This window comes from Lactuca saligna, chromosome 8 (genome assembly GCF_052625555.1).
Source record: "Lactuca saligna cultivar CGN05327 chromosome 8, ASM5262555v1, whole genome shotgun sequence".
Lineage (NCBI taxonomy): Eukaryota > Viridiplantae > Streptophyta > Magnoliopsida > Asterales > Asteraceae > Lactuca > Lactuca saligna.
The window spans coordinates 78616211-78688299 of NC_136424.1; the positions used below are offsets into that span (position 1 = coordinate 78616211).

The window sequence follows — 72089 nt, forward strand, 5'->3', positions numbered from 1 at the left end:
CCGATAGGGCCCTCCTTGTCATTATCCACTGTCGCTCGACACGATTAACAAATCCGGGCATCCGCCACTCAGATCTTAGAGGTGGGTGCGACTGCGGATGTCACATCAGCCCGTTTTCAGTGATTAGATCAGGATCACGACCACACCAGGAACCGCACCGAGGTCCTTCAGCGGGAAGTTGTTCTCGCTCGGAGTTGGGTTAGGTTGTGTTCTGGCCTAGAGAGATAAAGTGATAGCATATGCATCTCGACAATTGAAAGAGCACAAGAATAACTACCCCACTCATGATCTGGAGTTGGCAGTGGTAGTATTCGAATTATATATATATATATATATATATATATATATATATATATATATATATATATATATATATATATATATATATATATATATGGAGGCATTTTCTTTATGGAACAAAGTGAAAAATCTTCATTGATCATAAAAGTCTCCAATATCTCTTTCATTAAAAGGAATTGAATATGAGGCAACGACGCTGGCTAGAGTTTCTCAAGGATTACGATTGTGAGATACTTTATCACCCTGGTAAAGCAAATTTCCTAGATGATTCTATAAGTCAAAAACTAAAGTTGGAAAGAAAAAGGCCAAGATCGGTAAGAATAGAAGTTGTCTCAACTATTGTGGAAAGCATTAAGAAAGCTCAGGAAGAACCTTTGGAGAAAAATGGCTGAAAGGAAACTTTTAGGAAAAATGTTGGTATTCCGTACAAATAGTCAAGGGTTGAAGGTGTTACAAGATAGAATTTGGATGCGTAAGATGGGAGGAATAAGAGATCTTTTGATGGAAGAAGCTCACAATATCATGTACTCGATTCATCCCGGCAGCAGTAAGATGTATAGGGATCTGAAACCTTACTACTAGTGGTCGATGATGAAGCTTGATGTAACAAAGTATCTGGCAGATTGTGTAACATGTGCAAGAGTTAAAGCCCAACATTAGAAACTGTATGGGAGTTTAGAACCTTTAACTACACCCATGGGTAAATGGGAAGACATCACCATAGGTTTTGTGAGTAAACTGCCTAGTAAGTAGAACGGTCACGACATGATTTGGGTAGTCGTGGATCGGTTCACAAAGAGTGCACACTTTATAGAAACTAATGAGAGGTGGTATATGGATAAGCTTGCAAATTATTATGTGAAGGAGATAGTAAGACTTCATGGTGTACCATTAATGATTTTATCGGATCGTAACAGTTGTTTCATATCAAGATTTTGGAAAAGTCTACAAGAGGAACTGGGTATGAAGTTGTATTTAAGTACAGCCTACCATCTGCAGACGATGGTCAGAGCGAAAGAATGATTCAAACATTGGAGGATTTGTTAAGAGCATGTACCCTAGATTTTTAAGGTAACTAGGCTAAGCATTTACCCCTGGTAGAGTTTTCCTACAATAATAGTTACCATTCGAGCATTAACATGGCACCTTATCTGTTGGATTAATGTCTAAGTCCATAACTATAATTGGTAAAACTTGACCCGACCCGGCATGGTCCATTTGGGTTGCATGGCATCATGCACTTGGATAGACTAAAATGAGAGAAATAACACTTAAGGTTTGTTAATATATTATAAGTTCTAATATATTAATAAGGTTATTTAATTAGTATTGATCAAGAATTAATTTGGAATTAATTAAGTGATCAAAAGGAGACTAATTAAATATATGGGTTGATTGTGTAAATCATTCATTCTTATATATGTGGGCTTGTGATCCAAGATTCCTTATGTTGGACTAAGTCCATGGGGTGACCCATGGATACTCCATGGAGGTTAAAATCCATGGAGCATAAGGAATGGGTAAAGTCATGAGTTACATGGTGTAACCCTAATAGCCACCATATAAAAGAAACCCATGGCTCAAGAAATCGAGACTATGTGTGTATGAAGGGCTAGACGATTTCATGAAGTGTAGAATTCTCTCTAAGTTATTCCAAGTGTTTATGGTGTTGTGTGAACCATTTGAGGTGTCACACTTGGGGCACTAGGCACTCAAGCTTCATGAAGACAAGCACAATCAAAGAGGTATGTATTCTATCTTGTTATATTGATAGTTTTGTATGCTAGATTAGGATAATACCTTGGATGTTCATATTTGCATGTATAATAGAGAAAACATAGATCCAAGGTATTTAGGGTTGCATGTACACTTAGGAGTGTTAGAATGCTCATAACCCAACAGTGGTATCAGAGCCTAGGCTTGTTTTCTTGTTATACTTGCAATAGAAGCTGAAAAAATCGAAATTGATGCTGTCAGCCCAGCAGACTCGCCGAGTCCATGAAGGGACTCGACGAGTCCAAGGCAAAATGCATCCAACTCGCCGAGTTGTGTTCATGCACTCGACGAGTTGGACCCCAGACAGCATACTTTCGAGGTTTTTGGCTAGAAATGGACTAGGAACATTACCCTAAGTTGTTTTTGAACTTATAAACTTGTTTTTTGATGTGGTAATGTTCATGCTAATCCATTTTCAAAGATAATTGTCAATAGATTCATGTTTTGTATTAGTTTAAAGGTTAGACTAATTACATGAAAAAGTTTGATTTGAATTATCTTGTTCTTATGAGTTTCTTAGATTAATAGAAAAGTTGAATGAAATAGTTGTTTTCAATCCATTTTAATCTAAGAGTTGAGTATAAAATGTGTTTGTGTAACTTATCCTCAAGTTACATGAAGAGTCACATTAAAGACTCATAAAACTCATAAAGTTGGCAAAGGTTACAAAAATGAAGAGTCTAGTTCCAATTAATTGGAGTTATGACTCCATAATTTGTCCTCAAGTTATGGAGGACCAAGAGTCTCTTCATTAAATAAATATAAAAAAAAAATAATGTAACCTTAATTAATTTCATAAGTTATAAAATAAAGAAAAAGTTAATTCTTTATTAGTTTAAAGTCTTCCATAATTTTTCCTCAAGTTATGGAACTTGAAGAGTTTTTGGATTAAAACTACTTTAAACACATAAGTTATGGAATTAATTAGTTTTGAATAGTTTCAAAACTTGCCCTCAAGTTTTGGAATTTGTAAAGTTTTCTCTTATGAATACTTTAATTCCAAGTTAGCCCTTAGAATTTTAAAAGTTAAAATTCAACCCTTATACTTTATAATATTATAAGTTAATAATATATATGTGTATAAGAGTAAAATCGGTCTTACCGCTAGTACGCCTCATTCACGAAGCCGGTCTATAAGGTGGGTATAAGGTTGTTGCCTATAAAATGGCAACTTAATGGGTGTCTACTCTCACCCACCGCTTGCTTGACTGGTGGAGGGTCGTTAGCCGAACGGGTTTGACATGACTATAATTCTCCCTTCATTAAAAGTATTAATGATAAATACTAAGTAACTAAACTCTTATAAATACCCAATCTTAGTTACTTAGGAAAATGTGAATAAGGTGCTAATCCATGAAATTACACTTTGCACTTTGTTTAAGTCGGTTAGTGGAGCGTGTGTGGTTAACCGGCACACTAACTCGTATTTAACAAGGTAGGCAAAGGGTAACTTAATGTTTATCATAGTATCGATGGAGCGTGTGTGGTTAACCGGCACATCGATTGAGGGGTAAACACTTAAGGGTACCAAGTAATTTGCATGGTTACTTCACACCTTGTTTTGTGATCCTCGGCATCCCAGTCACAAAACCTAAAGGGCACACTCGAGATTGAAACATGCCATTGAACAGTTCAATGAATCTCAAAAGATCTAGGAGTTTCAAATCCAATTAAAACCTAATAATACATTTCGTTTATCTTGGTGGAAATTGGTGAATCGTCATTCACCTACCTTCAAATTGTTTTATAGCTTGGATTACGGCATACCTCTTCTAAGTTATAAAATAGTCTGTTGGGTCCTAGCCTTAATATTTCATATTGGGTGTCATATTAAGGACTTTAAGATCAACTATCTTGAATATCTCCCAAAACATGTCTGTTTTAGACATTTGTGATCTTCCCAAATCTCTTGAAACAAGCATTCCTAATGAAGATGATGTCCCATGGATATCATACTTCTTTCTCCTCCTCCAATTATTCTCCCTAACCCACAAGTTCTTGAAAAGTTTAAGATCACTCAAGCCCTAATGGCAAGGCAAGGTCTAGGTGTGATCACATCTTGGAGATGTAGTCACATATTGACAAGCCGGGAGAGTTGGGTGTCAAAGTCTTGAGAAAGTTGGTGGTTCAATCACTTTCTAAGTCACATAGTGAGTTCCTTTGGGACACCTATGAAATAGACTATGACAAGACCCTTAATGATCTTATCTATTGTTAAGATCAACTTCCTGAAACTTTATGGACATTGACAATGGTGACACTGGAAATACAGAAAAAAGCATTCCCTTCCCAATGGAAAGGGATCGGCCATAGTCAACTCGGTTGAAAAAATGGTAAAGAGAAAAAGCTAAGTCTGTGATAGTCCCGTGTACCATTATCAAAGGGTCCATATGTTTATATTGCCAAAGAAAGGGTCATTATTTGCGAAGCTGCCAAATTTACCTAAGGGTGTTAAAGTCAATAAGGTTGACTCTACTTCAGGTAAAGTCCACTACTCTAACTCTGTTAAGTTTCTATTCTGAGATTCTTGATGCATGATGTGACTGGGTCACATGGTGATGTTTTAAGAATCAAAGAAAAGTGAAGAAACTTAAAGAAAGAATATGCTGAATCTGATCGCGTAGATGGATTTCTATCGTGTAGTTTGAAGATCGGATTCTTGAGCTACTTCTTAGGAGTTATGAGATATTGCTAAGGAATAGATAACAACAAGTTTTCATATGGATTGTAAGGATAAGTTTTTCCACATAGTTTTAAAATAAAAGAACAATTTTGATTTTATTTATTTTAAAATATCTTTACAATGGCATTTGAGGAAAAATTGTTGCTTATATGATTCCATTAATAGCAAGAGTGGAAATATGAAATTGATTCCTTCATTTGTGGTAATGTCTAAATTTACCAAATAAGGAAAGACTCTCATCATCCAAAGTCTCAATTGGACCGGGACTTGGAATCATGCAAGTTGTATAGCATGATGAATGAGAACTTTCAAGTATTGGAAAAATTAAGACTAATTACTTGTTCACATGGATGTGTGAGTCAAGTAATGGACTAAGGGATCGAGCACATAGTCATGTGCACTGATTAAGTCCACCACAAAAGATGTAAGGCTATTCGTCATAGTTTACTAAAGCTCAGTAAATATGATTATACTTACAAGCTTAAGTGTAACTCTGAGACATTGGAAAAGGTTTCAATGCATAGCAGAGCGGATAAGAAGAATCAAATTAGGCAGAAGGATAAAAGTTTCTCAAATCTGAAAAGATGGGAGAGTACTTTAGTATCAGCTTTGTGATCATCTTAATGATTAAGAAACCATATCAAAATTTGTTCTCTAAGGAAGTCTTAGTGCATTCTTATGACTAAGAAGAAGGGATCTTGAAATTGTTGAAATGGTTAAATCAAGAAGATGAGTCATACTTCGTTCCAATACAAGTCTTAGAGTCATACTCCAAGATTGTAATATGAGTGACATGTCTTAAAGAAGGTTTAAAACACTTGACAAATGTAAGAGTAAAAGTTTTCTACTCTTGTACATTTGAAATTGGTAAGTTGTGATGTTTTGGATAAAACAAAGACCAACTTCGGCCAATTGTGTGAAGTGTTTGTATTGATTAGAATCCACACTATCTCTTGGATGTTTGACAAGGAAGTCTTATAGGTCAAGAGGACAGTGGGAGTCTTAAAGGTCTTGAAAGTCTCAAGAACTAATCAAGAATAAAACCTAAAGTTCTTCACTAGCACACGACTTGAGGTTTATAACCTATCGTGCTGACATATTCTGTGCCCATTCCAATCAAAAATCTGAACTTTGGTAAGAAAGTCAATAAAGTATTGCAAGTTAGCAATGTTAATTATAGAAAACAAAAGTTTCAACTGGGAAAGAGTTGTTTTGCTATAATTAAGGGAGAGGAAATTATACTTCATCTCAAATCTATAAGCTTAGATCATGAGGTTTTAATCATTTAGTCAAGGATATATATGAATTTCATGTTGGAATGGCTCAACATAAGGAAATTCTGTATATGGGTCCATTATTTGCGTTCTTAAATTCGATTATGATTACGGCATCCCTTTTCATAGTCTGAATTATGAGAACTTGGAAAATAGAAATGGAAATGTTATAGCAAAAGACTGGTTTAATCTTTATGTGAGACATCATGGATCGTGTCCCATATGCTTCGGATATAGGATCGATTACATGTGCTATATTCATCCTTTCTAAAATTTTCCAAATGCCTAGGGCATTAAGAAGGGAAAAGGTTTAGAACTGGATATGACTAAAAGGATTAAACAATTGTCGAGGACAATCTAAGGTTTACCAAAGATTGGTTGCTCAAGGACAGTTGGAAGTGTAGTGATAATTCTGGAAGGACCATATTGACATAATCTGTAAGGAGGCAACTCTTGTTCAGAAGTTATAGTCAAAATGGAATCTGGAAATGTTTCAAAGTTAGAATTTTTCCAATCTGTTTAAGATTAGGAAACTTAATGCAAGAAGGATGTTTCTAAGGAGCTGATCTCCTTTGGAATGCTCTGTAATGATTGTTGCCAAGTCTTTGTGAATTTGTGCATAATCGTTACAAGAGGGTCAATGCATATAAGTTTAGAATCTAACATATTTCAGTAAATGGCATGAATTTGGAATTCTTGCATTTGCAGTAAGGATTTGGGAGTGTGAAAAGAGAATCATTGAAGTTATGCTCAATTGATCTAGTTCACAAAGTAAAGATCATAGACAAACATAGTATGCATACTTGGTGTATGGCATGACTAGTGTTTAGAAAAACATAGTGTACATGCTTGGAGCATGGGAAAACTATTGTTTTAAATTCAAGAATAAAGTTGATAGCTGAAACAGTATACAATGAATAATGTGTAATCATATGGTGATAAATAAAAGGTGTTTTATTTATATTCATAAGTTCTGAGACCATATTGGATTCAATTATTATTGTGTTTCACTTTGCATGTTTTGACTTCCCGAATAAACTAGGTTATTCTTCCGGAATGACTAAGTTATTCAAACCATCCACAGTCGGTCATATGTTGGAAGCAGATATGAATTAAGACTGTCATGGATTGGCTTGTAGAGGTCTAAGTTGTTGGACAAATGGCTACAACACTCATGAGTGCTCATAAGTTCTGAGTATTGGATTCAACCCGCGCTCATTGGAATCACTTCATGGATTTTATCACAAGTGATCATGAGATGATAATATCTTATATTCTTCAAACCTAGAGATATGAGTTGTTACTATGAGTTGATAGTACATTGATTACACGAAACGCATTGGTAACTCGATGTTATAAAACGTGTCTTTGTGTATGATTCAATAAGTAGTAGAACAAGCCATATGAGTCGAAGTTTATCCATTCCTTTTACCTTCGGGATAAAAGCGATATCTGTGGGCCCCTCGATGATTTGATGATGACAAATGGAAGTGCTCGGCCGGGCCAGGACTGATTTGATTTGTTCAATTAGTCAGTCGTCATAAATCGGAAATCGGGAAACAACAAATGGATAGAGAGAATGATTATAATCCATGTCTCAGTCCATATGATATCTAGAATGGAGGAATATATGATCCCTTATCTAATGGACAAGTCATTGACAAAGATTAGAGTTCATCTACAAGGTCAGAGTTCGACAGAAGCTTTTGAGAGCTACGATTGCCAGTTGGTTCCTGAAGTCATACGCAATAATAGTTTTAGACTTATCCAAGTGGGAGACTGTTGGATTAATGTCTAAGTCCATAACTATAATTGGTAAAACTTGACCTGACCTGGCATGGTCCATTTGGGTTGCATGGCATCATGCACTTGGATAGACTAAAATGAGAGAAATAACACTTAAGGTTTGTTAATATATTATAAGTTCTAATATATTAATAAGGTTATTTAATTAGTATTGATCAAGAATTAATTTGGAATTAATTAAGTGATCAAAAGGAGACTAATTAAATATATGGGTTGATTGTGTAAATCATTCATTCTTATATATGTGGGCTTGTGATCCAAGATTCCTTATGTTGGACTAAGTCCATGGGGTGACCCATGGATACTCCATGGAGGTTAAAATCCATGGATCATAAGGAATGGGTAAAGTCATGAGTTACATGGTGTAACCCTAATAGCCACCATATAAAAGAAACCCATGGCTCAAGAAATCGAGACTATGTGTGTATGAAGGGCTAGACGATTTCATGAAGTGTAGAATTCTCTCTAAGTTATTCCAAGTGTTTATGGTGTTGTGTGAACCATTTGAGGTGTCACACTTGGGGCACTAGGCACTCAAGCTTCATGAAGACAAGCACCATCAAAGAGGTATGTATTCTATCTTGTTATATTGATAGTTTTGTATGCTAGATTAGGATAATACCTTGGATGTTCATATTTGCATGTATAATAGAGAAAACATAGATCCAAGGTATTTAGGGTTGCATGTACACTTAGGAGTGTTAGAATGCTCATAACCCAACATTATCAAGCTTTGTACGGGCAGAAGTGTCGTACGCCGTCTTTTTGGCTTGAGGCTGGAGAAAAGCAATTTATGGGCCTTGAAATAGTCCATCAGACTGCTGAAAAGTTAAAAGTGATTAGAGAAAGGATGTTAGCATCTCAAGATCACCAAAAGAGTTATGCTAAAAAGAAGCAACGTCTAATGAAATTTGTAGTTGGAGATTTGATATTCCTCAAAGTCTCACTATGGAAGGGACTTATACGATTTTGAAAGAGAGGAAATGTAAGTCCGGGGTTTATTGGACCATTCAAAGTTCTTTAAAGGATTGGGAACCAAGCTTAATGGTTGGAATTGCTACAAGAACTAGATGTTATTCGTAACACTTTCCATGTGTGTTATTTGAGGAAGTTCGCGGGAGAAGTTCCCGATATACTTCCAATTTAGGAGTTAAGAATTGATGAAGATAAGAGATTAAAAAAGATCCCGAGGAAATTGTTGACCGTAAGACAAAGAAGTTGCGACACAAGATGGTTGAATTAGTGCTTGTGCGATGGAAACATACGAATGAGATGAACCTCACCTGGGAAATAGAAAGTGACATGATGAGTCACCATCCACTTCTGTTTGCTGATGCATGATTCCGGGATGGAATCATCCTAAGGTGCAGAGAAATGTAACGCTCGTGTTTCTAGGCTAAGCAGTAATAGTATGATGTAACAGTTAGGGTGGGCGATTGTAACCTATTTTGAAATAATGAAGAAGAAGTACATGAATATTATGTGATTTATGTGCGTTATACTTGCTTATAACGATATAATAAAATATTAATAAAAATAAGCTTCAAAAATAAAATAATAGATAGATCCAGTATCTATGAATAAATTTGAATTGGTCACAATAAGGATTCTGGGGATATAAGGAATGCAGAAATCCGACTTATAACGAAGAAGTTATGACCCGTCGAAGTTTTGCGACTAAACCGACACGACACCGTGAATCGTAAAAAGTGAATTTTTGATAAATAATTTTTGGGCTTAGTAACCTAAACGAAAGTCGTAATATACATTAAACCAAGAAAGTACATAAAAAAAACGCCCAAATCTGACTTCATATGAGGAAGTTATGATTTTTCTAAGATTTAGTATAACAGTGCACAACCCAGAATTCGAATTTTAGATCGGCTGATTTTTAGCTGACACAACCTAAATGAGAATCAAAGATCTCGTTGATAGTAGCTCAACGATATAAAGATAGACAAAAACGGACGTTGGATGACAAAGTTATGTAGTTTTAATGGACTTTATCTGTCTAAGCCTGTTAAAATATAACTTTCAAAATAAAGTCAAAATTAGATGATCGAGTCCAAATGAAGGTTGTGGATTACGTCGCCACTTACGCGCGTATATAAAGAATGTCAAAAATGGAGGTTGTATGTGAAAGTTAAGGAATTTAGAAGTTAACCGGATTAGGATGCGAGGGTGACACGTGGCACGAGTATGCCCCACGTAGCTGACATTACGCCCCGCGTACTCGCATACACGGTCCCAACTTTCTCCATGACGTACCATCCGAAAAACCACACCTTCCCCTCGTATGCGTAACTTAAGGCTTCGTACGCGCCCCGTACGGAGTACGCGCAGCGTACTCTGAGGCTACACCCATCGTAGTCTGAGGAGGCAGCCTATAAATAGATGCGAGGCTCTCCTCATTTCCTCAGACCTTTACCCTTCTTTCTCTCTCAATACTCCTAAAATATCCCTCCCATTCCCTAGCATTTCCCAAGTGCTAGAGGTGAGTCTTGGAGCACCGGAAGGCTCCGAGAAGAAGAGATTTCAGCTCGGAAGTTCTGCCCCCACAGAGCCCAGTTCCTAGCCAAACCCCCTTGTAAGTGAGTTATGCTTAAGTATAACTTATGTTTAAGTTCATTATCATTATTATCAAACTATAAAAAATATATGTGCTAAGTATTATAAAATATAAAGTGTTATTATTATATCTTTTAACTGCTCACGGTACGGGGAATCTGGTTTGAAGGACCACATATTGTTGGATTTCAAAACAACGTAAATACCAAAATGGTCCTGCCATCCGGTGTTTCATGTCTGGCCCCTGTCTGTAAATAGTGGTTGAAAATATTGTTTAACACTTATATAATACAAGAGAAACAATATTACCTTGAGTTAATAATTAGTCACAATAAATATTAGACTAAGATCTAATGATAATGATACTAGGTTTCATTGAAGGAAAATAAATTTGCTAGAAGCAAAGCACTGCTCGAGTTTGAAATCATCAATTTAACAAGTGAGTTCATACTTACTTTCATCTTACACATAGATATGAATTATTTAATATAAATTATGTGCTATATGTGCATATTATCTATGTCTTTGATATATATGTTGGATGAACGACGTATACATGTTTTACTCGATTTAAAATGTATATGTATTTTATACCTATCAATATATTAAGAAAGATGGGTAGATGAAATAGATGATGAACGATGAAATAAAATGATGAGAGGCCTCGATGTTTAAGCCGATTTAGTCATCTAGCAGAGTATAGACGACGACCACAGACTATTCTAGACAATCTAGTGGAATGTTGGCAGGTTCGCAACCTGTAGGTGTTTATGAACGATGTGTTCACCGGTGTAATGCATCCCACTCATAGTTGCCTTACTGATACATATTTATGAGGAATCCCCTAAGCATTATTGTCTTCCCAATGATGATCCTTAGGCTAGGTCCCTTGAACTAGATGCTTTAGGGACATAAAGTGAAGATAACAGGAAAGGGTAATCAGGTTGAATGATTTGATGAAACTAAAGAACTCAATTATTGTGGGTTGAAAACCCTATGTGCTCACCAGGCTCCCAAGCCTGACCCACTCAGTTTCTTGCATTATAGGATGTGGCAAAAGAGCATAGAAGTGTTGATCCGATGAGAGATCATTAGAATAATAAATGTTGTAAGGCCTATACTATTTCTGTTTATGCTTATGTACTGTATTGACAATGACATCCCAGTGTTTTTAATATAATGAAAACCCATTCCTTCGGGAATGCTTTGATAATTTACTTATCATATTTTTTGGAACAGATTCCGCAACATATTTCTTTAAAAGGATACTCTGATTTTCATATAAAGCATAAACAAATCGGTCTTTTCTGGCCATGAAATTGGGGATGTCACAATAAGGTAGTGTGATAAAGTTGTATAACTTGATGGAATTATAAAAACAATGATACTATATTGTGAGTCTATATGTATGAAATTAATGGTAGTCTAGGTGACTGTAATACCATTATTTGAATAATACAAGTCAATGATGGACTAGGTGTTTGTAATGCTATATTATAGATAGTTATTGGAAAGAGATGATGGTATGGGTGACTATAATACCATTAATTAAAGAATGCAATTCAATGGCGGACTTGGTGTCTGTAATGCTATACGTGTTTATGATTAGTAAAGATATGGTAGTCTGGGTGACTGTAATACCAAAATTCAAGGACTGCAAGTCAATGGTAGACTTAGTGTCTATAACGCTAATCAAAATAAAGACTTGTATGCAAGTTAGTGGTATGCTTAGTGTTGTAATTACCATTGTATTATCTTTGGTGCAAGTGTTGATTATAGTTTTATGCTTGGTGCTGGAAATATTAATGTACATGAATATTGTTAGTCATGATAGTCTTGGTGACTACAATATCTTGGACTAATTTAGTTGTGGTCTTGGTGATTGTAACACCAATATATTGAGATTAGTTGTTAATGGTAGTCTTGGTGACCATAACACCACATGGTTATGTTGATGTATAGATGTTTGTATGTTAGAGTTATATTATGATAATAGCCTTGGTGATTGTTATATTATCATTGGGAATTATGAGTTAATAGTAGCATTGGTGACCGAAATACTATACTTGCGAAAAAAATATGTTGTAGTGAAAGTTTGAATGGTTGTAATGTTGGTAAGATAAATGTTGGTTGGATGAGTTTGGATTATATGTAGTATTAATTACTACTGAAGAGAGATTAATTGGAATTGATAGTAGCTTACTCGGCTGCAAGTCTATTATAAATAGTAAATGGCATAATAAATAACAAATTTGGTGTCGGTAATGTCGTACTTGTGTATTGAATATTTGGAAGACACATTAGGATTATATGGTTGATAATGTAATGATATATATTTAGTGGTGTATTAATTTATATCTTTTTGATATGGTTATTCACTAAGTACGTTATGACTCACCATTTTGTTATGTGTGTCTTTCAGTTCAGATAAACTTGTAGAAAAAAGTGGAGTTAGTAACGTCTGACTTGGATTCTTACACATGGTTATTGTAAGATCCTCTTGATAATTACTTATATTGATTTCTGATACGAATGTACACCAAGTTTGTTATGATTCATGTTATAAAAATAAAATTTTTTGAATGTACAAAAAAAAAAAGTCGAGGCGTGACAACATACAATGCTAACACAATATTTCTTTTGATTTGTTTATGTACGAAGAATTAAAAAGGATATGGGTAAGTGTGGTGAAGGTGGTCCTTAAGTACATACGCATAAATGGGTATGGGGAAATGATTTTAACTCAAATTGGGGTTTGGAAAATCGAAGGTGAAAGAGATAGGGAAAGAGAATGGTTTTTATCAAACATAAATGTGTAGCAATTCAACCATCCTTAGGGGTAAAAATCAAACTTGTATAGTTGTCATTAGTGAAAGGAAGGGGTGTCTATGGCTTTAATTATAATGATAACAATGACACTAATATAAATTTATTTTGTTAAATATCAATTATCATATCACTAAAAAAACATCGAAATAAACTTTGTAATGTGCTTATGTCCGCCTCATTTAAAAGAAAATGGAAAAAATGACTCTAATTCACAAAGATTTTTTAGACAAAATTACATAAGTAGTTCATGTTCTTTATAAAAATCACAAGTTCAATCCTTAAATTTAATTTTTTGACACAAATGGTCCATATGCTTTATTTTTTATTTATTATTATTATTATTTTGTAGTTAGCCTTAACCCATGTAAAAAGATTTTAAAACCATTTTTTATTGAATTTATATTTTTAAACTAATTTTGTTTTGAAAAATTAAATAAACCCACTATCCTTTATGCCTCTCTCTTTCTATCTTTCTCCCTGTGTTGCTTTATCTCACAAACATACAATACAAACAAATTAGAAGAAGGTCGCACCCCTCCCTCAATTTCTCCTATTGATTACTCCCTCAATCATTAAAACCCATCGATGACAAACATAGTCGTCGTCAATAGTGGCGAAGCTTCGATCTTTCATTTGGGGGGGGGGGGCGAAAATATAATTTTTATAAAAATTGGTGAACAAGGGGGTCATAGTTAAAATTTTATATTTTTGGGCCTAATATGTATAAATCTTAAAGTATAAGGACTATTTCCGCCAAAAAAATCAGGGGGGAGGGGCACAACCCCCTAGCCTTATATAAGATCCGCCCTTGGTCGTCGATAAACCCTTACCATTTCTCTTATTCTTTGATACTAGCCTCAACCCACATCCATGTCTTTCCTTTTCTCCCTTCGATTATGGAACAAATAATTCCCTCAAAGACAAAGGGATGCTGATCGTTAGAGAAGCCACTGCTTTAGACCTCATTATTCTTTTTTATTCTTGCCCCAAAACCCGCTCCATATCTCATTATTCTTCTTTGAATTTTAGGCAAGGGTTTTTCGGTCAAGGGAGAAATCGAAAAAAGTAATACAAATCATAAAGAAAATAAAATCTTACTAAATAATCTAATAAATACTAAATAATCTAATAAATAATGTAAATAATGAAGAGCTAACAAAAAATTATTTCTTCCTATTCTGAAATGTTGATGTAGTATGTAGTACGGATGAAATCAACCGAGTATTCAACATTTTCTTGTCTAATGAAGGAACTGAGTTGTATATAGAGGGAAAGCCGTGTGCAATGAAAAATGCAAGCATGGCTTGGGGATGGATTTTTACTTATCTAACTTTAACAAGAAAATTATCTACTCCATCTAACCAGTTTTGGGTTTGAATGAAAAATATGCAGGGGCGATATTGAATAAGATGAGCACATAATTGAAAAGTGAAATCGAAGAAGAACAGTAAAAGCTACACAATATGTTTTGATTGCAGGTTATTTTGGTTTTGAAGATTGATAACAAACATGAAAAGGAACCCTTGCTAACCGATGAAGATGACCCAAAACTTAAAAAAAATGGTATATGTTTGGATCATTATTTCTAGATACCAAAGAAACGAAAATTGTTTGTCCACCTACTTTTGTTGTTCTTTTGACCCTTTTCGAGCTTATTCCCTCTTAGGAAAGGAGATATTAATTGGTGTTTGGGTTAGCTTCTTAAAAAAGCTTATTAACTTATTAGCTTTTTAAAAAGCTAATAAGCTAAAAATGTTTTTTGGTGTTTGAAAGTAGCTTTTTAAATAAGCAAAATAGAAGGGTTTCTAAAAACTAGAAAATCCTAGCTTTTCATCTTTTTGGTTATTTTACCCTTAGAAAGCTGATTTTTTAACCCAAACACTTTTTAAAAACCGTTTTCTAAAATGCCTTAAACTAATAAGCACTTTTTCTAAAATCACTTTTGTGGTAAAAAAAACTAACCCAAACACACCCTCACTCATTTCTAATCCACTTAACTCACAACAAACTTTTCTTTCTATCTCTCTTTCATTTTTTCCAACCCACAACATAAAAACCATATTTTTTAAATCACTTAATTTTTAATTTTAAAATAAATACAAATTAATTAAAATTATACAAAACTAATTTACAAAATATTTATAAACATATAAAGCTAATTTTAAAATCATACAAAATAATTACGATACAAATATAAATGCATTATATATATATATATATATATATATATATATATATATATATATATATATATATATATATATTGTACAAGTTGAATGATTGAAGCGAGTTAGTGAAGTAATGTATGAAGTCCACTCAACCCACTAGTACTCTTAGCCAACTCAAGAAGAAATGGTTCCTTGGAGATACCTCGATACCTCTTATAGATTCTTCCAACCCACTATATAAATCCTTCCTTCCTTCATTCCTTAATGTTAGGAAGGTAGATCTTGTTATATCACATTATCCTCATCCACCACTATATTTCTTTTTGAGTATAAACCTACATTAAATTATGGTATTTTGAATTTTAAAACAAAAGACATAAACCTACACAAAATTATTGTATTTTGAATTTTAAAAGAAAAGCAGGTAATTGTTATGAAATATTTGATGGGTTATAAGCATATCTATATTCCTATGTGTACATGCAACACTAATTGCTTTGGATCTAGGTTTTTCTCAAGTTATACATGCAAATAAGATTTCCAAAGCAATAAACCTAGATCTAGTATATATATAAAATCGAAATCTATATATTATTAGGGTTAGAAGAATACCTTTCTTGTTACTAGTAATAATAAGTATTCCTTGCTTCATCTTTACTTATGAAAGCTTAGTTTCCCAAACGTTGCACCTCAAATGGAGTCACAAACACCACTAGCAAAGGATGAAGGAGAGAGGTGTTGGAGGCTCTTCAATTTTCAGCTAGGGTTCTCTTAGAATGTATAAGCCGAAAATTGTATACCAAGGGGTTCCTTATATAGTTGAGGTTGCTAAGGTTTTCAGGTGGAAACCCTAATCTAATTGCTTAGGCCTTAAGCAGTCCATGGACCTCCTTCCTAAAATCCTTGGACGAAATCTCTATAGGGCTTCCTATAGATTTCGTCCACTCCCTTCTAAAGGAGTCCATCAGCCCAACATTGCAACTATCAGTTATTTGCAATATCAGTCCCCATTCTTTTTAATCAGTTCCTTTAATCCTAAAATTAATCCCAAATTAATTTCTGATTAATACTAATTAAAGAATATGATTTCTCAATTAATATATTATTCTTATAATATATCAATAAATCATTTATCAACCTCTTTCTCCAAAAGTCATCATGTCAAGTTGTTATGATGAAAGCAACCCAAAAGGACCATGCTACTATCAGATCAAGTACATACCAATGATAGTTATAGGCTTAGACACCTAATCCAACAGTCTCCCAGTTGGATAAGTCTAATAACTATAACTGCCAATGCAACTTCAGAATCTGACTTAGCAATCGTAACTCTCAAAATCCGATGTCGAACTCTAACATAGTCAATGACGCGTCCTTTAGATTAGGGTTCATATAATCCTCTGTTCTACAAGATATCATGTGGAAAAATACATGAAATAGATTCATACTCAATGTGCAACAATTTGTTTCCTTATTTCTGATTTGTATGATATAGAACTTAATTGAAGACATCAATTCAGTCTTGACCGGGCCTGACACATAAGTCAACACAAAATCATCGAGGGGCCCAAGATATCGCTTTTACCCTCTTAGGATAAAAGGAATAGATAAAATTTGACTTATATGCTTGTACTATTTACTCATTAAATCGTACACAACAATACATTTTATAACATCAAGTTACTGATGTGTTTACGTATTATCAATGCACAATCAAATCGTAAACAACAACTCATATATCTCGGTTTAAAGATTATATGATATTATCATCTCACAACCACTCATGATAAATTCCATGAAGTGATTCATATGAGCATGGGTTTAATCCAATACCTCAAATCTTATTACAAGAGTACTCATGAACGTTGAAGCAAACCTTTGCTATGTCTACGCACTTAGACAATCTACAAGCCAATTCATGATGGCCTTACTTCATTACTTACTTCCATAGTATGATCAACTGTGGATAATTTGAACAATCCAATTATCCAGGAAGTAAAACATGCAAAAATGAAACACAAAATAAACAATTGACACAAAATAATAAACTTTACTCATAAATAAACCTTCCATTATTTAATCATCAAAAGTCAATTACTTTTAAATTGTTACAAGTTTATAACTATCTATCTAATCACTAAAACTAATACTGTCCCTCATACCAATGCTCCTTACATGCTGAAAGTGCTTAGCCATACTTAGACCCTTTGTGAGGGGATCTGCAGGATTCTCTTCTGACGATACCCTCTTGACCATGGGGAGTCCTTCTTCTACCTGATGCATGATGAAGTGGTATTTTCCGTCGATACATCTGGATCTACCATGATCCCTTGGTTCCTTGGTCAAGGAAACCGCTCGTTCGTTATCACAGAAAATCTCCATGGGCTCCTTTGTGGCTGGTACAACTCCAAGGTCTCCAATGAAGTTCTTCAACCATATCGTTTCCTTCTATGCTTCGCTCGCTGCTATGTACTCTGATTTGCACATTGAATCAACCATGGTCTCTTTCTTGGAACTTTTCCAAGTTAGTGCTCCTCTATTTAGGGTAAACACCTTGTCCGACTGAGAGCGGAAGTTATCTCTGTCGGCTTAAAAGCTGGCGTCACTATACCCTATCATTCTCAAGTCATCACTCTCACCAACTATAAGGACCCAGTCCTTAGTCCTTCCCAGGTACTTAAGAATGTTCTTAACTGCTATCCAGTGAGCTCTACCCGATTTCCCTTGATATCAGCTAACCATGCTCAATGTAAAAGCCACATCTGGGCGAGTACATGTCATAGTGTACATGATCAAGCCAATGACGGAAGCATACGAAACTCGACTCATTTCTACTATCTCGGCATTGGTACTCTGACTCTAAGTCTTACTCAGCTTGGTATTACTCTGGATTGGCAACTCCCCTTTCTTGGAATTCTTCATGCTAAAACGCTTCAACACCTTTTCCATGTAAGTACTTTGACTAAGTCCTATTAGTCTACTACCCTTATTTCTCAAAATCCTTATCCCCATAATATAAGCAGCTTCTCCTAGATCCTTCATAGTGAAACACTTCCTAAGCCAGGATTTAACGTCCTTCAAGGTTGGAATGTCGTTTCCTATGAGTAGTATTTCATCAACATATAATACTAGCAAGCTAGCTATACTCCCACCAGCTTTGACATATACACATGACTCATCCTCGCTTTTAGAGAAACCAAACTCTTTGACTTTCTCATCCAAATAAAGATTCCATCTGCAAGAAGCTTGCTTCAATCAATAAATGGATTTCTCAAGCTTGCACACTCTATTAGGGTACTTAGCATCTACAAAACCCTCTGGCTGACACATATAAACATCTTCAACCAAATTTCCATTAAGGAAAGGATTTTTGACATTTATATATCATATTTTATAATCATGAAACACAACTATGGCCATCATAACCCTGATAGACTTGATCTTAGCCACTAGTGAGACGGTCTCATCATAGTCAACCCCCAGGGTTTGAGTAAAGCCCTTCGAAACCAGTCGTGCCTTGAATGTGTGTACCTTCCCTTCCATTTCAATCTTCTTCTTGAATATCTACTTGCACCCGAACGTCTTATGAATGAGTACATTATCAACCAAGTTCCAAACTTCATTGTCATACATGAACTGAATCTCGCTTTCTATTGTCTCTTTCCTCAAGTTGAGTGCTAGTGTTAGAGGTTCCTTTACCACTTGACTATTGCATCTCTTCAAGATCAATTTTCCTCCCACTTTCCTCTTGGCATATGAGTTCCTTCTCGCAGAAAACTCCTCTCCTCGCTACGAATACCACGTTATCACTAGGTCTGTAAAAAAGATATCCAAAAGATTTATATGGGTAACTGATGAAAATACACTGCTTACTACGAGGTTCAAGCTTGTCGTGAGTCTCTCATCTTACGAAAGCTTCACAACCCCAAACCTTGATATGTGCCAACGAGGGAACATTCCCTGTCCACATCTCGTGAGGTGGTTTGGAAACCTTCTTAGTTGGGACTAGATTATGGATATGGGCAACAGTCTCTATGGCATACCCCCAGAATGAGATTGGTAGCGCAACTCGACTTGTCATGGAAGGAGACATGTCTAACAATGTTCGATCGCACCTCTCAGCTACACCATTAAGTGGTTGTGTCCTAGGTGGCATCAATTGTGAAACAATTCCACATTCCTTAAGATAGTCGCGGAGCTCGATATTAAGATACTCACCACCCCTATCAGATCTGAGCATATTTATCTTCCTGCCTAATTGATTCTCTACTTCTTGCTTAAGCTCTTTGAATTTTTCAAAGGTTTCCGACTTATGCTTGATTAAGTAGATATATCCATATTTGCTATAGTCGTTGGTAAAAGTCACATAGAAGCAGTTAGCATCCCTTGTGGTGGATCTGAAGGGACCACACACATCTGTGTGTATGAAATCCAATAATCCCTCACCTCTTTCAAGAGTACTAGTGAAAGGTGATTTAGTCATCTTTCCAAGTAAACAAAATTTGCGCGTATAATATGATTTTACGTCAAATGACTCCAACACTCCATTGTTTTGGAGTTGGGCTATGCACTTCTTATTGACATGTCTAAGACGACAATGCCACAAGCATGCCTTGTCTAAACCATTAGACGAATCAATATGCAACATATTATTTCCTAAGTTGTCTACAACCACCACTATTTCATATACAGTATTACCAGACAATGCTTCAAAATAAAAATAAAAAAACCACTATAATAAGCATTAATAGATCCAACTTCATTATTAAATGAAAATATAAATCCTTGTCTGTACAAACCATGAAAGGAAATAATATTCCTCGTCATTTCTGACGAGCAGCAACAATCATTCAAATCTAATCCTAACCCACTACTAAGCACTAAAGAGTAAATCCCGATCTTGGTAAGAGGCAACGATTTTCTATTCCCCATTATCATATTCATCTTCCCATGCTCCACATCCATACTTCTTTTTAACCCCTGCAAGTTAGAACAAATGTGAAAACCACATCCTGTATCAAGGACCCAAGAACTAGCATGTGATGAGTTTTTAGATAGCATAGTATAAATACCTACAAAAAAGGGCTTTATCTTCCCATCCTTGATGTCCTGTAAGTATTTCGGATAGCTTCGTTTCCAATGCCCCTTCTCATGACAGTAGAAGCATGTTGCTTCTTTAGGATTGGAAGAGGGAGTGGGAGAACCGGTTTTACCTTTGGGTCCATTCGAAGAAGATCCATCATGGTACTTGCCCTTGTGGTTCTTAGAGGAAGCTTTCCTTTTTCCCCTTTCCATGTTCAATGGTTAGGACTAGGGCAGCAACAACAGGAGTGGACTTGACACCTTTTCCCTTGAATCCATTTTCAACAGTTCTCAACATACCCTTAAGTTTGCTTAAAGTGACCTCCTCCTTGCTCATATGATAAGTCATCTTGAACTGATCATAGTAAGGAGGTAAAGATTGTAGGACTATATTAACAGCCAACTCTTCATCAAAGTTGACATTCAACTTGAGAAAATGATCCACATACCTTTGCATTCTTTGCAAGTGGGTCATGATGGACTCTCCATCCCTCATCTTGGCTGTTATGAATGAGGTAACAATCTTGTACCTTTCTTGACACGCACTTTGATGGTACTTTTCCACCAAGTCATGGCACATCTCGTAAGGCCGGTAGTCCTCATAGAACTGATGTGGCTCAGGAGTCATAGTGGCCACCATAATACATGACACCTTTGTCGCATCCTTTTCATGAGCCCTATACTTAGACAATTCGTCAGGAGTAGCTTTGGTTTCATCTATCTCTTTGAGTTATTTTTCGAGGATGTATTCTTTCTCCTCATATCACAAGGCCATTCGAATGTTGCGAATCCAATCATTGAAATTGGATCCATCGAAGGTGACCCTAGCACAAATGTTCATAAGAGAAAAGGATCTTGAGGAGTTGTTGGAGTTTGAGCCAGAAGCGTTGTTTGAACGAGACATCTGAAAAAGAAGAAGTACAAAGTATTGATTAGATAAGGATCCTCAATATAACACCAAAATTAAATATTAAGGCTAGGACCCAACACAATAATTCAGAATTCGGAAGAGGGATGCCGTAATCCAATTGTAAATTACTTGAAGGTAGGTAAATGATGATCTACAAATTCCACCACGAAAAATGAAATAAAGGAATTAGGTTTTACATGAAATGAAATTCCTAGATTCCTTTGAGATTCATTGAACTTTTCAATGGCATGTTTAATCTTGATTATGGCCTTCAAGTTTGTGACTGGGACATCGAGGATCACAAACAAGGTGTGAGTACCATGCAAATCAGCTTGGTACTCTCGATGTCATTTACCACCTAATCAATGTGGCGGTTAACCACACACGTTCCATTGATCTATGATAATTTACAAGTTACCCATTACCATTCTTGCTAGTCCAAGTTAGTGTGTCGTTTAACCATACACTCTCCACTAACGACTTGACAAGGTACAATGTGCAATTTCATGGATTAGCATAAAATTCACATTTTCCTAAAGTAACTAACATTGGTAATTTTATAAAACATTTTAGTTACTTTCTATTTATCATTACACTTATTAATGAGAGAATTAATGTCCTATCCTGCCCGTTTGGCTAATGACCTTCCACTAATCAAGGAAGCGGTGGGTGAGAGTGGACACCTATTCAACCACCATTTTATAGGTAGTTTCCTTATACCCCCTTATAGATTGGCTTCGTGAATGAGGCATACTAACAGTAAAACTGACTCATCTTATACATATATATAAATTAAACTTTTAATATTATAATAATATAAGGGTGTATTTTAAACTTTAAGAATACTAGGCTTTTAGAATTCAATTATTTCAAAACTTAACTTTTTAATTAAATATTAAATTCCAAAACTAAAGGGTCGATTTTGAAACTTTTTAAAACTTCTAGATCAAATTAGAAAATAATTAAGTTAAGGAAATAATTTTGCCATTATCTTAAAATTTGACCAAGTCAATCTATTTAGATAAGGAAATCATATTACCAAGCAGATAATTCAAATTAAGGAATTAAAAACGAATTATGGTAACTATCCTAATCTAAGATAGATTTGAAAGTCAAAAAATTAGATGTCAGACGATCCAACTCGTCGGGTTAGATCTTGGACTCGTCGAGTTCATATTTGAACCCGTCGAGTTCATCAGACAGAAAGCAAAATCATTTTTGTTCCAGCTTTATACAAATCATTATTACATTAAATATAATAGAAAAACATCCTAGGCTCTGATACCACCGATGGGTTATGAGCATATCTACATTCTTATGTGTACATGCAACCCTAACTACTTTGGATCTAGATTTTTCTCAAGTTATACGTGCAAATAATATTTCCAAAGCAATAACCCTATATCTAATATATATATATATATATAATCGAAATCTATATATTATTAGGGTTAGAAGAATACATTTCTTGTTATATAGTAATAACACGTATTCCTTTCTTGATATTAACTTATGAAAGATTAGTGCCCCAAACGTTGCACATCTAATGGAGTCACAAACACCACTAGCAAAGGATGATGGGAGAGGTGATGGAGGCTCTTCGATTTTTGGCTATGGTTCTCTTAGAATGCATAGGCCGAAAATTATATACTAAGGGGTTCCTTATATAACTGATGTTGCTAGGGTTTTCAGGTGGAAACCCTAATTTGATTGCTTAGGCCTTAAGTATTCCATGGACCTCCTTCCTATAAGCCTTGGAAGAAATCTTTATAGGGCTTCCTATAGATTTTTTCCACTCCCTTCTAAAAGAGTCCATCAACCCAACATTGCAACTATCAATGATTTGCAATATTAGTCCCCGTTCTTTTTAATCAATTCCTTTAATCATAAAATTAATTTTTGATTAATACAAATTAAATAATATGATTTCTCAATTAATATATTATTCTTATAATATATCAATAAATAATTTACAACCTCTTTTGTAACGCCCGTAGATCCGGCATAGTCAATTTAGAGACAATAAGCATAAAAAATGACTCTTTGATGGAATATTATTTAGAAGGATTAATCTTAACCAAGTTGTAGTATATGTCACAAGGTTCCGTGCATATAAAGAACTCCAAAATCCGAGTTATAACGAAGAAGTTATGACTTGTCGAAGTTTCGCGACAGAACCGGCACGACACAACGTGACGTAAATAGTGAATTTACATTAGAGAAATATTTATCCAAAAAATCTAAATGAGAATTTAAGATCTCATTGATAGTAGTCCAACGATAAAAAGACAGATGAAAACGAAGTTCAGATGAAGGTGTTATGAGTTTATAACGGAGTTTTCCTATCTCGACCTACTAAAAATAATATATAAGTAATGTAATTATAATATATTAAAACTAAAGTTAAAAGTAGCCAATGGAGTCTAAACGAGAGTTGTAGATCATAATCTCACCTTCGCATCGATATAAAGAACGTCAAAAACGGAGTTCGTATGCGAAAGTTATGAATTTCTGAAGTTCGGGGCGCGAAACCCCAAAACTGTCAGAGACCATGACGTGGCAAGCAGTGCCACGACGTGACAAGTCTCCTGACACCTCCAGGAGTCCCCTAGATGCAACTTGCGATGACGCATGCAGTGACGATCAAGCCCACGACGTGGCAAGGGCCAGTTTTGCCCTATAAATAGATTTGAAGGGCCAGCCGAGTTTGGTTGCTCATTCTCTCATCTCTCTCCCATATTACATCGATTTACGTGCAAAGAAGTACCCACGAAGCCCCAGTATGAATCCCGAGACCCGAAGCGAGTCCCAAGGTCTGAAGATCTCAAGAAGAAAAGAGTTTCCAAGCTGAAACTCTGCCCACGAGAAACCCGGTGTGTGAAGTGATCCCGGTTTCATCGAAGAATACTACTTCTACAAGTCATAGTGTTGTCCGATCATCTTCTAATCAAGTGAGTGTATAGTCACTTTCATCTTACACATAGATATGAAGTATTTTATAAAATACATGCTATGTGTATATATATTGTTGTTTATACGTGTGAGTATGTGATCACTTTCTTCTAACATATATATATATTAAGTATTTGCTATGAAATACATGCTATGTGTTTGTATATTGTTGTTTATTTGAGATGAGTGTGGAATGGATGTTTTATATAGGTATTAAATGAGTTAATATGTCTATGTATTTTATATCTACAAATATGTTGGGTAGAACATGGGTAGATGAATTAGATGATGTGTGATGATAATTAGGTGATGAGATATAGGTGATGATAATTAGGTGATGAGAAATAGGTGATGATAATTAGGTGATGAGAAATAGGTGATGATAGAAAGGTGATGATAGATAGTTGATGATAAATAGGTAATGTAAGATGAGAGGATATACCATAACCTTGACCAGCGATGTAGCAATTTGGCGATGTAGTCATCTACCAGAGTATAGATGGTGACCACGGACTATTCTAGATGACCCCGTGGAAACATCAGTAGGCTCATAAACTGTAGGTGATGAATTACGAGTCCAGGCGATGTTGTGGCTACGTATTCATGTGATGATACTCTAACCCTTACTATGAATTACGAGTCCAGGCGATGTTGTGGCAACGTATTCATGCGATGATAGTCTAACCCTTATTATGATTTACGAGTCCAAGCGATGTTGTGGTTGCGTAATCATGCGATGATACCCTAACCCTTACTAGACATATATTGAGGGAGTGATCCCCAAATTAGTACTATCTATGCAATGTAGGCGATGATCCTTAGGAAAAGTTCTTAGGAACAAGCATATAAGGATATAAGATGTAAGGAGATGAGCGGTATATATGATATAGGAGATGACCCTTAGGATAATATCTTTAGGGAAGATTAAAAAAAGATAACGGGGATGGGTAATTGGGTTGATTGTTTGATAATTAAATATAATAATTATATTATTGTGGGTTGAAAACCCTATATGCTCACCAGGCTCCCAAGTCTGACCCACTCAGTTTAATTGTATCACAGGTATCGATATGAAGCTGCTTTGCACTGAGAGATTAAAGGAGATGTAAATCACTAGAGTAAATGAATGTATGTTCTGTTTATGCTTATGTGTCTGTATCAGAACATGACATCCCGAGGTTTTATTATTTAATGAAAATACATTCTCTTTGAGAAATGTTTTGATAAGTTTTTATCATATTTTGTATTGGGAACAAATTCCGCAACCGTTTTCTTTAAACGATTGCTCTGATTTATAAAACAAAGCATAAACAAATCGGTCTTTTCTGGCCGAGAAATTGGGGATGTCACAGTTGGTATCAGAGCATTAGTTTAAAGCGAACTAGGAATTTGTAGGAAATTTCTAGACTTAAATTTAGAATGCTAAGTAATGATTGTGAGGAGTGTGTCTAAAATATGTTAGGTAGTACACCTAAATTGACAGAAGCACTAGTTTATTTTAGGAATGATGCCTAAAATTCTTTTATGTGCTAATTGTTTTGTGTGATAGCTAAATGGATGCTATTATTTGTTTGGATCTATGGTCTGTTGCCGACTGGATTTGGAAACCTTATGTGTGTAGGATTGTAAGCGTACGTCTACGATATTAGAACTAGCATGTAAACGTTTCGGAGTGATAAGGAGATTTATACGTTTATCGTAATTAAAGCTTTCTTATCTTAAATTCTCGCCTGGTACACCGAACGTCTGCTTGGGTGCACGAAAGGTCATGGTGAAGACTCATAGAGAATTGAGTAAATGGAGAAAATGGAGAAGGCTTATGATAGTGGGTGACACCTATCAGAAGATATCGTAAGAGTGGTATCTTGCCTTTAGAGTATGTCTTATGAAATAACAGTACATTTAGAGGAGTACGATACGTCTAAAGTACACCTTCGATTGGCAGGATGATGGAACGATTGATGAAATTCTTGAAGTTGTCTCATCGTCTGGTATTTCCATCACCAATCGAGTTGAAGTAGAGTTGATGATTGAAGATTGAGCAATGAAGAAGTCCTAGTAGAGTCTAGGGAAAATGTTTATGATTATTTGGACACATTTGTATGTGTTAAATTGTTTTGTGATTTTCTTGTATGGTGACTTGGTCGACTGGGGGACAATACATGGGACGAGTATGAGTAGGTGTGAAAGGTGGTAGATGCATATACTACCGGAAGCACATGACTCGCACTTGGATCGGGGAAAGTCGCAAGGTTACCAAGACGCTAGTAATTGATTCCGTTTTATTCAAGTATGTCATTACCATTATTTCGGTAATAACTAGTAAGATGGTTGTTATTCCGACCCTAGTGGTATTAGAACACGACCCATCGGTCTATTACAATAGATAAATGAAAGTATTTATCCTGAGAAGAAGAAGGAGTCCACAATAAGGACTTATTTTGTAACTTGGAAGTTATGATTGAAGGTACAGCATAGTACGATAAGGAGATGCAAGATTGGGCATCATCTGCGGTCAAGAAAACCATAGAGTTAAATACTATATCGAGGAAACATAGAAGTTATGGTTATTACCTAGGATGAAGAGATAGGAATGGAAATGGGGCGGGTTCGGGGCGGGGCATGGATTCCCAAACCCTCCCCGATAACTTTCGGGTATCTTATCGGGGCGCCCCATTGGGTTTCGGGTATCCCCGTCGGGTTTCGGGTATCTTATCGGGTTTACAACAACTGATAACGAAATCTTTATTCTCTTTTAGGGTACCCCAATGTCTTATAAAATATACATGTTCTAGCAACTCTTTTAAATTAAAAACATGATGCATCACTTTAATAAAATAAACTGGACGTTATATAAAAAATTATTTGATTTAACTTTTGTTTAATACATCAAAACACATAAAAATGATCATTAACACCAGATTGTTAATAACTAAAGAAATTGTCCACGATAAGTATTTTATATTTGAACGTGTACAATTAACAGCAAAATTTTTTGAACATATTATATATATATATATATATATATATATATATATATATATATATATATATATATAATCGGGGCGGGGCGGGGCGGGGCGAGGATAACCTACTCCCTGCCCCGAACCCGATAACGACCCGTTACCCGACCCGAAATGATCGGGTTTCGGGTTTCCCGTCGGGTTCGGGTTTTTTTGCCATCCCTATGAAGAGATAACGTGCGGAATCATTATGCAAGTCCTATTCCGTTGATGATTCCGGGACGTAATCATCCTAAGGGGGAGATAATTGTAACGCCCGTAGATCCGGGCTAGTCAATTTAGAGACGATAAATATCAAAAATGACTTTTTGATGGAAGATTATTTAGAAGGATTAATCTTAACCAAGTTGTAGTATATTTCACAAGGTTTCCGTGCATATAAAGAACGCCAAAATCAGAGTTATAACGAAGAAGTTATGACCTGTCGAAGTTTCGCGACAGAAACGACACGACACAACGTGACGTACATAGTGAATTTATGTTAGAGCGATATTTATCCAAAACAATCTAAATGAGAATTGAAGATCTCATCGATCTTAGTCCAACGATAAAAAGACAGATGAAAACGGAGTTCAGATGAAGGTGTTATGAGTTTATAACGGAGTTTTCCTGTCTCGTCCTACTAAAAATAGTATATAAGTAATATAATTATAATATATTAAAAATAAAGTCAAAATTAGCCAATGGAGTCTAAACGATAGTTGTAGATCATAATCTCACCTTCGCGTCGATATAAAGAACGTCAAAAATGAAGTTCGTATGCGAAAGTTATGAATTTCTGAAGTTCGGGATGCGAAACCCCAAAACTATCAGAGACCACGACGTGGCAAGTCTCCTGACACCTCCGGGAGTCCCCCAGATGAAACTTGCGATGACGCATGCAGTGACGACCAAGCCCACGACGTGGCAAAAGGCTCCACGACGTGACAAGGGCTAGTTTTGCCCTATAAATAGATTTGAAGGGCCAGTCGAGTTTGGTTGCTCATTCTCTCATCTCTCTCCCATATTGCATCGATTTACGTGCAAAGAAGTACCTTCGAAGCCCCAGTATCAATCCTGAGACCCGAAGCGAGTCCCGAAGTTCGAAGATCCTGAGAAGAAAAGAGTTTCCGAGCCAAAACTCTGCCCGCGAGAAACCCGGTGTGTGACGTGATCCCGGTTTCACCGAAGAATACTACTTCTACAAGTCATAGTGTTGTCCGATCATCTTCTAATCAAGTGAGTGTATAGTCACTTTCATCTTACACATAGATATGAAGTATTTTATAAAATACGTGCTATGTGTATATATATTGTTGTTTATACGTGTGAGTATGTGATCACTTTCTTCTAACATATATATATATATTAAGTATTTGCTATGAAATACGTGCTATGTGTTTGTATATTGTTGTTTATTTGAGATGAGTGTGGAATGGATGTTTTATATAGGTATTAAATGAGTTAATATGTATATGTATTTTATATCTACAAATATGTTGGGTAGAACATGGGTAGATGAATTAGATGATGTGTGATGATAATTAGGTGATGAGATATAGGTGATGATAATTAGGTGATGATAATTAGGTGATGAGAAATAGGTGATGATAGATAGGTGATGTGAGATGAGAGGAGATACCATAACCTTGACCGGCGATGTGGCAATTTGGCGATGTAGTCATCTACCCGATTATAAATGGCGACCACAGACTATTCTAGATGACCCCGTGGAAACACCAGCAGGCTCATAACCTGTAGGTGATGAATTACGAGTCCAGCGATGTTGTGGCTACGTATTTTTGCGATGATACTCTAACCCTTACTATGAATTACGAGTCCAGGTGATGTTGTGGCTACGTATTCATGCGATGATAGACTAACCCTTACTATGAATTATGAGTCCAGTCGATGTTGTGGCTACGCATTCATGCGATGATAGTCTAACCCTTATTATGATTTACGAGTCCAAGCGATGTTGTGGCTGCGTAATCATGCGATGATACCCTAACCCTTACTAGACATATATTGAGGGAATGATCCCCGAATTAGTATTGTTTATGCAATGTAGGCGATGATCCTTTGGAAAAGTTCTTAGGAACAAGCATATAAGGATATAAGATGTAAGGAGATGAGCGGTAAATATGATATAGGAGATGACCCTTAGGATAATATCTTTAGGGAAGATTAAAAGAAGATAATGGGGATGGGTAATTGGGTTGATTGTTTGATAATTAAATATAATAATTATATTAACCCTATATGCTCACCAGGCTCCCAAGCCTGACCCACTCAGTTTAATTGTATCACAGGTATCGATACGAAGCTGCTTTGCACTGAGAGATTAAAGGAGATGTAAATCACTAGAGTAAATGAATGTATGTTCTGTTTATGCTTATGTGTCTGTATCGGAACATGACATCCCGAGGTTTTATTATTTAATAAAAATACATTCTCTTTGAGAAATGTTTTGATAAGTTTTTATCATATTTTGTATTGGGAATAAATTCCGCAACCGTTTTCTTTAAACGATTGCTCTGATTTATAAAACAAAGCATAAACAAATCGGTCTTTTCTGGCCGAGAAATTGGGGATGTCACATCTTTCTCCAAAAGTCATCACGTCGTGTTGTTATGGTGAAGGAAACCCAAAAGGACCATGCTACTATCAGATCAAGTACATACCAATTATAGTTATAGATTTAGACACATAATCCAACAATATTAGTTTTTGAATGACCACTGGATTTTCCATTTCTCTCATAACTCTCTATCATTATTTAGCACTAGCTTATAGCCCATGAGAACCACAATTACAAAAAATTAATTTTTTATGGTAAAAACTCATAATTGTTAGTCAATTATTTTCAATAAATTATTACTTAAACATGATTTTGTAGGATTTTCAACATAGAAATACAATTAATTATCGACAATCATAACTGAAACTTATTCAAGACAAATTTAAATTTTTCCTAAAAATCAAGGATCAAATAAATAATTGCCTAATTTGTTATCAACATCAATACTTTTTAAAAAATAAAAAATAATGAGAAAATGACAAGTGTTATTTTTATAGATCATTTAAAAAAACATAAATTATGAGAAAATGACAAGTGATACTAATAACTATTTTTTTATTAGTATAGGAAGATTAGTAAGAACCATTTCAATGTGTTTTATTAGTGTAATAATGCACCATAATGATGGACATTCATCTTTCATCTTATTTTGGTTTTATAAATAATGAGTCATATCTATTAGAACGTTGATGATTTCATCACAAATATTGGAAAGTTCTCTTCACTCTCATATCTTTTTTACTCTATAACTTATCTTGTTATTTGGTCATATTTTATAACACGTTATCAACAATACTCTACCATAGAGCTCCAACTTGTTATTACTCTTGTCATTTTTAAGTATGTATTTTTTATAAGTTCACATGTATAATGCTTACAACGTATTTTAGGAAATTTCTTAATTAACAATTCCTTAACATACCATCTTATAATCATAATAGTCATGGGTCTAACTGTGGTCGTGGAGGTTGTCATTACTATTGCAACAACAATAACAAGATTGCAAGTAACCACAAGAAGTTAGAAAATAACAAAAACCCACATCCTAATGATAAAAGTGATAAATGTAAAAAGAAAGTTAAAGATATTTGTCACCGATGTGGAATGACCGATCATTGGTCTTGTAAATGTTGCTCTCCAAAGCATTTTGTTAATCCTTATAAAGCTTCTCTAAAATCTAAAGAGAAAGAAAATATCAAAACAAATTTTATTCAAAATGATTTTTACGAAGATTGACCATAAATGACACATTTGGATGTTGTTGATTTTCTTATCTACCCAGAAGGGACAAATGGAGCCATGGATGGTGATGGAAGAATAATGTGTAGTTTTGTTTCATGTAATTTATTATGCTTTTATGTCATATTCATTTCATGAGAAATGATGTCATCATAATCTTCTCAAAGCAATAAAGTATGACTTTATTTCTCTAAGTCAAATGTTTCTTATGTTTTATTTATTTATTGAAGAGAAATATGGATATTCGCAACAAAAGAAATGAGAAAAATATATATCTTGCAGACAGTGTAAGAACACATAGCATTTTCAATTAGAGAAGCAAATGTTAATACAATAATGTGTCATGAAAAAATGATTGAAGGCTCTGTAAGAGTGAACATGGTATTACCACAAGGGACAATAATTACAATTGGTGATGCATTATTTTCATCAAAATCACCAAGAAATTTATTAAGTTTTATGGATATTTGGTCTAATGGATATCATGTTGAAACAACTAATGATGGTAATAAAGAATATCTCAATATTACCAAAATGATATCGGGTAAGAAAAGTCTTTTTAGAAAAATTACCCGTATTGTCCTTCGGATTGTATTATACAAATATTAGAATGATTGGACCTAATGTTATTGAAAATAAAAGGTATGATAACACCTTCAAAGTTTGACATGATCAGTTGGGCCATCCCAGAACAATTATGATGTGTAGAATAATTGAAACTTCAAGTGGTCATTCATTGAAAAACCAGAAGATTTTCCAAACTAATGAATTTTCTTGTGCTGCATACTCTCAAGGAAAATTGATTTCCAGTTTCTTAGAAAGAATTCAAGGGGATATATATGGACGAATTCATCCACCATGTGGACCATTTAGATATTTTATGATTTTAATTGACGCATCAACTATATGGTCACACATGTGTTTGTTGTCTAGTCATAATCTGCCTTTTGCAAGATTACTTGCACAAATAATCCACCTAATGATACATTTTCCCGATTACCCAATTAAGAAATTTCGACTTGACAATGTTGGAGAATTTTCATCTTATGCTTTTAATGACTACTGTATGTCGATTGGGATAACTATTAAACATCATGTTGCACATGTTCATACAAAAAATGGTCTATCTGAGTCGTTAACCAAACATCTTCAATTAATTGCAAGAATAATACTAATGCATTCTAAACTTCCTACATCGACATGAGGTGTTACATCAGTGACGGAGATTGAAGTGTTGATTGGGGGGGGGGGGGGGGGGGGGAAGTTAAACTTTGTAGTTTAGCCACAATATGTAAAACTTTTGATAGTTATGAAAAAAAAAATAGGGATGTCCACAACCCTTCTTGGCCCTATACAAGCCCCGTCCCTGTTTTACATGCAACATCACTCATACGCATCATACCAATAAGCTATCATAAGTTCTCCCTTATTCAACTTGTTTGCTGTGAAGAACCAAATATTTCTCATCCAAGGACATTTGGATGTGCAATTTATGCACCAATTTCTCCACCACATCGCGAAAAATGGGTCCTCAAAGAAGAATGGAAATTTATATTGGATATGAATCTCCATCTATCATAAAAGATTTAGAACCATCAACTAGATTTTTGTTTACAAATGGATTTAATGATTGTTATTTGATGAATTGGTCTTTCCAACATTAGTGGGAGAAATAAAGAAGATGGAGAATAAAATCTCTTGGAGTGAATTATCACTTGTAGTTTTAGATCCTCATTCAAGTCAATGTGAACTTGAAGTGAAAAATAATAATAATTCATTTACAAAATGTAGCAAATCAATTGTCAGAAACATTTACTGACCCTAAGAGAGTAACAAAGTCTCACGTACCAGCTATAAATACTCTATTTTATAATTGATATCTTAAAAGGACAAAATACAACTGCAAATGAATCGTAGGCATGCATAAAGTGTTAAAGACTAGCCAGTTCCAATGATAAAAAACCTCGAAAATGAAATGGAGCAGATATAATTGATGATCCAAAAGAGAAAACATAATCTTTTGAAAAGATTAATGAAGCTCTAGAAGAGCCCAGTGATATGACAAAAGAAACTGGGGTACCTGAAAATTATGAAAATGAAGAGATCTCAATAAATTATGTCATGACAGGAACAAGATGGAACCGAAATAAGATAAACATCAACGATAATTTTCTATATCATGTTACGCACAATATTATGTAAGAAAATGAGGATCTTGAACCTAAATCTATAGAAGAATGTAGAAATAGAAAAAGATTGGCCAAAATGGAAAGATGCAATCAACAAAGAGCTTAATTCTATTACTTAATGAAATTGTTTTGGACTTTGTAATCCGTACACCAAACAGAGTAAGACTAGTGGGACATAAATGAGTATTTGTATGCAAAAGAAATGATAAAAAAATGAAGTTTTGAGATATAAAGCAAGACTTGTTACATAAGGTTTTCCCTAAAGGCCCGAAATTGATTATGAAGAAACATACTCTCCTGTTGTTGATGCAATTACATTCCGTTATCTTATAAGTCTGGTAACACATGAAAAACTAGATATGCGTCTGATGAATGTAGTTACCGCCTATTTATATGGTTCATTTGAGAATTATATTAATATGAAAATCCCAAAAGGGTTTAAAGTGCCAGAAGCACAAACTCCTAATTCGCGTGAAGTATATTCGGTAATTTTTTTTTTTGTATGGATTAAAACAATTTAGCCGTATATGGTTCAATTATTTAAGTATATTTCTATTGAAAGAGAGCTATAAAATGATCATTATCTATTATTAATCACGTACTATTTTTCCTTAATAAATGATTTTTTCCCATGAGGTTTTATATATTAAGGTTTTAACGATGCATGATACAATCGTCATTCAAAGGGAAGTGTTATGAAATATTAGTTTGTAAATGACCATTGGATTCCTTATTTCTCTCATAATTCTATATCATTATTTAGCATTAATAACAACAATTTCAATGTATTTTATGAGTGCAATAATGAATATTTATATTTCATCTTATTTTGATTGTATAAATAATAAGTCATATCTATTAAAAAGATGATTTCATCATAAATATTGGCATAAAAACTCTCTTCACTCTCCTATCATTCTTTACTCAATAATTTATGTTGTTATTTTGTCATATTTTATAACATTAAAGAGTTAATTGCATCAAATTTGTTTAAGGATTGTTTCATAATATCTAGTTTCATATCCTTAATTTTTGGGTTTTGAGTTCATTATATTCTAAAAGCAATAAGAAGAGTAGTGGTGACATGTGGTTTTTTACTATAGTGGTTGTGGTGGACGGTGTAAGAAAGGATAGGAAAAGAGAGGGGTGGTTATGATGGGGTTATTGACTTATTTCTAATTTAATAATAGCAATATAAAGATTAATTTAAATTGTAATTAAAAAAAATATATAAAATGGTATAAAAATCAAAAACAATCACGAACTTAAACTTTCAGGACCATTCATATAAAAAAATTTAGAGACTAAATCTGTGAATTTTCTAAAATATACGAACAACTTATTCTAAAATCTTCAAGAATATAAAATAAAGGTTTTGTTGTGTTTGAACAAAGAGCAATCAAATGGAAAGAGTAATCCAACGGTGGAGAAACAATGGGACGCAAAAATAATCCACGAATACGTATGCAGAATGGAAGATCTGACAGACATAATAACCACCATCTCCCTTTCCTTTTATTTCACCATCTTCTTCTACTCTTTGTCTCCAGGCTTTTCTTTTTCTTTTCTTTCTTTTTTTCCTTTTTTTTTTTCTTTCTAATTTTTTTTCCTTCACTTTCTCTTGTTTCTTGGTGAAACAAAACCCTAACTTCATTCTCTATCTCCTACATATACACACTATATCTATTTCAATCAGAAGATGATGCAGCAGCAGCAGCAGCAGCATCAGAGGATAAGACAACAACAAGCACTGATGCAGCAATCCCTCTATCACCCAGGTCTCTTAGCCCATCCCCAGGTAATTTCACTTCATCTTTCTTGTTTTCTTCTCTTCTAATTTCAGTTTACGTCTCAAAAGGTGTTGCCTTTCCTAATTCCTTCTGGGTGTCGAATCTACAGTCATCGGTCGGATTCTTGTTCCGATGAAAAAGGTCCAGTCACATGAACACATAAGAAAACTTTATTCCTGATATTTTCCCTTTTGCGAAACTTGCATCACAGCTGTGAAAATATCATAATTTGATACATTTAGTATGCTAGCTAGCTGTTTGAACCTGAATCAGTACAGTTTCATTTGAAGTTCTTGTGAATAGAATCGACTTGTTTATTAAAAAAAAAAAGACTACGCACTTTATACAAAAACACAAAAAGTTAAAAACATAATTTACTTGTATTAAACATCAGATATAATTGGTTCACCAATCACTATCAATCAACAAATAATTTACGGTATCTGCAGATAGAGCCTATCTTGAGTGGAAATTTACCTCCTGGTTTTGATTCAGCTACATGTCGCAGTGTGTGAGTTTCTCTCATTTTTCCCCTTTTCGATTCTCATTTTATGTCAAATGTCAATGATCATTCCAATTTGATATTGACATTTATAATTATCTAGGTATGTGGGGAACATCCACCCACAGGTCACAGAACCCCTACTTCAAGAAATTTTTTCAAGCACTGGTGCTCTTGAAGGATGCAAGCTCATTAGAAAAGAGAATGTATGATCGATTCATCAATTTTCCAATTGTTTAATCGTTTATAAAACTCATTTACTTGGATTTCAGTCATCATATGGGTTTGTTGATTACTTTGATCGGCGTTTTGCTGCTCTTGCTATTGTGACACTTAATGGAAGGCATCTGTAAGTAGAAACATCAACAAATCTCGTCTTGAATCATCAATCATTATGAATTGATTATGATAACATATGTTTGCAGGTTTGGGCAGCCTATTAAAGTTAATTGGGCATACGCAAGTAGCCAGAGAGAAGATACATCAGGTTTGTTGTTAACAATTAATATAATGTTAATCTGCAAATTAATTTTGTTCATAATGAGATTTTTCATTTTTTTTGTTGGTTTTTCAGGTCACTTTAACATATTTGTTGGTGACCTTAGTCCTGAAGTTACTGATGCCACATTGTTTTCTTGCTTCTCTGTGTACACGACATGCTCGTAAGCCCAAGTTTCTTTTTTATTAAACTGAAATCAAAACGTGATAAAAAATATTTTTTATTTTCTCTTTTTATGTTGGTAAGTGATGCAAGGGTTATGTGGGATCAGAAAACGGGGCGATCCAGGGGATTTGGATTCGTTTCATTTCGTAACCAACAGGTAAGTTAAATTACTATATTACCCCTCACCCTTATGTCACTTTAAACGTGCTAACTATCCTTTATTCCCATTTATCTTTGACAGGATGCCCAGACTGCAATCAATGATTTGAATGGTGAGGATTTTAAAAGTGTACTGTTGGCTTACTTCATTCATGTAAACCTCTTTTATTAAAAGTATTAACTATTTTGTAACATTTTTTTTTGTATCATTTAATGTTTTTTTGTAGGAAAGTGGCTTGGAAGTAGGCAAATTCGATGCAACTGGGCAGCAAAAGGTGGTGGATCGGATGACAAACAGAGGTCAGATACCAAAAGTGTTGTTGAGTTGACAAATGGAACATCAGGTGAAAATTCATACACAAAATTTCAAGATTTTTATGTTATCAATTTATCATATTGTTATATGATTATGATTATATCCATTCTAACATTTTGTTTAATGTGCAGATGATGGTCAAGAAAAGACCAATGAAGATGCTCCAGAAAATAATCCTCAGTACACAACTGTTTATGTTGGCAATCTGGCTCCAGAGGTTGGCAGTTGTTTTTCATTTTATAGATGGAAATGAATGCATGAATCAAAATAGTTACAAGAAGCCTAAGATTGCAAGGAGAAACCTTTTTGGGACTGAAATTGCAAAAATCAGCTATATTGAAGGACCAAAAATGTAATCTACTCTTTTTCTTTTACTTTAGGTTACGTCAGGTGATCTCCATTGTCATTTCCACGCTCTTGGTGCTGGTGTTATTGAAGATGTCAGAATTCAACGAGACAAAGGTTTTGGTTTCATAAGATACACTTCACACGCTGAAGCAGCTCGTGCTATTCAATTAGGAAACGCCCGATATCTCTATGGCAAGCCACTTAAGGTATGTATATATGTTTGTTTTTTCTGAAATTACCATAATACCCCCATCTCGATGGGAATTTATATGAGATCTGATTTCATCTTTCTGTGAGACACAGTGTTCATGGGGTAGCAAACCCACGCCACCAGGAAGCAGCTCCACTCCTCTGCCACCACCAATGGTGGCCGGAAATATGATGAACGTTACATCATATGAAAGGCAAATGACTATTGGTAAAATGGCGGGTCTGATGCAGATGGGTGGTGGTGCTAGCAATGGTGCAGTGTATGATGGTGGTTACCCAGGAATTGGTGCTACACAGGCCCCTATGTATTATCAGTAATAACACAAAGATCAGATAGGACGATGCTCTGTTTTTTGTTTTTATTGGTTTAAGAGATTTTATTAGATTAATGATTGGGATTCGTGTTTTTGCATTTGTTGTATAACCTCTGGAGGATGTATATGGATAATGGATGGATACATGTAACATTAGTTTTGTGGGTTTTTCTTATCTAAACAATGGAATTAGATTTAGTTTCAGAAATCCTCAACATGGTGATTGGTGAATGGTGATGTACCAAATTTTTACATATATTTGGTAAATATGAATCGAATGTTTGACTAAATTGCAAAAATTCCGGTAGCAAACAACACGTGAGGGCTTGTGGCATTTGAAGGAGTCGAAGATGCATGTGAGCTACAGTGTTTCTCTCGTCTTTCATCCATCCCTATTTGTCTGCTCCTACATTCTGGGCTACAAAAAGCTTTCTCTCCCCTGTTTCAAAAACAATCAATATCATCATCATCATCATCATGATGCTATTGGGAACTGTGGAAAACAAAACCAGAGGATTTGGTTTTACCTGTACATGTATATGTCTCTGCCGTTGAGTCTTTTGTTGCATAAATGACATGAACTCAGAAATTCAGAAGGCGTACGCATCTTCATACCATCGTCCCCAAACCTTGCAGGTGATATGTCAAAAATGGAGGGTTGTTCTCTGATTTCAATGTGAGCTTTTGTATACGATTTGTCTGGTTTACGAAGAGTAGCTATTGTATTCTCTTCTTCCAAATTACCCGCTTCATATCCCATTGGGTTCCGGCATCTGAAATTGGACTTCTTGGCCGGAATATTTTCAAGGGCGGCAAGTATACCAAGTCCGATCCGACCCTGACCCATATCACACTTTATTATTCCTGTAGATGACAGAACTTTGAACTCCAAAGGCGTCGTCGGAATTGTGCTCACCTCCGGATGTTTTCTCTTGTCAGTCATGGCTGTATTACAAGAAGCGAAAGACTCGATTTGCAAAATGTTTATAGGGAGAGGTTGGGAAAATCTACGATGGTGACTGGTGGAGTTGGTGGGGTTAGCCCATTGTATTCGGCATCGACTTTCAAATTACTGATGGCTTGATTGGGAGTTCTACTTTTGTTTGTTTGATTAATTGATTCTGTTGTTTGTAAAAACCTTTTTTAATTAAAAGGTCTGAATCAGTGGTCGATTTTTTATGCCCAGATGGGATGTATATTGATGATGACCGGGTTGCTACTTGCTGGGACGGTGTAAACATAGATTCCGGCGGACACCTGTTAATGTTTCGGAGGTTAATGGTTGTTAATCAGGGGCCTACGTGGACCCAATCGCATTATTCCATATTTTGTTTCTTAGCGAATCCACTGAAAAGTGTAAACTCGCCAATGGTTTACAAGGGAGAACCGGAGAAATGCTTTTTTTTCTTATGCCTAATTTAATGAATATTATTAAATTAAGATTTTCAAATAGGTGCTCTTATATACATCCTAATTAACTCTATTCTAATATATAATAGGCGTGAAAACCGTATATTACATGAGTTGATTTAAAAAAAGATTAAACATTAAAGTGTAAATATAAAATATTTTTTAATGTGCAATTTTAAAATAAAGGAGATACATATTTATTGCAATTTAATTTCATATATATCATATTTAATACTTTACATATATAAGTATATGACTTTAATTTTAAAAATTGAAACAAACCAAAAATTGACAAGTGGATAATATTTATTTCAAAAATAACACAAAATGATAAGTGTCAAAATTAATAAGAGATTGACATGTGGAAAAAAAATCTTTATTTATTAAGAAGGATCTTATCATTTAATTATGGGTTGTGATATAAGTACCTCCTTTATTAATATAAATAACTAGGTGAATATTTGCGCGTTGCGTAGAAACACCTATATAGTTGAAGTTTTTATAAATATATGTTTTTTTTAATATAATAATAACGTTGTAGTTAAATTTGATATAATAATTTATATACTAAATTGACATAATATATTGATTATTTTGAATTACATACATCTATTATAACTGCATACTCTTAATTGTTTAAATGACTTATATCTGTGAGTTACACATGAATAAACTAAACATAATATATGCTTTAATTTTATTTAAAGTTGTTGTTATTGTTAATTAATTTTTTAAAATTTATTTGCTTAATGTTTTTGATTTCTATCATTAAAATTATTTAAAACATCAAACATTTTTTTTTAAAAATTTAACAATACCAAAATAATCGTTTATATAAAGCTATTTTTAACTATTGTTTATGTAAGTTATTTTTAAGGTACTTATTTGAAAACTTTTAACGATTATAAAAATATCTTTAGAAAATTTTTTAGTTAAGTTGAGATTATAATTTAGTGTTTGCATTTATTACTATAATTTATCACTTTCAACTATTTAAAAAATATTCTTTGATTTTTAAGTAGAGCTTAAATTTATATTTAAGTTGACATGCTAATGTTATATTTAAATTAACAATTTATTTATTTTGTCCAAACTATTCAAAAGTTGTAGATTTGAACAGATAATGATTTACATACAACAACATATTAAATCTAATAAATTAAGTATAATATGTTAAAAATTAAAGACACAACTTTATAAGTAGAAGTAGGATATTATTTTAAAACTGAAATTTAGTTTATTTATGATTACTCTTTAGTTTTAATATTCATTAAATTTTATTAACCAAGTTATGATCATTATTAGAAAGACAATACAATTCATCAGTTTTAACTATTTACAAAATATTATTTAGGTTGTTTGAGTTAAACTAAAATTTATATTTAAGTTGGCCCTGTAATGTTATATTTAAATTAATAATTTAAGTATTTTATACAAATTATTCCAAAATTATATCTTTATAATTATAATGGTTTATATCCAACAATATACTAAAACTAATAAATTAAGTATAATATGTTAAAAGTTAAAAAATATAACTTTATAAGTAAAAGTAAATATATTATTTTAATATTGAAATTTAGTTTATATATGATTACATTTTAGGTTTGATATTTATTTAATCTAATTAACTAAATTATAATTATTATTAGAAATAAATTAAAAAGTCATGGGAGTTTCAAATGAATGTCGTGAAAGGAAAAATACATGGGAGTTTCAAATGAATGTAGTGAAATAAAAATGTTTCCTTTATAAGTATATTAGTTGAATCCCCACGTGTTGCGTGTGAGTATAATTATTTAATTAAAATAATAAAATTTAACAAATTGCGATTTAATATTTATACATGTAAAACCAATATCAATAGCAAAACAAACTATATAGCTAACAAATTAGTTTTATTAATTTTGATAAATTTATATCATTAATTAGTTTCCCTATCAATTCATGATTTTATAGACTGTTTTATGTTGTGTAATTATATATTAAACATATATTGGTTCCTATGTATAAAAACATAGTAATATGAAAAAAATAAATAATACAACTTTTGTTGATTTATAGAACATTTTAAGTTGTGGAAATTATATATCAAACGTATGTCGATTTGTATATAAAACAAATAACATATAGTATGAAAATAAAAAAGCACAAATCTTTTCAAAGATGTGATTTTTTAATCAAAATTTACTTATATACTACGAATATAGCTACAATGTGTATAATAAATATGTGGAAAATAAAAAAAAACATTGCACATTAATAACCATAAATTTAAAAAACTTTTGAATGTAGTGGAAAATATAAAGGCAAATTATATTAAATTTGAAATCATAATTACGTTTAAATAAAAAAAACTATTAAGTTGTAGTGGGAGTTTTAAACTTTTTAATTTGTGCCCAATAATGTAATATAAATATTAACAATTATATATTATAAAAACAATATTATAAGTATTTATCATTGAAATAATAATTTTTATACTAAGTTGTAACTAATTTTATAATAATTTAAAGTATATGATAAGAAAGATATAAAAAATTGTGTTTGAATTAAATTGAATTAAGTTTTTTATTTAAAAGTATTTTAAACTATACTTATTTTTAAAAAATTTATAATTAATATATTTGAATCTTTTTTATTTCCTAAATTATTATTATTATTATTATTATTATTATTATTATTATTTCAAGTAACAATAATTTATTAATATAATATAGTTTATTCTTTAGTTTTACGTTATTTTAAATAATTATTAATTTTTACTAATTAAAAACTAATTATTTGAAAATTTTCATTATTATATTTAAAAAGAATGAACGGTCTAAATAAAATGGTAATTTGAATTTCAAAACTATAGTAATTGTTATGTATTACGACCAATCTTAAAAACAATATGTTAAGAGTGGGTTATAGAAAGATGAGTGTTAGACTTGAGGTATATTTTGATCACTTATATTTTCTTATGAAAATATTAATATTTTATTTATTTTACTTTTCCTTTACGATAAAGAATGAATAGGAAAAAAGAAAACTGAGAAATGTAATAAGATGATGTACTTTTATTATTATAAAAACATTTAAAATTGGGTACATCCATATAAGTTTTAGTACAACATAAAGAATTCATTTTTATAACACACATAATTATTTGTTTTCAACAATAAAGTCATATCATATTAAAAATCATTTGTTCTAATTCTTCATTATCACCAACAATTTGGAATAAAAATTATAAACTCCTTTCATCAAAATCAATTATAAAAACTCCATCGATGTTATTTACAAAATAAACGATAGAAACTAACATAGTATATACATAACATAAAATACATGTTGAATATTGTTCTCTTATACAAAAAAATATATTTTCACAAAAGAAAAAATGGTATTGGGAGTTTCAAATACATGAGCTTTATAATTGATTCAAAATTCACAAAAGAGAAACTAAAAATACTTCCCAGAAAATGAAGAGAATTCTTAACTTTCGTTTCCCTTAAGAATGTAATTTTTGTTGAATGTCACATAAGACAGTCTTTTTTTGGGCCTAGAGTATGTCTTGTAATAGAAAGGGTAGCAATTTCATATATTTACATGTTTGGCAAAATTTTAAAATAGAATGCTATATTTGACAAAAATTAAAACTGTAAAGTAGGAGCTTCAAATGAATGTAGTGAAATGAAAAATGCTTCCTTTATAAGTATACTAGTCGAATCCCCACGCGTTACGCGTGAATATAGTTATTTAATTACAATAATAACATTTAACAAATTCTGATTTAATATTTACACATGTAAAACCAATTTCAATATCAAAACAAACTCCATAGTTAACATATTAGTTTTATTAATTTTAATAAAAATATATCATTAGTTATTTCCCCTATCAATTCATGATTTTATAGACTATTTTATGTTTTATAAATTATATATCAAACATATATTGAATCCTATGTATAAAAAAACAAAGTAGTAAGAAAAAAAATAAATACTATAACTTTTGATGATTTTATAGAACGTTTTAAATTGTAGAAATTATATAAAACGCATGTTAGTATGCATATAAAACAAATAACAAATAGTATGAAAAACACTATAACTTTTAATAAAATAAAAACACTACAACATTATAGCATTTACATCAAACAAAACTTATTAAACACTTACAAATCATTCAAAATGAATATTTAGAAATCAACATACATTTGATATATAGAAACATTGTTATAAAAAATCTGTGTTGAAATAACCATTGATATGACAAAACTTATTTTTTTTAACTCTTTCATTTTGAATCACAAATCTTTTCAAACATATAATTTTTTTTAATCAAAACTTACTTATATACTACTAATATAGCTACAATGTGTGTAATAAATAAGTGGAAAATAAAAAAATATTGCACATTAATAACCATAAGTTTAAATTTTTTTTAAATGTAATGGAAAATATAAAGGAAAATTACAATAAATTTGAAATTATAATTACATTTAAATTAAAAAAACTATTGAGTTGTAGTGAGAGTTTTAAACTCTTGATTTGTGCACAATATTTAATATAAATATTAACAATTATATGTTATAAAAATAATATTATAAATATTTATCATTGAAATAATAAATTATATACTAAGTTGTAACTAATATTATAATAACTTGAAGTATAGAAAGATATATAAAATTGTGTTTAACTAATTTATAAATAGTTTATTCGAATATTTTTTATTTCTATTATTATTATTGTTGTTGTTATTATTATTATTATTCTTATTTCAAATAACAATAATTTATTAATATAATATAATCTATTCTTTAGTTTTAAGTTATTTTAAACAATTATTACTTATTACTAATTATAAACTAATTATTTGAAAATTTTCATTATTATATTTAAAAGACTATCATATTTTTTTTTATTGTACTTTCATTTTTTTTCCTTAAAGCTATGAAATATTCTAAGAGAATGAACAATCCAAATAAAATGGTAATTTGAATTTCAAAACTATAGTAATTGTTATGTATTATGACCATTCTTAAAAACAATATGTTAAGAGTAGGTTAAGGGAAGATGAGTGTTACACTTGAGGTATATTTTGATCACTTATATTTTTTTTTTTTATGAAAATATTAATATTTTATTTATTTTACTTTTCCTTTACGATAAAGAATGAATAGAAAATTTTTTTGACAAATGTAATAAGATAATTTATTTTTATTACTATAAAAACATTTAAAATTGGGTACATCTATATAACTTTTGGTATAACATAAAGAATTCATTTTTATAACACACATAATTATTAGTTTTCAACAATAAAGCTATATCATATTAAAAATCATTCGTTCTAATTCGTCATTATCACCAACAATTTGGAATAATAATTGTAAACTCCTTTAATGAAAATCAGTTATAAAAAACTCCATTTATATTATTTACAAAATAAACGATAGAAACTAACATAATATATATATATATATATATATATATATATATATATATATATATATATATATATATATATATATATATATATATATAACATAAAGTACATGTTGAATAATGTTCTCTTGTATCTAAAAAAATGGTAAAGAAAACAATATTAACTAATATATGTACTCGTTTTACCAAAAAAATATGTTAAATCAAACAATACTATTAGGGAAAAGTTATTTGCACATTTTTTTTTATCTATAATAACTACATACTCTATTTTTATTATCTATAATAGCAATATAGTTTACTATTTTTACCAAATATAGGAAACATATTTACCTTTAGTATCGATAATGGCAACATATTTACATTTTTTATCAATAATAGCAACATACTTATATCTAGCAACATACTTTTCTCATAACACATCACAAAGTTAATTTAACAAAGCTAAACATATTAATTTCAACCACTTTAACTATTTCACAAATCCAAAACATACCACTATAAGAATTTAAACAGCCAAAACATAACCAAAACATATATATGAACAATATAATAACAAAGAAAAATGTACCACTTTAATAACTTAAAAAACCCTAAACATACAAATTTAAAATTTTAACTAACCAAAACATATCTCCCTAATAGCACCATACTTACATTTTCTAACCATAATAGGAATATATATTTTCTTATCCTTAGTAGCAATGTGGTTTACTCTTTTTACCAAATACACGAAATATATATATATATATATATATATATATATACACACACACACACACACACACACACTTGCATTTTCTAAAGATAATAACAATACCTCTTGTTGAATCAACAATTTACGCCAATAAGGCAACTCCCAAAATATGCTTCGCTTTACCTAATTATGTGTAACTCCAAAACCAGGAGGTTTTTCATTTTTTGGACGAAAGGGTACACCTTCATAAACGGTGGGAAGGTAATGAACTTGCTCCCAAATTTCATCTCCGCTTGGATTCAGAATAAGCCTTACAACCGTCTCCTTTTTGTTTGCCCAGAAATTATTCACATCTTTCCGAAAACTGTGTTTGATAGGTAGATGTTTTCTATGACAGTCAAACCAGCACGGTTTACTTCCATAATTAAGTTGGAATGATCCCGACTGATCTATGCAATATAGGCAAGCTAAAATACCATGAGTGCTCCGTCCAGACAACATTGCATATGCAGGAAAGTCACTAATTGTCCATAACAGTACGACCCTCATTTGGAAATTGTTCCTTCGGTAGGCATCATAAGTTTCAATACTAGAATGGAACAACATTTTCAGCTCCTCTATTAAAGGTTGTAGAAAAACATCCAAGTTTTGTTTGGGACTCTTCTTACCAAGAATAACCAAAGCAAGTTTTACGTATGAATCTTTCAAAGCCAACCAATGAGGTAGGTTATAAACTGTAATAAACACAGGATAACAAGAATGTGGGGTTGAGCTTGAACTATTTGGATTGAAGCCATCAGTACACAACCCGAGACGAACATTACGTGTCTCTTGTGCAAAATCAGGAAATGTCGCATCAAAATGCTCCCATGCCTGACCATCACTAGGATGTACCATCTTTCCTTGTTCACTTTGATGATCTGAGTGCCATGTCATACGTTTAGCCATCTCCTTTGAGTAGAACAATCTTTGAAGTCTTACTCCAACCAACATGTAGGTTAGTACCAAATTAGGTACCTTGCGTTGACTATTCTTGTATCGGTATTCCCCACACACTCGACAATGTTCTAAACCAGAATCCTCTTTATAGAATAACATGCAATGGTTTTTACATGCATGAATCTTTTCTTTTGGCAAAGCTATTGGCTTCAATAGTTTCTTGGTCTCATAAAAGTTTGCAGGTAGCTTTTCACCATCAGGTAACATGTCTTTGAATATTGGAAGTACTTTATTATATGTTGAATTAGGAACATTAGAATCTGATTTCCAATTCAAAAACCTAGTGGCGACTTGTAATTTGGTATACTTTCTACACCTATCCCACAAAGGATCATTGACATCTTCTAACATGCGATAGAATGCCCTAACGGTAGGATTTATGTCTTGTGGTTCCGAACTCGTTGATTCTGGTGGATTAGGAACATGGTTTTGGTACATGCTATCCATAATCATTTGATTATATCCATTATATTCACCACAACCATAATCTACGGAGTTTGAACTTTGACCCACGTGTTGAGACGACACTTGAAATGATTCACCATGCGCAAACCATATGTAATACTCAGGCATGAATCCATTGCTCATTATATCCACTGCAACTGAGGATCTTTTCTTATATCTTATGTTATTGCATTTGGAACATGGACATCTAACCTTAAGAACCTCCTTCCCATTTACAATATTTCTTTCAATATCGTTTTGGTTGGCAAATGCAAAATCCAAGAATGACATGAAATGACTATGAAATTTCGGATGAAGAAAATTGTCGTCGGTAATTCTCCTTTCGTACATCCAATCTCTATTCGACATACATGATCAATCGATGATAACTAGAACCTATTACTTATTACATATCAAATTAATTTATCAAATTACAAACCTTCACATAACAAGCAAAACATATCACTTTAATAACTCAACAAACTAAACATACCACTTTAACAATTTAAAATTCCATAAACATACCACTAATCATATGTATTAAACAATTAAAAAGTTAGGGTTTTAACTCAACAAACTAAGCCTACCACTTCAACAAACTAAACCCTCACCTTAACAAATTGAAAACTTTAACAATTTCAACAACCAAACAAAACTACTTAAACCCTAATTCAGATAATAGGTATTATTCCAACACATTAAAGAAACCCAACCTAAAACATTAAAAAATTAAAGCCTTACTATTTGGAATTTCAAAAAATAAAAAAGTTAGGGTTTTACCTCAAATTTTCGGGATAAGGAAGAAATAATAAAAAAAAATCGAGATAGGAAGTGGTCCGGCTTCAATGGCAGCGATGCAGGTGGTTTCCAAGGTGGGGACGCCAGCAAAGCTAGCAATAGGTGGTGTTGTGGTATCGTTTTTTGCTGCCGAATATAGAACACATGAGAGAAAGTGTTGTTTAGTATTTTACCTTTCTCTTTTGTTTGCTCTTTGTAAAAAACCCCCAAGTCGCACTTTTTCCTTTTTTTTGTTTTTTTTTTTGTTTTTTCAACTTCCACTATGTATATATCTATTATAATAAATGAAAGTTCTTTTGCCACATATCCTCTTCTCATTCATTTGGACACATGACATTTTTTAGAATTTTTAAATTTTCTATTTTCCATTTGTCACTCATTTTATTAAATTAAAATTTTACATTTAATGTGTAAGGTAATATATATGTAAAGTATTTATTAGAAAAAGTTTATATATGTAATGTAACCAATACATTAAAATCTCATTAATTTTAATAATTCAATTTTTTTTTTTTTTATAAATTCAAACTTTTCAAATTGTTAAAATTTTATATTTATTTTTTAATTAAACCCATGTAATACATGGGTCTCACATAGGGATGAGCAAAAGGACCGAACCGGCTGGAACCGGACCGGAACCGGGAACCGGCTTCGGCCAAAATCAAGAACCGAACCGGCCCGACGGTTCTATCGGTTCCGATTCTACCAGTTCCCGGTTCCTACTGGTTCTTGTCGTGTCTTCAAATGTTGGAAACGATCCTTGAAAAATAGCATAATACGGTTCCGGTTTTTTGCCGGTTCTACCGGTTCCGGTTATATCGGTTCCGGTTCCTACCGGTTCCCGGTTCCAAAAATCCACAAAAATAACGTCCCGGTCCCGGCCCGACCGGTTCCATTGGGTTCCGGTTTCGGTGCTGGTTCCGGTTCCCTGGTCCATTTGCTCATCCCTAGTCTCACACCTAGTAAACATATTAAATACCATATTTATTTTATTAGATACGAGCATTTAATCCCTTTTGATTTAAAAGAAAACGATGCATTCTTCAATATCATAAATATAATATTCATTAAGTTATTTTTGAATTCAATAATAAGTATCCGTTGTTTATTGTTTTGCTTTTTTATTTTTCTAATGCCTAGGTTGAATTTTGATAGTTTTAAAATTAGATATTTAAAATGATTTAGAACTAGACAATATATAGTAAATCGATAGAAATATGGAACAACAAAACAACGTTTAAGAATCGAAATTAAAAAAATGATTTTATTATGTGGGTAATTTGTGGATAATCATCCATGTTTAAGGATCAAAAATGAAAAAAACGATTTTGATATGTGGGTAATCTGTGGATTATCACCCACAGAAAAAACAACGTTAAAGGATCAAAAATAGAAAAACGATTTTGTTTTGTGGTTAATTCATGGCAAATCACCCACGAATTATCCATTGATCAGAATCCTTTTTTTCAAATTTTGACCATTAAATGTTATTCTATTCATCTAATCTTTTACAAAACTTAATTAATTAATATATTGACTTGTTTGTTCAACTTATTTCACAAATATACTTAAAGATACAAAAATACTTTTACATACCAGATAATTCACTATACTCCTTTAATTCATCAACTTAGTAAACTCATACATGCATGTGTATGTATATGTATCTACTAAATTGATAAAAAAAAAAAACACAATTATATATTAAGTTATGTTAAGCATGAAACCAAAAAACAATGTTTAAGGGTCATAAAATGACAAAACTATTTTGATATGTGGGTAATATGTGGATAATCACCTACAGACTTCCCACAATAATGAATTTTTTTTTGACCATTTAACGTTGTTATTTTTGTTTTATCATTTATAATGTATAATAAATCGATGTATTTTTTTTTGTTTTATCCCCATATTACAAACATACATGCATACATACTTAATATATAAATGTATCTTTTGTTTTATTAACTTATTATTTATATACATATGTATATTTATGGGTATAATAAGTTGATCAAGCAAAGAAATGCATTGATTTAGTAAATTGATATAAATATGGAACGAAAAAAAAAAAAAAAACGTTGAAGGATCGAAATTGGAAAAACGATTTTGTTTTGTGGGTAATCCGTGATAAATCACCCACGGATAAGAATTCTTTTTTCAATTTTGACCATTAAATGTTGTTCTATTCGTCTAATATTTTACAAAACTTAATAAATTAATGTATTGACTTGTTTGTTTGACTTATTTTACAAATGCACTTAAACATACAAAAATACTTTTATACATGTATACATAACAGATAATTCAGTATACTCCTTTAATGCATCAACTTAGTAAACTCATATATGCATGTGAATGTAACATATCTACTAAATTGATAAAACAAAGAAGTACAATGATTTATTAAGTTATGTTAAGCATGGAACGAAAAAAAAACTTTAAGGGTCAAAAAATAAAAAAACGATTTTGATTTGTGGGTAATAAATTTGTGGGTAACAAATTTCCCACAACAATGAAGATTTTTCCATTTTTGAGTTGTCTTTGTTTTTATCCTTTATAATGTATAATAAATTGATGTATTTCTTTGTTTTATCACCATATTATAAACATACATGCATACATGCTTAATACATAAATGTATCTTTTGTTTTATCAACTTATTATTCACATACATATGTATGAATATGGGTATAAGAAGTTGATGAAACAAATAAATGCTTGATTTAGTAAATTGATATAAATATGAAACGAAAAAACAACGTTGAAGAATCGAAAATGGAAAAACGATTTTGTTTTGTGGGTAATCTGTGACAAATCACCCACGGACCATAATCTTTTTTTTTTAATTTTTGATCATTAAATGTTGTTATATTTGTCCAATCTTTTAGAGAACATAATCAATTGATATATTGACTTGTTTGTTCAACTTATTTTATAAAATAAACTTAAACATCATAAATACTTTTATACATGCATACATACTTAATATTTCAGTATACTCCATTTTTTCATCAACTTAGTAAACCCAAACATTCATGTTATGATATGTATCTAATAAATTGAAGAAAAAAAAATACAATAATTTATTAAGTTATGTTAAGCATGAAATGAAAAATACAACATCTGAGGATCGAAAACAAAAAATGATTATGGTATGTGGGTAATATGGATAATAACCCACATCTTTCCGTCTTTCCCACAACAATAAATAATTTTTCCATTTTTGACCCATTTAACGTTATTGTCTTTGTTTTATCATTTATAATGTTTAATAGATCAATGTATTTCTTTTTTGTTTTATCAACTTATTATACACATATATGCATACATACTTTATAAGCTAATGTATCATTTAGTTTTCAACTTATTATTATTATTATTTTATATATATATATATATATATATATATATATATATATATATATATATATATATGAGTATAATAAGTTGATGAAACAAAAAAATACACTGATTTAGTAAAACGATAGAAATATGGAACTAAAAACAACGTTTTAGGGATGAAAATGAAAAAAAACAATTTATTTATGTGGGTAATTTGTGAAAGATCACTCACACTTTACCCACAGACCAGAATGAAAATGAAAAAAAACAATTTATTTATGTGGGTAATTTGTGAAAGATCACTCACACTTTACCCACAGACTAGAAGTGTTTCTTCATTTTTCAAAATCTATGGATAAGCCGAAAGCCGTGTATGATGATGATATTGTTTCCCACGAATTTTCCATAAATTTCTTTCTGTGGTAATCTGTGTATAATCCGTGAGAAATACTTTTTAAATTAGGGTTTTTTAAATCGTGGAAAATCTGTGGCACATGTTTGGGTTATTACCCACGGATTTTATCCGTTGGTAATTTTCGTGGGTGAAGGTTTATTGTGTAGTAGTGTAAATAAATAAATCTAAGACTACTATATTATATCTTACCAGATTACCAGATAAGACTTTTTCCCATTTCGTGCAGAATAATACGTCCGATTATTACATAAACATCAATATTTTCAAAATCATAAATTAAAAAAGATAAAAGATGGCAATCATTTTAAAAGATATATACGATTAATTGATTACAGATAACAAACGTCCAAAGATAGAAGATATAACCCATATATCATCAATTAATTTTACTAGCCCAACAGACGCTGGCCGGTCCAAGTCTTGACAACTAAAACAGATGGTGAAAAATGTTGAAATATGAAAATAAACTGAATTTAGAATATGATTTAAAATCCAGTTTAGTTCAAACTAAAAATTAATTTGTAATCTTTTTAATCGAGAACCAAGTTCAATACGACAAGCAAAAAACGTTTTTCCCAACTTTTCAACAATCCAGCTCTAATATACCGGAGATGTAAATATAATATCTATAACAAAATGAAGAACTAATTAAGATCATTATTTATTTTATCATATTATCACATTCATTTTTATGGTGTTTAACAAATCAAAACAACTTGTAAATAATTTAATTTAATTCTTTTTCATACCTACCTATCTATCCTCCTGTAATCAACAAATCTTACCCTTCTTCAATACGCCCACAAACGCTGCGTCTCAAAAACCACGTTCTCATCATCTCCTCCTCCATCACCACCACCACCACCACCACCGTCCTCCGCCGGGAAATAACTCCGATAGTCTCTAAATATATTACTTTCCGGGTCTTCCTGATACCCCGTTTTGGGATTTCCGACTTGGGCCAACGAGGAAGAATCCGTCGACAAGCCACGAGCATGCCGGGAAGCTGCCACCTGTATCTGAGACGGAGAGAGATCTGCGGTGACGGGGATGTCCGGTGGATGGGCGGGGAAATTAATCAACGCAGACGGACCACGTAAACAGAAAAGAGCGGCGTCATAAGCCCTGGCGGCCTCCTCCGCCGTGTCATAAGATCCCAACCATATTCTATCACGACTGTTGGGTTGACGGACTTCTGCAACCCATTTCCCCCATTTTCTCATCCTCACACCCTTGTAACGCCCCTCCTTTTTCTCCGATCTACCACCGCCACCACTACCAGTAGGCCGCACCATTTCAATACTGCAAATTTTATCAATCAATCTACGTACATGTATATATATACACGCACACGTGTGTATTATGTATACATATGAAGACGTGGTGTATAATTATAAACGCCACGTACCATTCAAGTTGTGCCAACGGAGACGAGGGCCACCTTCAGCCGCAACGTAACACATATGCATGAAGACGCGTGTATTGACATAAAGGTGGTGTACGTGGAAAAACTAGGTTACGTGGACTGTAGCTGAAGTCATACTTTGGGAAAGAAAGAAGATTAGAATCAACTTCACCAAATTTGCACACGTTTAACCATCACCCTTTCAATAAGATTATATTCGCGAAATTGCAACAAAGTTCCGATTCATGTTAAATATTATGTAAAATCCGGACATGCAAATTGCAATAGAGTTATAGAGTGAACTTTATCTCTACAGCAAAAAAAAAGAACAGTGCTTGGAATTATTGGTTGGTCAACTAACACGAAAGAACATTAGAATCAACTTCACTATATCTACACACGATTTTACCATCACCCTTTCAATCACAATATTATATTCACGAAATTAAAGATCAAGTTACCATTCCTGTTAATGTTTTGTAAAATTCAGACAAAAGTGAAATGGGTACATTGAGTCTATTCATATCAAAAAGGATAAGTGCTTCGAGTTATTGATAGGTCAATTAAATAAAAAGATTGTCTTCAAGAAAAATTAAACAATTATAATAGCCATTAGTGGATCTTATATCATCCATCCCAGCACATCAACATATTATACTACATTACTACTACAAAAAGGCTATACATCAGGTTAAATCAATAAATAACCCAATTTGAAACCGGATAATATGGTCGTGAAGTTCTATACGAAAAAATAAATAAAACCCGGTTTCAAAATCGGGTCCTATCGGTCTCGAAAACACTGTTTTTTTTATCTATTTATAGAAACCGGGACATATAAGTATACCATGGTATACAAAACCGGACCACATTGGGAAATTAGGCCATGGTTCTACCACAAACAAAGCCGGGTCATTTAAGATGAAAAGAGTTTGGTACCAATCCTTAAAATCAGGTCATATAACAATTAAATTGACACCGGTTACAATCAAATAAGCAGGTCATATATATAAAGAAAGCTGGTATATATATATATATATATATATATATATATATATATATATATATATATATATATATATATATATATATATATATATATATATATATATATATATATATATATATATATATATATATATATATGGAAAAGTGAATATACCCTTAAGGTATATAAGTTTAGGTACCCAATACATAAAACTGCGTAGTTTTGTATAATAGCTTAATTTTCTGAAAAAAAAAACAATTTCCTAAAAACTTATCTGCGTTTCTTTATTTTCTGGTAAAATCAAAAACGATTTCTCCTTGTTTTTTGAATGATTGCATGTTATCATCGTTGTGAAAAAAAAATCAATTGCACAACAAAAACTGATTTCATACAATAGCAATTCACAAGAAAAAAAAAGACGATTTCATACAAACGCAATTCACAGAAGAAAAAAAAAAAAAACACGACGACACCAGGAAATCACAAAACAAGTTTTAATTCAAGAAATTGGGTTCGATCAAACATTGATATTACTGTTTACAAAGTTTGTTTAATCAAGAAACCGGTACGACAAGGAATTAACCTTCTCCTCGCCTTACTTATTGTTGCAACATAATATATTGATGCTTGTTAAATAAGATGAATATCACACACATCCTTTTGTTGGGAAATAAATTTCTTGATGGTTGAATATGTTGGAAAGAATAAAAGGACTTGTAGTATAAATGTTATTTAAATCTGTCTTGAATTTTGTGAATTGCAATTGTATGAAATCATTTTATGGTGTAATCGGTTTTTTTCATAGCGATGATAACATTTAATCATTAGAAAAGCAAGGAGAAAAGGAAATATTCATCGGGAAATAAGGAAACGAAGATAATTTTTTTTAAGGAAATTGTTTTTTATTTTTTTCAAAAAATTAAACCATTATACAAAACTACAACTACGTAGTTTTATGTATTGGGTACCTAAATCTATATACCCTTAAGGGTATATTCACTTTTCCCGTATATATATATATATAAAAGAGTAGATCAAATGAGAACACCTAAAAGGTTGAGAACGTGAGAACAGTTCAGAACCATTGAAATTTCAAAATCTATGGCTAATATTAAGTTGGTAATTATTTAAATTTTCAATTAATTTAAACCTTTTTTATGTTTAAAATATATCAAAAGGATATTAAAGTAATTCATCCTCAAACAAATTCCTTAAAATTAGCCAACGATGTTTCTCCTCGCCTACATTCCAACATTCCAACTGAAAAAGAAAAACAACCGTAATTGTGGTTTTTTTTGATCCTGCATTTCGTCTTAGGAAAAAATGGCGGACCACCACCATCCACGTCCACCATTGACATGACCATCGTCCTAACGCCCCACCACTACCACTAACCACCTCCGAACGGCCACCGTCACTCAAGACACCATCGTTCAAATCAATCGCTCTTATCGGTTTCCTTCTCTGCATTGATATTGATATTCAAAACCATCACCGGTGTTCCATTTCGTGTGTTTCCTTCGAGCAGATGCATCGAAATTTAAGTTACAGGTTTTCTTTATGTTCACTTCCCATTTCTCTTCATATGTATGAAATTTAATTGCTTTAATTGATGAATATAGATCTCATGATGGAGTAGCAGATGCATCAAGATTTCAAAATCAACTCAAAAATAAAAAGAATGTTTTGGTAATTTTTACAATACAGATGTAATCGGAGAAGAATAGCAAAGGTTAAGTATTTAATTTAAAACCAAGTAAAAAGGGAGATGTGAGGCGCCGATAATGAAGGTTTCTTCACTGTACTTTTTTCTCTCGTACCTATGTGAATTTAACCCAAACCTCACAATAAAGTATATATTTGTTGTTTTTATGAATATTTCTCCAATGAATATACATTGTATATATTTCAAACAAGATGTATCTTTAACTTTTGTTACTTATATTATCTGTAGTGGAGGATAGTTATTACTGTATTATTGTAGTGGGTTAAATTATTTTTATTCATCAATGAATAAGTATTGTTATTTATATATTTGAAATATTTGGTGGATTTTCAATCCATTAATCATTTTGGAATAGAATTGTATCATAAACTTATAAATTTAGCTTTGTTCATTCATGAATAAGACTTTAACCCATTAATCATCTTTGCACATTACTAATTTATAAATTTAGTTTTATTCATTCCTTATTCAGATATAAATATAAAACTTTATTCATATATGAATAGAAGTGTATGAATACATATATGATTTCTTTACTATTAGTCTAAAAAATAATTGTCAAAGAAATTTCGTGGACATTTTATTCGTCAATGAATATTGCATCGTATAAATATTTTTGTACTAAATACTTTTTAGATAAAATTGCAAAAATGGTCCCTGTGGTATGCATTTTTTTGGAGTTTCAGTCCAAACCACGACTTTTTTGGATTGGTGGTTCTTTTGAGCTAGTTTCGTTGCGTTTTTAATCCCTTAGAAAACTAAAAAGACTAAAATGCCCTTCTAATACATTTTTTATGGTTTTTTCTATCTAATTTAAAGTTTTAATAATAAAAATTATGGGGCCCACATCTTTCCTCTCTCTCTCTCTCTCTCTCTCTCTCTCTTTCTCTCTCTCTTGATCGCAGCCAAAGCAACAATGGTTCTTCCTCCTTTAATCAATGCCCAACCAACCATCCACTGCAGTTGCTTTGCTCCAGTAGATTCGTGAGAGCCGGTGATGGAGATTCGACCAACAAAGGAGCACCGGTCTCGATGAACCCTCCCCTTTCTTCACGATCTGCCTCACACAACCACCCCAATCAACCCCATGCCCCCGCTATCACCATGGATCGAATTCAATAGCCCCATCAGAAGCTTTCATCCGAGAGAAGAAACGCCAAAAAACCTGTTGTCCTCTCTCTTTCTTGGCATTTCTTAAAAACCATTGTCTCCTTCCACCACCTACTGTGTTGCCTCCGATTGCTCCACCCTCTCCCTCCGTTTGTGTTTTCTTCTAATCAAACAAAGAAGTAACTGCCAAGAAACCTCTCCATCTCTTTTGGTTGATCTTCACAACCCCTTCCCTTGGATTCGTCGAGCACCACCATAGAACCACCATTCTTTCCCCTTTTTGTGTTTGCTACCAATCGATCCAGAAGAGAAAGAAGATGTCGGCGACAACCATCTATCGGTGCCCCTACATGTGATTTACTCGATCACCACCGGAATATGGTGCCTGCCCTCTCTCCTCCGCACGATTGATTTAACACCATCGAGCGCCACCCTTTTTCCTCCTTTTATTGCATTTTCTTCCCAATCGATTGAAGAAGACGCGCAATCCCTCTTTTTGTATATGTGGTGGTGCTGGCAAAACGAGTCTCTATATTTGGTTGTTTCTCATCAAGGAAGGGCTACACAATCTCAATCATTCCCTAAAATCCCTGAATTAACATAAAAAATCTGATGCATCCCTTGGTGTTCTTGATACCATATTCATCAAGCTAGAACATTCAAAACATCTGTATATATCACAAACAAGATGTTTCTGCCAAAATTACCGTCACTACCAACAAATTATGCAGCCATCGATGAACAATGTGTATGTGTGTTCATCAGATATAGATCGGGGAAGATGAATTAGGTAGGGGTTTGACTTTCTTTTTGAGAGAGAGAGGTGGGCCCGATTTTATATTTAATAATAATAATAATTTTATAAAGTGAAAGAAAAATGAAAACTAAATTCATTAAGGGTATAATAGTCTTTTTAGTTTGGACAGGGACCAAAACTGCATGTAAACTAGCTCAAAAGGACCACCAATCCAAAAAAGTCGTAGTTTGGACTAAAACCCTAAAAAAATGCATACCACAGGGACCATTTTTGCACTTTTGTCTACTTTTTAACCATTTTTGTTAACATTTGTACTGTATTAGCGTGTTATTTTCTTTTGTAGAAATTGAAGATGGTAATTGATGATGATAGCATAACATGAATGATGGTCCAAATACTGTTTCGATCCATAAATTAGTACCAACGGTCCAATCATTGTTGTTGTAATCGTATATAAGTCTATAAAAGAAATGTTTAATTATAATTATACATGAATAGATACATATTGTATTATATTGAATGTTAAATCCAATCATCATTAGATGTAAGGAAAAATCTAGAGTCCTTATTCATTTATAAATATAACTTTATGAACTAATTTTTATTCTTGTAAAAATAGAATATAATTAAACAAAATTATATTAAAATACATTATGTTTTTATATCTTATCTCGAAAAAGCACAAATAAACTCGTCCCAAAAAAATAAGATATATACTTTTATAACCAGGATAATTTATACATATGTTTTCAAAGATTTTAGTGTAACTAGTGAAAAATATTTATTATTTTCTATATTTTTATATTATAATAATGAGAAACATTTAAATCTTATTTTCTAAGAGAAAATCAATCCAGATGTGTTTGATTTCGATTAACCAGAACAAAAAGAAAACCTAACATCTTACTTTTTGTAATAAGTAATCAAGTTCGAAGATATACTAAGCAGTTCAATGTAAGAGATACGATTTTATTTGTTTTAATATGATCTTAATAATTATGGAAACTAGATTATAAGATCTCACGATTATAGGAAAAAATAATTATGCTTAGTTATTATTAATTAATTAAATTATGCAATTACTAATATATCCTTATAGATTGATTGGTCTAGAATTGTTCTCGCGTTCTCAATATTTATAGTGTTCTCAATTGATCATTTCTCTCTCTCTCTCTCTCTCTCTATATATATATATATATATATATATATATATATATATATATATATATATATATATATATATATATATATATATATATATATATATATATATATATATATATATATATATATAGAAGTAGGTTCATGCGAAAATATAAATATCTTGCGAAAACACGAAAACAGATTTTATCTTGTGAAAATCAAGCACATGTATTATAAAAAAATAAATTTATTAGCAATAAATTAAATATAGTAATTATACATTGGACGGTGTTATGGTAATATAGATTTAAAGACGGTTTTGATAATTATATTTTTTTACGTTCTTAATCATTTTTAAATTCATGTTTTTTTAATAAAAATGTTAAAAATCATACTTTGCTAATATGAAACAATTTATCATCTATCATCGATTATCATCATATATTTCAAAGTTTGGATGAATTATTTTCCAAAATATAATGTTGAGGTGACACAATATCATTGGTTTTTCTTGTTTTCGCGTTTTCGCAAATTATTTGCATTTTCGCATGAACTCTCCCCTATATATATATATATATATATATATATATATATATATATATATATATATATATATATATATATATATATATATATATATATATATATATATATATATATATATATATATATATATTGAAAAATAACTACTACACTTAATTACATCCAAAATTACACTATTTTACAATTAATCACCAACACATATGCACAAATTGAGACTTGCATCTAAACCACATATTCGATGCAAATAGTATGCTATGATGAACAAGTTATCTTAATATAGACATGCTAAATAAACAACATATAAACATGTTTGAGTGTCACAAAAACTCCTTGATTTGGCCGTATCTTACTACATAAAGCTTAAATAAAATTTTTCAAAAAAGAAATTGTTATCGCATCACATTGGGATTGTCTCGTAATCAAGTGTAGCATTATCATCTATCCTCACTAAAAAAAACAAAACACTAACAAATAATCAGTTTTTTTTGTAACATTTCAAAAATATTGAATTTAACAAAACAACCATTAAACTAAAAATAGGATGTCATAAAGATTAATAACTAACCTTATATACAATTTTAGGTAACAACATCATTCGTATAATTATTTAGAAATTATTTAGTTCACGCATTACAAGAATATCATCCTTTAGCGGCGAGATTATTACCGACGATGTTTACTTTTAGCGGCGACAAATGCTAGAGTTGCTGCTAAAAGTATACGTCGCCGGTAATAGCGTCGCCGCTAAAGGGTTATCACCCAAATCTGTGTTTTCCCCCTCCATTACATCTAAGCTGTTCGATCAAATATCCATTCCAACGGTTGGGGTACCTTTATCCGCACTAACCTAATACCGGCGATATACTGGTCGCCGCTAAAGGTAAAAATGTCACCGCTAATACTTAGCTAAAAAATGATGCGATACCCTTTCCTCCAGATTATCGCCGCTATTGATCATTGTCGCCGATAAAGCTCTAATTGTCACTGCTAAAAGTGTAATATGAACTTTATTTTGATTTATTGTTTAAATAGAAACGTTTATTCTTATGTAAATGTTTATTTCTATGTAATGTGTATTTGTAATAAAAATTATATTTGTGTATCTTATAATTTTTCAAGAAATGATGACAATATGACTTTTGTTTATGTATACCATGGCTGCTGTTATGGGTCGTGGACACAGGGGTGATGGAGCTGAGGATCCACCTCTCCCAGGTGGTAGATATGCTGGTCATCACGAGCAGGACGGTAAATCTTATTATGAATTTTTATTTACTATTTTTGTTCAGTTATTATAAATTAAATACCGTTTCTAATAATTTTTAATTACATTTGTAGTTGAGCAACCTGCATGATGGAAAGTTCGAGGTAAAGCGAAAAATATAAAGCTAAAATTAGCGATCTTATGGAACAAGGGCAAACTGATTAGCATGAAATATGATAGGGATATCACATTTGATCTCGTAGGAGAGCCGAAAGACATGTTTTCCCGAGAAGTTGTAAAAACAATGTGGCAGATGGTCCCATTTGATAAATGGACTTGAAAAAAAGCTTCCCCTGCAATACAGGACACCGTATTACAACATTTAGCAGTAATTATTTATTTAAATATATTTTATATGGTTAACTATAATTGTTTTTTACTAAATTAACTTTTTTTTTGTAGACAAAGTTTGATTATGATAAGATGTATGGAGATGTACAAGCTAATATGTTGACAAAGAGTTTTCAAGCAGCTTTGTTAAAAGGTTATCGAGAACGTAAAGCTGATGCAAAAGAATATTTTATGTTAGTCGGAGGGTATGAAGATATCCCGAGAGCATTAGCCAACCCTCCATAGGGTATGGAAGTTGATAACTGGAAGAAAGCAGTTGAGTATTTCCAAACAGACGAACACATAATTGCTTCAGAAAGGAACAAAAAAATCCGTGAAATGCAAACAAATGTGAATCGTGGGGGGTCGAGCTCGTATAGCAATACTTGCTATAAGAAGGTAATGTACGATACATGTAATTATTTATTTAAAATATAATCTAAATTTTAAAGTTAAACAGAACCTTAAGAGAGTGGAAACGTTTCACAAAGCTCATACCGATAAGAATGATGTTTTTGTTACTGCTGAGGTGGAACAACAATATATAAGTATTTAATTATAATTTTATCATATAATTAAATGTTTATTTATACTTAATTGTTACTCACTCTTGGGAGCTACAAAATCGGTTAGTTGAAGAGTTGTTAGAACAAACTCAATGTGAAAGTCAGTTAACACCCACTTAAAAAACAACTGTGTTTGAGAAAGTATTAGGAGAGCGACGTGACCATATTAGAGGCATTGGTTGTAAACATTCTGTTCTCCCGCCGATTCCACAGCCTTAGCAACCATCACCACAACCATCACAACCATCACAGGTAAAACAATCTACCTTGGTTTTGTGGTGATTATTTGCTAAAAAGTTTGGTAATTAGGTTTTTATCCCAAGTGCAAAAAATAACAACGCACTTTGGTTTTTTGTCTTAGTTTAAAAATAACAAACTGTTTTAGCATCGTAAAATGCATGTTGATTTGGTAATTTTGGTTTTGTGGTGATTATTTGCTAAAAAGTTTGGTAATTAGGTTTTTGTCCTAAGTGCAAAAAATAACAACGCACTTTGGTTTTTTTTGTCTTAGTTTAAAAATAATAATCTACTTTAGCATCGTAAAATGAATGTTGATTTGGTAATTTTGGTTTTGTGGTGATTATTTGCTAAAAAGTTTGGTAATTAGGTTTTTGTCCCAAGTGAAAAAAATAACAACATACTTTGGTTTTTTGTCTTAGTTTAAAAATAACTATGTATTTTGATAGTTTTTGTTAATGTCTGATAATTTAACTTATAAGTTTATATATGTTGTTATTAATTATGTAGTTGGAAAATATTCATGCGATGCTGAATGACCCGACATGTAGGGATGAACTGTATTCGTTTTTTCAATCCCAAAATAATCGAGGAAATGATAAGAATGAAGATGATAGTATATAGGCCAGGATGAGTTTTATTTGCATATGTTGTCACACTTTGTTACTTGGTAGATTGTAAAACTTTGGTTGTTTTTTGTAATTGCCGGCGACACTACCGGGCAACATTATTATTTTTTATATTTAATCGGATATTATGACTTTTGATATTTAATTAATTATAATCAGATGTTTGTTTTGTAATTAGCATCGACGCTATTATTTTTGATATTTAATTGAATGTTGTTATGTAATTACGAAGTACATTATTACCGGCAACCAAAATCGTTAATTACAAAAAAGAAATTAAAAAAAATGAAAATTGTAATTAACGGCGACACTATTACTGGCGACAGAGTTATTACCGGAGACACGGTGATTAGCGGCGACACCTATCATTAACGGCGACACGTTCATTAGCGGCGATATCTATCATTAGCGGCGACAAGTTCATAAATAGCGACGAAGTAGTAGCGTCGACTTATTACCGGCGACGCGTCGCCGCTATTACTATTACCGGCGACAACTTGACTTATTACCGACGACTTTTGTCGCCGCTAATGATCGTTTTCCTTGTAGTGACGTAGCAATAGTCATAACCGACACCTTTTTCCTTTGAGTGAGTTTTTTTTTTTTTTTTTTTTTTTTTTTTCCTACACGGCACCAAAGTAAATCAAATATAAAATTAAAACTAATAAATGACAAAACAACTAGTTTTGTGTATAAATTGCATGCAAAAGGCAACCAACGATGTTGATTGAGGTTCTTGGTATTTTGAATGGTGAGAGTTGAGACTTCCTAGGAGAGTTTAGGATATATATATATATATATATATATATATATATATATATATATATATATATATATATATATATATATATATATATATATATATATATATATATATATGTGTGTGTGTGTGTGTGTGTGTGTGTGTGTAGCATAGGATTGGTATATGGTTTTAGTGTGGTGACTTAAATAAACCGGGACTAACCTTGAGGAAGGTATAGGTAGGTGTGAAAGGTAATATTGGGCTCGTACTACTAGAAGCACGAGATTTGTACCTGAGACAAAAGCAAGCCTGGGAACTCTAAGTAGGCCCATGTAGAAGCTCGAGCTCCCTCATTAGAGGAGTTCAAGGCCTGTAGAGCTCTTGAGTTCTTTGGGGCTAAGGAACCCATCGCTTGCTGACACTGGATCACTAACATGGAGAATGCTCAGCGGACGAATTTTTTCCTTGAGGGGGGAAATGTGGGATTTACATCCTGCCTGTTGAGGGACCGAACACGAGACTGGTGGGAGGATGTTAGCCGAGCTGTAGGGTTAGAGGCAATGCCAATCATGACTTCAGAGGATTTTGTTCAGAGGTTCCAGCGGGAGTTGGCACCAACTATTGAGGTGTAGCAGCTGGAGAGGGAGTTTCAGGACCTTCTCCAGACTACTAAGAGATTTCCACCAAATTCAGGGAGATGGCTTTGTTGGTCCTATAGTATGCTGCAGATGATGAGATAAGGAAGACGAGATACCATGACATGTTGAGAGAGAGGATATCATGGATTTCGTGAGCTTTTCGGTTTGCAAGACCCTGGATGATATGATCGAGAAATCTCGTAAGCAGGAGATTAAGTTAGAGCTTCGAACGAAGTAGAGGTAGGAGCAGATTTAGATAGTGGTGGGCTAGAAGAAGATGCCCAAGGCATCCTATTCGCATGTCAAAGGCTCACTGATCCGTTTCCGATGCAGTAATTACAGCAAGCCGCACGGTGGGGAGTGTCGAGTATTGGGTTCAACATGTTTTAGATCTGTCCAGTCGAGTACATGAGTAGGGATTGCCCCAGGAGTGCTCTGATTTACTTTCATTGTAATCAGACCGGCCATAAAAAGGCCGATTGTCCGAGATTTTCAGCGGGAGTAGTGGCGGTGCCTGCATCAGCCACGTTGAGGATTACTAATGGCCACCAGGGCAAGGCGGAGGATCTTTTTGTGAAAAGAAAGGCATTTCAGTTGACCAGTGATGAGGCCCGTGCAACGCGGATGTGGTTAGTGGTATACGACTTATCTCTATCTTTTATTTATTTCCTTATTTGTGCTTATGATTATTTTGATATTGTATAGGGACTTTTTTGGCCAATGGTATGACCGCTCATGTTCTATTTGATTTGGGTGTTACCTGATCCTTTGTATCTCTTGCACTTAGCAAGAAGTTTTGTGATGCTACCGGGACTTTGGATTTCCCACTAGAGACTGACATTACGAATGAACATACCATGAGTGCTTTGAGGATTCATCACGGGTGTGTCCTGAATCTGTTTAGTGAGAGATACTCTATTGCTTTGGTTTCGATTCCCTTTAGATGATCGAAGGTTCTCATCGAGATGGATTGGTTGGGCCCCGATGGGACCATGATTGATTGCAAGCAGAAGTAGGTACGGGTTCGAACCCCAAGTGGGAGAGAACTGGTTATTCCAGGCGAGAAAGCTTCATATGGATAAACTCTCTGTTCAGCTGCGAGAGCCAGAAGATATCGATAGCAGGGTTGTTCTGGGTTCCTAGCTTCTGTTGTAGATACTCGAGTTGAGGGCACAACGGAGTTGAGTAGGGTGCCCATTGTTTGGGATTTCCCTGATGTGTTTCCTAAGGACTTACTAGGAGTGTCTCCCAAGAGGTAGGATGAGTTTTAGATTGATTTGATTCCTAGTTCGGCTGCAATACCCAAGGCGCTATATCACTTGATACCACCAAAGATGAAGGAGTTGTCTACGCAACTTTAGGAACTGCTAGAAAAGGGGGGGTTTTATTCGTCCGAGCAACTTCAGGAACTGTTCATGAAGAAGAAGCACGATTCACACAAAATATGCATTGATTACCAGGATTTGAATTAGCTAACGGTGAAGATCTGTTACCCATTTTCGAGGATTAATGATTTATTTGATCAGCGTAATGGTGCATCTTGGTTTTCCAAGATTGATTTGCAATCAGGGTACCATTAGATGAGGGTCAGGGATGATGATGTACAGAAGACAACCTTCATAAATCGTTATGATCATTACAAGTTCGTAGTGATGCCATTCGGGATCACCAAAGCACCAACAACGTTTATGGATCTCATGAACTGAGTCTGCAGGCCGATGTTGGATTGATCTTTGATTATATTTATTGATGATATTTTGGTCTACTCTAAGAACAAGGACCTTCATGATAAACATTTTTGAGAGGTGTTCGAGACCCTGAGGAGAGGGAGGCTTTATGCCAAATTCTAAAAATGTGAATTCTGGTTGCGTGAGGTGTAGTTCTTAGGGCACATCATCAACCAGAAGCGTATCTTGGTCGATCCAGCCAAGATCGAGCCCGTGATGCGATGGGAGGGTCTGAGGATTGCCTCTGAGATTCAAAGTTTCTCAGGTCTTGTAGGGTATTATCGGTGATTTATCCAGTATTTCTCCAATATTGTAGTGCCTTTGACTCGTTTGAGAAAGAAGAATGTGACTTTTCGGTGGGGGCTTGATCAATACTTGGCGTTTGAGATTTGAGGTAGAGATTGTGTGAGGCCCTGATTCTCGCGCTTCATGAGGGTTTCGATGATTTCGTGGTTTATTGTGATGCCTTTGTTTCAAGTTTGGGAGATGTTTTTATGTAAAGGGGTCACATGATTTCTTACACATTGAGGTAGTTGAAGCCTCATGAGACGAGCTACCCTACGCATGATTTAGAGTTAGAGATAGTGGTTTATTCCCTCAAGATTTGGATACAATATCTGTATGGATTCGATGTACTATCTACACTGGCCATAAGATTTTGAGGTACCTGATGGAATAGCCAAATCTGATTATGCGGCATAGGAGGTGGCTAGATGTGGTAAAAAATTATGATTGCGAGATTCTGTACCACCCTGGGAAGGCCAATGTGGTGGTCGATTCTTTGAGCCGCAAGGCCGTGAGTTCTTCTATCAGGGATATCCACTTGAGGATGATTCTCAATTCGCCTTTGTTGGATTTGATTAATAAGGTTCAGGTAGATGGATTGAAAAAGGAGAATTGGAAGCCCGAGTGGATTAGGGGACAAATTCACTTATTTCTCAGAGAAAGTCAGGGGTTGTTGAATCAGTATAATAGAGTTTGGGTTCTGGCAGCAGGTGGGATGAGCCAGACAGTTCTAGAGGAGGCACATAAGTCAAAGTTTTCTATCCATCCGAGGGTTACGGAGATGTATAGGGATCTAAGGTTGAGCTACTGGTGGCCCTGTATGAAGAGGGAGATAAATTGGTTTTTTGAGTAGTGCTTGACTAGCAAGAATGTCAAGGCCAAGCATCAGATTCCTCATGGCAAGATGCAACCCTTACCCATTCCCATGTGGAAGTGGGAAGAGATTACCATGGATTTCAGCACAAAATTGCTAAGGAAGGCATGTGGTGTTGATTCTATTGGGTCATTATTGATAGATTGAATCAGACTTCATCCTCGAAGTCTGACTCTGCAAACAACTTTGGATAATGCTCTCGCATCTCCTCCTTAGGCTCCCATGTCCATTTTGATCCCTTTCGGTGTTGCGACTGCACCTTTACCAATTCCACAACCTTGTTTCTAAAAGTCTTCGTCTTCTTATGGAGGATGGCCACTGGTCTATCTATATAGTTCAGGTGATCATCCACCTGAATGTCCTCCAATGGAACCACTGTAGAATTATCAACAATCCATTTTCGCTGTTGAGAGGCGTGGAAAGTGTTATAGATCTGGATGAGGTCCTCTAGTAGATCCAAGTGGTATACAACCCTGCCCACTCTGGATAACACCCTGAAAGGACCAATATATTTGGAACCTAGCTTACTCCGCTTCCTACATCGAATGACACCATTACAAGGTGACACCTTCTAGAGCACCTTGTCCGTAACCTGAAGTTCTAAGTCCAATCGACATTTATCAGTGTAACTCTTCTCTCAGCTCTGTGCTATCTGATGTCTACCATGAACCTATTGAATCAACTTATTTGTCTGAAGTACCACCTCCGTACTCCCTATGACTCGCTGGCCGACCTCACCCCAACATATCGGGGTCATACAGTTCCTCCCATAGATCATAACGAAAGTAGGTCGATCAATACTGGCATAATAATTGTTGTTATATGAAAACTCTGCGAAAGGAAGATACGTATCCCAACTCCTGCCAAAATCCAGTACACATGCCCGAAGCATGTCCTCCAATGTCTAGATAGTCCGCTCAGTCTGACCATCAATCTGCAGGTGAAATGTCGTACTAAAATGAAGACGAGTACCTAACTCCTCGTGGAATCTCTTACAAAATCTAGACGTAACCCAAACATCCTTATAAAAAACAATTGAAACTGACACCCCACGACGTGCCGTAACCTCCCAAATGTAGATGTCTTCCAACTTCTCCGCAGAGATAATCTCCTAAATTGGGATAGAGTGAGCGCTCTTGGTCAATCAATCCATGATGACCCATATCGAATGCAATATGCATGTCGTCCAAGGTAACTTCGTGATAAAATCCATTGTAATTTTTTCTTATTTCTAAACGGGAATACCCAATGGCTTCATTTTTCCGTGAGGTCACTGATGCTCAGGCTTGACTTTCCTACAAGCAAGCACCTCTCCACATACTAGGCCACATCCCGCTTCATTCATGGCCACCAATATTCAGGCCGGAGACCTATATACATTTTTGTCGCTCCAGGATGAATATAGAATCTCGACTTATGCGCCTCCTCCATTAAAAACTGACGCGGCCAACTCAATATGGAACCTACACCGTCCGATGAAGGGTCAATAATGCCCGGCTACCATAATCATGGTAAGCAACTTGACACACTATGCACTCACTTTTTCGGTGTTCTTCCTTCATAGCCTCAACCCTTAGCCTCTTGGATCTGCTCTAATAGTAGGGTAATAACCGTCATCCTCAAACATACATCTCTGATTTGGGTAGTAGCTGCCTTGCTGCTGAGAGCATCGACCACCACGTTGGACTTCCTAGGTGATAAAGGATCTCACAATCATAATCCTTCACCACATCCAACTATCTACGTTGCCACATGTTCAAGTTTAGCTGATCCATCAAATACCTCAGCCTCTTGTAATCCATGTAAATTGTAAAACGGACCTCATAGAGGTAATGTAACCAAATCTTGAGATCAAAAATCATAGGCCCCAACTCCAAATCATGTGTGAGATAGTTCGCCTCATTCTGCTTCATCCGCCTCAAAGCATATGCGATCACATGACCCTGCTGCATCAAAATTGCACCTAAACTTGTGACTGACACATCAAAGTGTACCAAAAAATCCTCTACACCCTTGAACAGGGCCAAAATCAGTGCCTCATACAATCTATGCCTTAGGGTCTCAAAAGTTGTCTGCTGATCAGACCCCCAACGAAAAGTGATGGTCCTCTTCATCAACCGGGTCAAAGGAACCGCAATCTTGGAGAAATCCTTAATGAATTTTTGATAATAACTTGCCAATCCAAGAAAACTCTAAATCTCGGATGGAGACCTTGGAACCTCCCACCTTATCACCGCCTCGACCTTGGCCGGATCGACTAGAATACCGTTCTAGCTGACAAAGTATCCTAGAAACTGCCCCTCGCGCAACCAAAACTCACACTTGGAGGCATTGCATACAACCTCTCCCTCCTTAAAGTCTCCAATACCTCTTTCATATGCTCCTCATGTTGTTCTTGAGTCATGGAATAGACGAGGATGTCATCGATAAACACCATTATTGACCGGTCCATCATAGGCCTGCATACACAATTCATGTGATCCATAAATACGGATGGAGCATTAGTGAGACCGAAGAGCATCACCACGAACTCGTAATAACCATAATGAGTCCAAAAGGCTGTCTTCTACATATCTTTCTCTATGACCCTCATCTGGTGATATCATGAATGCAGATCAATCTTGAAAAACCAAGATGCTCGCTGAAGCTGATGAAATAAATCATCAATCCTTAGTAATGGATAACCGTTCTTCAATTTTAGCCTATTTAACTCTCTGTAGTCGATACACATCTAATGGGACCCATAATTTTTCTTCATAAATAAGATCGGCCCTCCCCACGGTGAACTACTCGGTCAAATAAATCCTTTATCTAATGGCTCCTACAGTTGTGTAGACAATTCCTGCAGGAGGTCCTTTGGCTATCAGAGTCGCACCTGGAACCAAGTCAATTTGAAACGCCACTTGCCTCTCCAGAGGCACTCTAGGCAGATCCTCTGAGAAAACATCCAGATATTCCTAAACAATTGGTACATCATCCGTGGTCACCTCACCCTTCTCCCATGCATCCATACATAGGCCACAAACTTGGAACATCCCCGCTGAAGATAACGCATGGCCCTCGCTGCCGGGTAGAGGGCCGACCCATGCTAAGCACCCTCATCATGGATTACTGAGTTTACCCAACTTAAGGATCGAAGATGTACCAACTAAAGCCCACAATCAATCATTATCCCATTGGAGTTCAACCAATCCATCCCCACAATGATCTTTCTCCCTCATAGTGGAATAGGAACCAAATTAATCGGATATTGCTCGCTTAATAACTCCAAAGTGCATCCCCAATGAACCCTCGATACCCGCATCGGATGGTCATCAGGAATCTCAACCTATAATGGAAAGTCAAGCTCCCGTGGAGTATCGTCAAACCTCTTGCTAAGAGTAAGAGATACAAAGGATCGGGTAGCTCCTAAATTGAATAAAACCAATGCAGGAATATCATTCATCATGAACGGCCCTAAACAATATCATATACATATAAGCATGATAAATAACATAAATAAAAAGATAGTGTGAAGAGTAATACCAGTGACCACAACAGGTGCTACACGAGCCTCCTCGACTGTCAGCTGAAATCCCCTACTCTGAACAACTGGCGCCTCAGCCTTGCCCTAGCAGCCATCAGTGATCCTTAAATTCGCCGGTGCAGGTGCTGCTACTAGTCCCACCACTGATAAACTCTAGAAATTGGCCTTCTTGTGGCCCTTCTGATTACAATGGAAGTAATTCAGATCATACACTTAGGTGGTGGTAGTGGCAATACAATCCTTGCCGAAGTGTTGTGTCTTGTCGTACTTGTAGAAGCCCAAACCACCCACTCTGCAGACTCTGTCAAACGCCTTTCTGAACTTGCCACAATGATATCGGCCCTGCTGGCCCCTCGATCTAGAACCAAAACCCTTGGATTTCTTCGCCAAAACCCCAGTCCTCTTCCTGTGCTCTGCCTTCCTCTTCCCTATATGCTCGAAATTAATCTGGGCCCTAGATATCATATCATCTAATGTAGGGCAGGCGGAAAAACTAACAAACTCCCTAATATCTGATCTCAACATGTCATGGTATCGAGTCTTCCTCATATTTTCATGTGCAATATACTAGGGTACAAATAAAGGTCTCTCTCTGAACTTGGCGGTGATCTCTGCGAAATTCTCAATCGGCTGTCAGATATCTTGGAACTCCCTTGCTTGTTTTTGCACCTAAATAGTTGGTGTAAAATCTTCTTGGAACCGGGTCAAAAAGTTCGACAATTTAACGTCCCAAAAATCCGTATCAAAAATTTTCTCTAAATCATTACCAAAGTCATATTCATAAAACATATCATAATTCATAACAAGAATTCAGAGTATCATTTTCAAAACATATTTTCATTATCAGAGTAAAACATCCCAGGCTGACTAATCAGTGGTGTGTGCTATGCGATCACCCCGAGCTCTTCCCTCCACTACCGGAAGTACCTGAAACTAAAACTGAAAACTGTAAGCACGAAGCTTAGTGAGTTCCCCAACCTACCACATACCCTGAAAAAAACACACACAACACATACTGGGACACGCCCGTTATTTTGGGCCTCGCCCGTTACCTCGGGCCTCGCCGGCTACAATGGCCCCGCCGCTCCAGGGATCGCCTGGCTTCGAGCCCCGCTCAGAAACAAATCTGTTTCACTCAGGTCTCACCTGTCATTGGGCCTCGCCCGCTAACCAAATAACAGCACATAAAAATATCACAAAACATAAGCTAAACATATACTAATGAATCATGTCCTAAGGCCTCGCCTATATTGGGTCTCGCCCTTGTCCTACTATTGATGAGTCATGGAACCCTGTCCACACTCCTACTGATAGTGAGATACAGGACCAACCCACACTCACTCTTTCCCTATCTTGGGCCTCGCCCCTGCTCTGCTGCTAATGAAATGTGGAACACCGTCCACACTCTGCTATTGGTGAGATACAGGACCTCGCCCACACTCACCACCCTATCAGGCACATAAAAGTATCACACAGACAACAAGTATACTCTATCATGCAAACCATTCCTTGGGCACCCGCCCGCTATCAATGGACCTTGGTCCTAAATATCATACTGGCATACAGTTCCTAGGGATAACCCCTGGGTCTTCCTACTCATATCTACATGGGCCGACATTGTGGCCTTAGAACCATTCACACAAATGGAAACTCACCTGGAACCGCTGAACTTGCTGGCACTCCTTCTGGCCGCTGTCTGACAACACTCTCTGAACTGCTGCTCCACTAGCTCCCTAAGCTACCCATACCAATATAGCACTTAGTCAAACTAACCTCCGAAGCCAACTAAGTCCACTCTGGTCAAAGTCAAAGTCCTGATCAAAGTCAACCTTCCAGGTCAACCCTACTCACCGAGTCTGCCTACTGACTCGCCGAGTGCATAAGCTCAGAATCCTTTCATTCGCGACTCGATTTGCCGAGTCTACCAATTTGTGAATCCTGACCTGTCCAACTCACTGAGTCGCCACTCAACTCACTGATCCAAGTCTTAACTTGAAGGGTTTGGGGTTACGCGACTTGACTCGCTGAGTCCAAGAACAAACTTACCGAGTCCAAGGCAATCTTCAACAGACTCGCCGAGTTGTTCATCCAACTCGTCGAGTTCACCTCCATCTTCATACTACTCTCCGAGTCCACTCGAAGGACTCACCGAGTCTATTCAGTTCTTAATCCATACAATGGCTTTTCGAGCCATGCAGGGGCGCCAACTCATAGATCCACTCTTCCCAAATCCATCCCTCACGTAAAGTTGCAAACTTTACGTGAAACCAAAGAGATATGGGCTTAAAACACTCTAAGGCTAGGGTTTGGGGAAAACATGCTTAACCAACACACCAAAAACTGATACTTAATGGATCTCTGGGCCAAGACACACCTAGATCTGAATTAGCA

The 72089-nt window shown here is 33.9% G+C and overlaps 3 protein-coding genes and 1 pseudogene across 3 annotated transcripts; 1 reads left to right on the forward strand and 3 right to left on the reverse strand.

The window, feature by feature from the left end:
* Positions 1-34884: 34884 nt before the first annotated feature.
* Positions 34885-37870, forward strand: LOC145010012 (oligouridylate-binding protein 1-like). Its single transcript, XM_078968610.1, has 12 exons — positions 34885-35157; positions 35599-35660; positions 35755-35857; positions 35924-36000; positions 36077-36138; positions 36226-36313; positions 36397-36472; positions 36557-36587; positions 36702-36818; positions 36922-37007; positions 37171-37344; positions 37442-37870. Exons 1-12 carry the CDS (start codon positions 35059-35061, stop codon positions 37664-37666), a joined length of 1200 nt encoding a protein of 399 aa, XP_078824736.1. The 5' UTR covers positions 34885-35058; the 3' UTR covers positions 37667-37870.
* LOC145010013 (FCS-Like Zinc finger 14-like) lies at positions 37820-38778 on the reverse strand. Its single transcript, XM_078968611.1, has 2 exons — positions 38190-38778; positions 37820-38101 (listed from the first exon to the last, which is right to left on the reverse strand). Exons 1-2 carry the CDS (start codon positions 38603-38605, stop codon positions 37948-37950), a joined length of 570 nt encoding a protein of 189 aa, XP_078824737.1. The 5' UTR covers positions 38606-38778; the 3' UTR covers positions 37820-37947.
* A 6612-nt stretch (positions 38779-45390) lies between these two features.
* Positions 45391-47019, reverse strand: LOC145009792 (uncharacterized). Its single transcript, XM_078968424.1, has one exon. It carries the CDS (start codon positions 47017-47019, stop codon positions 45391-45393), a length of 1629 nt encoding a protein of 542 aa, XP_078824550.1.
* Positions 47020-51999: 4980 nt separating this feature from the next.
* Positions 52000-52503, reverse strand: LOC145009793 (ethylene-responsive transcription factor ERF017 pseudogene; annotated as a pseudogene).
* Between the last annotated feature and the right edge of the window lie 19586 nt (positions 52504-72089).

What these genes read in the sequence shown, in the direction of transcription:
- LOC145010013 (XM_078968611.1), bottom strand. Translation starts at nt 38,605, where the DNA reads ATGACTGACAAGAGAAAACATCCGGAGGTGAGCACAATTCCGACGACG. An exon ending in AGAGACATATACATGTACAG is followed by an intron (nt 38,102 to 38,189) that starts GTAAAACCAAAT and finishes TTTTTGAAACAG; the next exon opens with GGGAGAGAAAGCTTTTTGTA.
- LOC145010012 (XM_078968610.1), top strand. Translation starts at nt 35,059, where the DNA reads ATGATGCAGCAGCAGCAGCAGCAGCATCAGAGGATAAGACAACAACAA. An exon ending in ACACTTAATGGAAGGCATCT is followed by an intron (nt 36,001 to 36,076) that starts GTAAGTAGAAAC and finishes ATATGTTTGCAG; the next exon opens with GTTTGGGCAGCCTATTAAAG. An exon ending in TTTCATTTCGTAACCAACAG is followed by an intron (nt 36,473 to 36,556) that starts GTAAGTTAAATT and finishes TATCTTTGACAG; the next exon opens with GATGCCCAGACTGCAATCAA.
- LOC145009792 (XM_078968424.1), bottom strand. Translation starts at nt 47,019, where the DNA reads ATGTCGAATAGAGATTGGATGTACGAAAGGAGAATTACCGACGACAAT.